The sequence below is a fragment of the Mytilus californianus genome, unplaced genomic scaffold (assembly GCF_021869535.1).
Source record: "Mytilus californianus isolate M0D057914Y unplaced genomic scaffold, xbMytCali1.0.p SCAF_9, whole genome shotgun sequence".
In the NCBI taxonomy this organism is placed as follows: Eukaryota; Metazoa; Mollusca; class Bivalvia; order Mytilida; family Mytilidae; genus Mytilus; species Mytilus californianus.
Window position 1 is genome coordinate 4986752 of NW_026262745.1, and position 72089 is coordinate 5058840.

Consider the following 72089-nt stretch of genomic DNA (forward strand, 5'->3'; position numbering starts at 1 on the left):
ATAAATCAGGTTTTGTTTTTTTAGTTTAAATTGTTTTATATATTGTAATGTTGAGGCCTTTTATAGCTTGCAATACATTATGGGTTTTGCTCATTGTTGAAAGTCGTACAGTGACATATAGTGGTTAACTTCTATGTCATTTGGTCTAAGGTGGGTACTAGTCTCATTGGCAATCGTACCACATCTTCTTATTTTTATATTAAACATTACCTGCAACACTGAAAAACACAAAACAAATGTTTTCATCAACTATATTTAATGCAAATATAAAATATAAACACTTCCATAAATGATTTTTTTAAACCTTCAATCATATAAAAACTTCATGAATATGCAATGTATTAATCTCATTGAAATAATATAAAATAAATACAACCTTGTTCTTATTACTGGCATATAACTTATTAACTGGCTTTTTTAAATGGCTGTTACTTTAAACCAGAAAAAACTTGTTAATCTAAAAAGAGTAAGTCATGCAAAGGTGTTATTTATACAAAAACATGCTCTAAATATGAATTAGTTCTCAAGTTTAAACATTTTAACATAACTACCGTAAGAAAATATCATACATGAGTGTGTTTGCATTATCTAACCTACAAATATTTCTATTTGATATGATAAACAAATACTTTGAGCATTGCACAAGGTTCTCGTTCTCTCTTCCTGGACTACTCATGATGCTGCTGTGTGAAATCTACTCTAAAGAATATATTTGTACCATGAAATATCAGAGTATAATTCAGAAAGATTTCTATATTCAGCATAATGAGTACTTTTAGCTTGCTTTCAGTAGCTGTGAGGTTCATATAAAGTTGTGTGTTTAAAACAAATTTGAAGTTTTTTTATGCACCTTGTGTTATTCCATTGAAGTGCAACAAAGAGTCAACTTCACAGATTGCATGGAATGTTCTTAAACAACAAAGAATGGTGTATAATGAACATATAAATATATAGAAATAATGTAAATGAAAAACTAATTTGTTCCCAAATTTGGAAAATGGAAAAAATATTTCTCAAACAATTCCATAATAGCAGGTGCACAACTTCAATATGTGAGCAATCTTTCAGTGAAGTGTGAAGGACCTGAGTAGAAACATGTAGAAATATTTGATAACACAAAATAGATAAGTCAGTTTAACCCTGAGTCATCTTCATACATTAGTCCCAAGCTCGCAGCCTCATCAGTGGTTGTTATTTTTATATCTTTATGTAATTTTTACAATGACATATGTATATGTATATAAATAAATATATAAGCATTGACACTACTTAAGAACTTGTAGATACTAAAAACAACAGGACCAAAGAACAAAAATCATGTCATTACAATGGAAAATATCAATTATCTTTGTTCTTTGGAGAGAGTATTATAAATTCACAATTATTCTGTGCATTTATTGTTGTAGATAACAAGTAAACAGACACCAACTGGAGAAAAAAATAGTTCTGAATATAAATAATGTCCTCAGAATTTAAACCTAAGTTCTAATTTACTTCAATAAAAGTCCTGTCACATTTTGAAAACGACAAAATTGTTAGGCTGTAGCAAAATGCCCCCCACCGCTGAATTAATGAGGGATATAACTGTGTGTCTTAATGTGTCATTGTGGTATGAATGTAAAAAAATATCATAAAAGTTCTACAACTCCCATAAAAAAGGTCAATCAAAATGACGGTTTTATATGGTCAATAATACATGATGGAAAACAACCCTACCAAGTAAGAGAGCTTTCTGTCAAATGGTGTTAAAAGAGTTGAATTCACAAAGAGCCATTACTAAGGTACAAAACTAACAAAAGTATAAAAAAGTCAAAGTCCAATAACTCCTGTACAAAGGGTTTCATCAAAATTACTGTATAATATGGTCAATTACATATGATGGCAAACAATCCTGCCAAATATGAGAGCTTTCTGTCTAATGGCCTCAGAAGATATAGTTCACAAAATGTGATTGTGGTACAAAGTCAAAGTCCCATCACTCCCATAAAAATGGTCAAATCAATATGATGGTATAATATGGTCAACAACACAACAACACAACAACACGATTGTAAACAATCCTACCAAGTGTGGGATTCCAGAAAAATAGTCTCAGAGAAGTTGCGTTCACAAGGTATTATTGTCACAATATTCCCAAAATGGTAAAAGTTTAATCACTTCCGTTAATCAAAGAGCTGAAAGCTCTGAGGAAAAATGACACCACTGTCTCTAATATTGTGATATTTTTTATGCAAGTCTTGATTTTCACATACCGTAATTAGTTTAACATTCCAACATGTCTCATAAGCATATAATTGATATTCGTATATGTGTGTGTTATGTGAAGATGACAACTGGCTGTTTTTTTAGTACAAATGTATAGGTCAAGACTACCTGAATGATCTACAGTATCCAATGACTACTGGCTGTTTTTTTCTATAAATAAATAGGTCAAGACTACCACAATGATCTACAATATCCAATGACTACTGGCTGTTCTTTTGTACATATAAATAAAGACTACCTGAATGATCTAAAGTATTCTAAGTAATGTGATTTTTGTCTTGCAATTACATTTTTCTAAATCAAGAATATAGACTACTAGTATCCTTTTCAAACCAAATGATTATGAAGAGCCTGTTGTTATCAAGCTCTCATACCCCACATACTCATTAAATAAGTTACTAGTGACCTAGTTATTTCTGTTACTTGAAGCAAATTATATTTCTGTAGATTTAGACAATAGTATAATATTATTTTACTAGTTTTATTTCACCTTGAAGATTAGACAAATAGGGATACTCCTTTGATTTTTTATTTCATGTCAGTCAGGTCGCTTTATATGAAACTTGAAACCACTTCTCTGCCATATTGTTATTTCATAACAACTCTGCCCTTGACCATGTTGACCCATGTAATTGATATTCATTCTTTAACCATATATCATAGTCAGTTAGTTTTTGATTTTGCACTCCCACACCACCTTTCAGGTCAAATGTCTGTCTCCATTTAAGTTAATGACATTGAACAATCATGGTATTAAACACAATTCCAATAGTGATAATGCTGTTCTAGTAGGTCACCATATATTCAACTCGGGTAGCATTCCAGTTATTGAAATTTGTGTCAGATTAGAACAATGATCTAGACCTTTAGGAATGGATCTTACAATTTAATATGGAGCCATAGTATGGGACCCCTACACAGTAACAAAAAAAAAAAACAAGCTTGAAAAGATACAACGTCAAGCGGCAAAATCTATCACCAGAAATTACAAGTCAAGAGAGGATGGACGGGATATGTCTCTAAAATGCTTGCCTAACTGGAACTACAAGATCTCCAGACAAGACGAACAAGGAGTTGAAGCCAGAAGTTAATATTTATGTAAAAAGTAGTTGAGGGGCTGATTCCCGCTATTGAACCATACTGTCATTCTATAATATTATTGCGTAAGTATTTCTGTATTGTCCTTGTTATTGGTCCATGTCTTGGTGTATTGGTCTGAGGCGAAGCCGAAGGCCAATACTGCTGGCCGAGGACCAACAATAAGGCCAATACAGAAATACATGTAATAGTATCTTTATTAATTAACTACAGTGTTACAATATTTTTTTATTTCATTTCACAAGAGATAAACATTTTTACCTTGAAGTGGAACTATCCAAATCTCAGTTTCTTTTTATAAGATGCAATATCTAATAATTTGGTGCCGTTTCCATGCATCTTCAGCCTTTTCTCATCTGATGAATTTTTCTACCCTTTCCAGTCACTATAAAGTGTTACAACTTAAATTTAGACACAACACATAAATAGTAATTGGAAAGGTACTGCCATTGCATGTGTAATGCAAATATATTTAAAAAAAAAATAATGTAAGAGTTGAAATTGATACAACTATCCATAAGCCAATTGACCAAAGAACGAAGATTTGCGCAATTACAGAATGCATATGCCTGGTTCGGGTTTAAAAATAAAAGACCGTTTACAAAACATGATAAGCGAAAGTGAACAGTAAAAATCGACATGATGAAATTATGAGGTCCTCAAGAAATGAACTTTGTGATAATTTACTCGTTCCCTAAACCTGAAATAATTCCATCGTCTACTTTCAAAATGCTTTTCAAATGAATGGGACCGTCTTTAACCTAAAATATATGCCATACTGAACGTTTCAGCTTGTTTATGGTGAGTAAATAAAAACTGCGTCGTACAAACAACTGTTTACTTTCAGTTTGAGTTTATCTTGACTTACGATCTAAAAACTAGAGACGTTCCGAAATCCTGTTTTGGCCGGATCAGAACTCGGCCAATACGGAAAAAAAATCTGTATTGGCCGAGTTGACATCTTATATTGCATATGCAGTTTTCATCATTTTAAGTACAATAACAGTGTAGTTAATTAATAATGATACAGTTACAGACTCTGCTGCTATAACTTTGTGAACAAAGATTCATACGCACCGCGTGGGTATAACCGTATTACTAATTTCCGATTATTAAAATCTTCGTAAATCTTGATATAGACCAGTTTCTATCCAATGGATATCAAAATGATTCCGATTATTACTTTTTTAATGATTGTAAAGTTGAAATGGCATGAAAGGGCTTTAAGGCTGACATTATTTAGGAGAACTATTTTGTCTAGCGATTGCTGATCATTGGAGGGTAAAAAGTCCAACACCATAACAAAACGGATCTATTTATCATGTATACATACCGATTGTTTACGATTGTTAGACATGTGCATAAAAGTGAAAGCTCGAATAAATATGAAAAATATAACAAAGGGATAGCTCCAAATACCATTTAATAACAAAAAACATATGGACAGGTCAAGATATCTTTTTGGTGAATAAAATAACGTATGTAAACTGGTTCCCGTCCGACTACAACACTTTAACAAAGACTTTGTTCGAGTGTAGCGTAATACAAGCAGATTCCAGTTAGTATGTAAAATAGTAAATATGAAACCGAGTGCGGTAGGCGGAGGCATAATCAACTTCCGTTAGTTCTGGTCAATGGTATCGGAAACATGCCGCTGATAGCGTCATTTTCCAAAAATAATTGAATCAAAATAGTATTTCAATATGGCAAACAATAGTACCAAATATGAGAGCTTTCTGTAAAACAGCTTCTGATGAGTTGCTTTCACAAGTTGTCCTTGGTACAATACTTAACACAATTGAGCAAAGTCCCATTACTCCCATAAACATTGTCAAAATCAAACTGACGATTTAGTACGTTCAAAATAATATGGAGACAGATCATCCTACCAAGTATGAAAGCATATTGTTGTGTTTCAGTCGTACAGATGGAGACCATTACCATATCCACACTATATATGTGCGGGGAACAATTATAAATATAACAAGGATATCTGAATTTACCGTGTATAACATGTATCTAATAATAAGTATTACAGTATAATCTCAATTTATGAACATAGTTAATCATATAACATTGTTTTCTAACATGTATGTAAGATAAACATATACAAAGTTATATGGCCCCAATTAATATCTTAAACTAATGAGTATATGCAGTGAAATGTCAGAAATATTGTCACCAAAAGTAGATAATATCGTTTAAGAAAAATCAAGTTCCTACATGTATTTGATTGATCAAGCATAGAGAAAAATACATCAGATGTATAAAACTTATGTAGAATATAGGCATGAAAAAAAGGTATCACAGACTAAAAATAAATCATGAAAGTATTGATAATTATGATATCAAAATATGTAGGGCCATTTTATACTTTATATGAAAAAATGGAGGTTATTTTGACTGATTGCGGTTAAACATAATAATTATAATCAATATTGATCATCTATTTAAAATTTAATTTTTTTTTAAATTTTCTACCATTATCATAAACTTTCAAAACATCATCTTACCATTTTGAAAAAGCAAATTAAAGGGTATACTTGAATCGACAGGAATTAGGAAGCTAAATATTTGTTACTTAGCCGTACATTTTTTATCAGAAAATCTGGAATGTTTAAACATTTACTATCAAATTCATACGAATAAATTCCTGCTATATCAACTGGCCTATCAAATATTTCTATTTTATACCAGAAATATGTACCACTTTTTCACTTAAATTACTCACTTGTCAATGAAAATAAATATATCATAAATAACATAAACTTAAAGTACACTATGCAATCTACCTTTACTTATATAGTAAAGGGAGACAATTGAAAAACTAAATCTGGTAAATCATTATCTTTATATTGCACTGGTAATGTAATCTTGTGTACCAATAAAATCTCAGTTTTTAGATACTCCTGCTAATACTGCTCCACCAATGGCTATAGCGAATCCAAACATTAAAATCAGTAAATTCCTCTTTCCCTACAAAAGTATGTTATATATATATAGTCATAAAGCTGCATGCATTAAAAGGACAAATTTTCAATTTTACAACATATACAATATTCACACCTTGTTGGAAAATATATATTGGGTAATTAATTGGTACGAGCTTTAGAACCTGGAAGAAAAGCTAGGCTTGCTGAGCTTTTCTACTTTTCTTAATGAGTTCAAATAAATACTGGTAATATGTTTTTTCAACACTGTTTATTTTAATCCTGCTATTTGACATTGATGCTACAATGCTCACTTTATTAAATTCCCAGTCAATAAAGAAATACACTTGCAGGATGTAGAGAGTAAAGATGACATAAAATGTAACTGTGAAGTAAACAGTAATCAAAATGTAACTGTGAAGTAAACAGTAATCAAAATGTAACTGTGAAGTAAACAGTAATCAAAATGTAACTGTGAAGTAAACAGTAATCAAAATGTAACTGTGAAGTAAACAGTAATCAAAATGTAACTGTGAAGTAAACAGTAATCAAAATGTAACTGTGAAGTAAACAGTAATCAAAATGTAACTGTGAAGTAAACAGTAATCAAAATGTAACTGTGAAGTAAACAGTAATCAAAATGTAACTGTTTGTTTGCAACAGAAGCAAGATACTGGGAAATGAAATGTGAATACTATACAGATATTGCCTTATTTTATCTAGACCTGTTTCCATTTATTTGCAAGGTTGATTGTAGGATGAAATATACATGAAAAAGATAACATGAATTAACCAAAAAATTTGACTATACAGCAGACTATAACAACCGACATCCTTGAGAAAATGGAGGTACAAAGAAAAACAGATAATACACAGTTCAGATACCTGGACTTGGTACAGGCATGTCTAAGTCACTTAGACTCTGGTGGAAAGTTGTCTCATTGGCAATCATACCACATCTCCTTATTTTCATAAAAAAAAGTTTTTTCTAAATATCTTAAGATAATTTCAACTGCCTATTGTTTTTTTATTTTGTTATGATGATATATGTGACAAAGCTAAACAATCTCTATTATATACTAACAAATGCAAAGAAATTTGGAATGTTCAATATTTCACTTTTCATGGTTTGTATAAAAAGTATATGAAAATGTTCCTAACAGTATCCTTCATTGTTGATGTAGCTCTCAAACAATTTTAAAATACAAATGTATATGTAATAAGGATTACAGTGCACTAGTCAATTAACAATTTTTACTGAAATGTGCTCTTGAATGTTCTTTATTCTCAAGTGTTAAAAACTTTATCTAAATATATTACTGCAACAAAATGTTAATTCTAATGTATGATCAATTCTAGAAAAGTAATTTATCTGTACTGTATCGTGCTTTCAATATTTTGAGTACTAACCTAAAGGTTTTCATTTCAAAATTGAAATAACTTAAAAATTCATTAGGTAGTCCTTATTTATTTGAACATTCCATTATGTCCACTTACGGTTATTTCTTTGAATACCAGAACACCCCATAATGAGGCTACAACAGATGGACCAGCTGTAACTATAGGGAATGCCACTGGTATAGACAAAGACCTGTTAGCCACAAACCAACAACTGGTTGCTATGCCCCACATAACACCTGATACAATGCCAGGCAGTATAACTTTTGGGTATATCTTTGGTTTGTTCTTCATTATAACAATATAAATACAGAAAAATGTTGTACTGGTTAAATATATACCACAGAAACAGGAAAACACATAGTCTAAACCTACAAAAATATACATATATTTTATACAGGAATACATTTGAACAATAAATTTGTATGATGAACTAAATGACTTTACTGTTTGTTTTTGTTCCATAATACCTTAAATTCAGAAATAATGCGACTAGCCACTAGGTAAGTATTGCAATAGTAAGAACTCGTATTCTGATATATATATATATATAATACATATATCTGTATTCATATTTTCCTGAAAAACGCAATAATTTATCTCACATTTCTGTCCTTTCTACAAAAATCACAATAATAAATGACCGAATGATTTCTGAATTTACAGTATAACTTTTATGTACACTTGATTGATTTATCTGTAAATGTAACTTTTTGTAATAAGTCTACCCAAGTATTCTTTAAGATATTATATCAACTTTTTGAACATTTTATGGAAATACAAAAACGCAAAGGTTCTCTATTTGGTCCAGGAAACTACTTTCTAATATGAAAGACATCTCAATTGGGGTCAACCACAAAAACTGTTATATCCACCCATGGAAGAAAAATAATCTATTCATAGCTTTAAAAACAAAAACTATTTGCAAAATGGAATAGTGACTTCCATGTTCATCAAGATCCTAATAAGTTCAACTTCAGGTCCTGAAAAATCTATTTACTTAAAACATTTAAAGAATACAGTATTTCATTTCAAAATTTTATTGCAGTTTCACTAATTATTTGAAACTTTTCATTCACTCAACAAACAAAAGAACATAATTCAAGTATGATACATGTAGTTAATGTTATGTCTAATAAAAAAAAATGCAAACCATTTAATGAAGCCCCTGGGAAATTGGCTCTGTGGTCCTGAATATATGTGGCACCAGTAAACATCTGACCATACATCAGACCAGAGAATAAACATAGTATTAATCCTCTGTAACATAAATAAAAGAGAAAAATGTTGCAAATGTACATGAAATAATCTTGCTCTCAAATACATTTACAGTTTGCTACCCTTTTTTTTTAACTTAATTTATGATTTGTTTACAGATCCAAAGTGAAAAATTACACTTTATTTAGATTTAAAACAGGTTATTGAATTTACAAAAAATAGAGCATAAAAATTTTATAAGAATTTGTGAAAGCATAGCATGAGATTCATGAACATTGCTTAGTTTTTTTATAATAAAGTTCAAAGTCCCATAGCTCTATAACAACAAAAGTGCAATCCTCTAAACCAATAGACCCTCAAACCACATATTTTCTTAAAAGTTTTAGGCACATAGTTCAATGTAAGTGGCACATAGTTCAATGTTTGAGGCACATAGTTCAATTTTTGAGGCACATGATAGTTCAATGCTTGAGGCACATAGTTTAATTTATGAGGCACATAGTTCAATTTATGAGGCATATAGTTCAATTTTGAGGCACATAGTTCAATGCTTGAGGCACATTCAATTGCCTATTTTTCAAGGACTAAAGTTCCGTAAGTCTGGAACAAATAGAAAATTGTGAAAAAGTTTACACACTCTCATCCCTCCTTCTTAACAATTTGAAGTAAATTTTTACATATTCATGCTGGATGTATGAACAGACAGGATGCACTAAAAGATGGACAATGATATACCAAAATATATTTGTTGTTTAGGTGGTGTTTTTTATCATCGATACAATTAAGGTTTAACAATTATACAAAATAGCTAGTATCTGAACACTTACAAAGCTCTTTTTGCACCAGGTGACATCCTATCTATAAAGGATTCATCTATATTCATCTCTTGTATATTTGTACTGCTTCCCTAATAAACACAAAAATAAACATATGTCATATAAAAATTTCTAGTTAGTTTTTTATTTAAATTACATGAATTAGCAATGGAAAAAAATATAACTTACTATGAAGAAGTGAATTTATATATTATTGTATAAATTAGTATAAATGCAAATCAAAATGTCTGTATAAGAATAACTAGCTGTATTAAAATGAAACATCAGTCCAATTTTAGTTAAATACTAAATGCTTATGAACAATTTAGCAACAGAAATATTGTTTAGCGACAGTAAATAAAATGCTTAGCAGAACGCAGCCTGGTTACAACCACAGAGGTCCAACCATGAACAGATGGGGCAAAAATTGACACAATATTCGTGCTTGATACAGGTCTGAATTTGGCTTGAAATTAAATGTTTGACACATAATAGGTTTCTGACACAGAATAACTGTAGTCAAAGAACTTAGAATTGGTTATGTGATTTGAATTTATATTCAATTTTTATGCTGTTGTGAATTGCCCCCCCCCCCCCCCCCCTCCTCCCCCTTTTTTTTGGCAAAATTTTTTTTTTCACCCCACCCTTTTTTTTTTTTTTTACAAAAAAAAATTATATTTGAAGAAATTTTCTTTTTAATTTCTGAAATCTGTAATGAGAAAAAAAAATTGTTCCCCCACCCACAATTTCTTTTTAACCTCCCCCCCCCCCCCCCCCATTTTTCCAAAAAAAAAATGTTTCCCTCAAGATATGGTCATTATCTCAATTCAAATTTCCAATGGAGTTTGCAACCATAATTACCCATTTAAATACATTATAAAAGTCTTTATAAATAGAAAATGACATACATAATCATGTCTAAGAATAATATATCTTTAATCAGCATTTTTATTAGTAAATTCTAAAAATAAATTGACAGCTAATCACCTCAAGACAATACAAAATTTCTTTATACATAATTTTAAAGCAGTGTAAGGGAGGTAATCCAAATTTAACATTGAGCTTAAAAGTGATTGTCCATTAACAAGGAAACCTTTGTCTTTTTCCCCTTTTTTGTCCGTAATTCCTGTTTGAGCCATTACCTTCCCCCCCAAAGCCAATTCTAACCATCCCTTTGTGGTATGGAAACTTGTTGTACAATTTCAGAGAGATCCATACACCATTCAACAAGTTATTGTCTGAAAACTAGAAAAATGCTTATTTGGGCCCCATTTTTGGCCCCTAATTTCTAAACTGTTAGGAACATAACCCCCAAAATCAATCCAATTTACCCACCTTCCTCTTGTGGTTATAAACCTTGTGTTTAAATTTCATAGATTTCTATTAACTAATACTAAAGTTGTTGTCCGGAAACAAAGTGTCTTCGGACAACGACGACTTGATAAATGTTTGTGGTCGTATAAAAAAATGGTTGTGTTTTTGTTATGTGAAGTATAAATTTAGCAATCTTTGGAGAATTGTTTTTTTGTCTATGGTGTTACTCTAAATATATTAAACATATTGTTGTAATCATTCTTCATTTTATGAAGTTCTCATTGAACCTAGCAACAGCCCTTAAACTAATTGTCAAATAAATGATATTTATTTTCTTCCCAATTTGAAATATGGGCACCAACCTAGATCATCCTGATATTTGATAATATAATGAAAGATACATATGAGAAGATTATTGAAAATTTTAGGATGGTCCACTTTGGTGCTGATGTTATATTTCTTCTCCAAACAATGCTGAATTGCAACAATGCTTTAGTTTTTGAGATATAAGCCAAAATGTACAGTTTACCACTATGGTCTATTTTTACAACAGCTGCCATATCTTTTTGATGGATCAAATCCCTGGATACACTTTTTTAACTAGATACCCATAAGGAACATACAGCTTAAATTTGGTAACAACAGTTTGAGAGAGCGAGTGAGAGAAGGAGAGAATCACTGAGACATGAAGAGAATTTCAAATCATTTCTATATTTTTTCATGGTTTTGTGAAACAAGTCTTAAAACCCTGTGACACCTTACTCTGGTGGTGCTAAAAGGGTGAGGAAAAACCCTGACTATTAAAAAAAGGAAAAAAGAAAGTTTGATAACATTAGGTCAAGCAGTTTAGGAGAAGAAGATTTTTTAATAGGTTTATCATGACGGACAACCATGGTGTATGCCAAGTGATGGCAAAAGCTGACATGGTGAGCTACAAAGGAGATAACTAAATGTATATTAATATTACCCTTCTCCTGCTAAACACTAAGACATCATGATTTCTTGTAGAATTATATAATGTATCATTTCCTTGTGTATTCAAGTCGATTTTCTTAAAAAAAAAATCATGCTTCATATAATCAATATATTTCAGAAAATTTGTTTCAAATACAAAAAAAAAAATTTTTTCTATATATTCATTATGAACATAAAGAAATACATAACGAATAGATCTCCCTCATGCAAAGCTCTGACTTCTTGTCCGGGTATTGGTATACTTTAGGTCCTTTTTGGTTTATCAGCTCTTCATCATTTGTATAAATTCTGGTTTTTCAAATATTTTGGCCATAAGCATCACTGAAGAGACATTCATTGTAGAAATGTGCATCTGGTGCAGTGAAATTAGTACCGTTTATGTTATTGTACGAGCTTCAAAATGGTTTAACTCTGTATTTATAATTATCTTCCTTAGTGACTTACCTGTGACATCAGAGGTTCATTTTCTTTTTTATAAACACTAGTTACTTACCTGTGATATCAGAGGTTCACTCTCTATATTGTCTACACCAGTTACTCACCTGTGAAATCAGAGGTTCACTCTCTATATTATCTTCACCAGTTACTTACCTGTGAAATAGAGGTTCACTCTATATAATGTCTACACCAGTTACTCACCTGTGAAATCAGAGGTTCACTCTCCATATTGTCTATAGGTGTTATCTCATTCTTCACAAAGGAAAACACAATAGCACTGTGATAAAAAAAAAGAAATTGTTCATTACTCATCTTATTTATTTGAAAAGGTGCTAACTGCATGCTTCATCATGGTTAAATAAGTTGATAAAATCTAATTTAAGTTGACATAAAATGATCATAAGACTATTTAAATTTGAACCATGACATTTGACCTTTCATTTAGATCTTGAGGTGATATGTCCCTGATCTTAATATCAAAAGCTTTATAAGTTGAAGGATAAAAACAGAATTACATGAAAAATGTTGTGCAGGTCACATCGAGGTCATGATGATATGAAACACACCATTTTATGACAATACACCTTCATACCAAATATCATAAGTCTAGGTAAAATGCTTAAAAAACATATGGTCTGAATAAGGCTGTATTAGAACCATAGTAAGTAGATGAAGAAATACTCCTGAAAAAAAATCCCCTCCAACAAAATTAAATAAAAAATAAATTTTTTGGATGAATTTTGTCAAGATTTTATTGATTTGATATTCTTCTTGTCTGTCATCAGCATGTTTACGTTGATATCTAACAGCTAAAAGGGCACTGTGTTTGTTTTTATTTCTGTCATAACAAGTTCTATCAATTCCTGATTTACTTTCTGTTATCTTGATCTTTTAATTGAGGGAACACATACTTATCTTTGTGTTTCCTATTTCATTTAAAGTGCAAGATTTATATGTGATTCAATTAAACAGAAACTGTTCCTATCAGATCCTTTTACCATTTGTGTTTGTGATTAATTTTAATTTATGTCTGCAGAGCTCCAGATAAGAATTCACAAATTGGGGTTTTTACCCACCATTTTTTTATGTAATTGGGTGATAAAGTTTTTTAATTGCATTATCAATTCCAATTCACCCCTCAAGCAAATATCAAATTGGGTTTTTCACCACCAAGCTCCTTAATGTATTGGTTTTTTTCATCAACACAATATTGAATATTTAGGCATGTTATATTCACATTATATCAACCCCAGATGTGTTTCCATCTTAAATGTGTTTCTTTCTTTGTAGAATATGTGCTAGCTGTTTTATTTGGTTTATTCACTGACGAGCAATTGAACATTTAATTTGTGACCCGTTTTAAACGTTCTGTCAGTTTTGTATTTTCTCAAAACTTATGTAAACTGCAGCTGGTGTCACTAGTTGGACAGGAACTAATTGCCTTTCTAGATCCCATATGATCACCCTACAGTTTAATTAAAGTTGAGGTAGGTGTGGCTAAGTGTTTAGATTTTTCTGTAATATATGTGAAATTTAGGTGCTGTAAGAAAATTTTGCCAGTCCTTTCACCTATTTGCCAGATCTACTTTTTAATAAAAATAAAAAAGTAGTTTCCATATTTAAGATATACCCCAAAACCTTGAGGTTTATAGGGTGTTTTATAATGACGGAGACCACATTCAACTTAAATTTACAAATAATTCTGCAACATCAAGTTAATAAATGACAATGTTATACTGCACTTGCCAATAAGACAACTATCTTAAGCATCTAGAACAATTAGACCAAAATAAAGAAAGTGTCAAGATGCATTGACGTAAAAAAACGGATATGTGTATTCACTCATCAACTAAAATGAAAAAAATAATATATAAACTGTTTTCGTTTAATTCAATTTACATAAATCTGGGTTAAGTTGTCCCTTATCAGAACGTTTGGTTTCCGATGCTTTCAAACTACATATCATGTCATAATTGATTTGGCCTTTCACTTTTTCCAACTGATTTCGTTTTTGACGGAACCCCGTGTTTATCGCTCTAGCAATGTTCTCCTTATGGTACGCAAACACGCCCGTGCGTTCAATGGCTGCTTCCTAAAATCACTAGCTGAGTTTGTTATCATCCTAACTTTCCCTCAGCTATCAAAAAGAAGCCGAAAACTATGGCAAGCCGTTTTTATATTTTTTCAATTTCAAGATATCTTATAAAGTAAATAAGATATCTTATAAATTATATAAGATATCTTCTAATGTTTATAAGATATCTTATTTAATTTGAATTTAATAATATATCTTATTTATTTTATAAGATATCTTATTAACTTTTAAAGATATCTTGTATAGTTTATAAGATATTATATCTTTTTAAAGATATCTTTTAAACAAATACTTTATGAGATATCTTGTATAGTTTATAAGATATCTTTAAAAGTATATAAGATATCTTATTTACTTAATAAGATATCTTATTAACTATATAAGATATCTTATTAGTTAAACAAGATATCTTATATGATTGATTTATCAGATATCTTATTTAGTTAATAAGATATCTTATTTAGTTTATCAGATATCTTATTAACTATATAAGATATCTTATCTAAAATAGCATTATTAAATAAATTCAACAATGAACGCTCCCTCTTGAACTACGAGGCAGTAAATAGATCATGTGATCGCACTTTCAAAATGGCAGTTGAAAAGAGTTGGTTATTAATAAATATTCGAGATGTTAATATCCAGAAAGCGTATTAGAAATGACAAAATGCGACCTGAATTAATTCTTGGCCTTGAGATTAAGTGAAAGGCCAAATCAATTAATCGCGCTACAGACTTTATCTGTTTCAAAAAATGTATATTAACTTTTGCAATCAGAATAAAAACGATTTTTTGGCGTCCTAAAGTATGGTTCTTGAGCTCTCTTGTATAGTTTATGTTTGATGTGTTTGAGCTTTTGATTTTGCCATTTGATTAGGGACTTTCCGTTTTGAATTTTCCCCGGAGTTCGGTATTTTTGTGATTTGGCTTTTTTTCAAGCTATTTGAAATATGACATATCATCTAAAAAAAAAACCAGTAACTGTATATAAAATCTGTTGACTTTGATGCAAGTGATAATCAAGGAAAGATCGTGACGAAAAACACCATCAAAATATAATAACCGTAAGCTTACAAAGCGTTTTTTGTCATATTTGGATAGAATAAAAGAGAGGTATGGTTAAAAGTATATAAAGTATGTCCATAAAAAATGTAGATCAAATATGACCATGCCAGCACAAGTGTCTGCTTTAAAGAATTTGAAACATCCCCTAGTTTTGGGATCATGTCAGTTTGTGAACTAAGTCTCATTCCTGTTACTATATCTGGCTGCCGAATTCTGAAAGGAAGAACATTTTGAATTTATCAAAGAAATCCCCTCCCCCCCAAAAAAAAACCCCAAAAAAACCAACTGGAATTTCATAAAATATTTTAATTCTTGATAATAATTTCGTAAATTCTTATTTCTAGATAAACAGAAAACAGATTGAAATGAGATTGGCAATACATTTTAAGTAAGACTTATATAGATATATTTCCTTTAAAATAAAATATTTTTTACAGTTATTAAGATATCTTATATATTAAATAAGATATATCATTCATTAAATAAGATATCTCATTCATTAAATAAGATATCTTAATTATTAAATAAGATATCTTCATTATTAAATAAGATATCTTCATTATTAAATAAGATATCTAATTTATTAAAAAAGATATCTTAATTATTAAATAAGATATCTTATTTAACAAATAAGATATCTAATATATATATAATAAGATATCTTATATATTAAATAAGATATCTTAATTATTAAATAAGATATCTTAATTATTAAATAAGATATCTGATATAATAAATAAGATATCTTATATATTAAATAAGATATCTGATAAACTAAATAAGATATCTTATATATATTTCATATATCAAATAAGAATCTACAAAACAATAAACAATTATAACTAACTCTTTTTGATATTAAAATGTTCTTTGCTGGTAGTAAACTGTTATTTTCATATCATTGCAATTTTTCCTGCTTGAAGCACTTAAACAAATTTCATTCATATTGATAGGGAGCAAGGAATTGCTTCGTTTTTTTTCGTTTATCGTGAAATGATCATTTACAACCTCCGTGGAAATACACAACCCCCCCCCCCCCCATTTTTAGTAATTTGTATGTCAACAACAAGCACTTCCATTTAATACAGCCGTGAATAAATGTTTGCCAATAAAATTTAAGGCTTAATTGATAACAAAAATGGAGAAAACAAGTATTGAAATAAAGCTTTAAAAGTGCAGAGTAATTATTTTGACATAATGCGGATGTTCAAGGTTGGAACATCCACAGGTATCATCAGTTGTAATCAAATCAAATAGACCGTTGTTAACCAATTAGAAATTTTGGTTATTATATGGGTGCATGTGAATTAAAATGAAAGATAATTTTCTCTTTTTATTGTGAAATTAAATATCAATTTTACATAACGGTGGCGAAACAGAAGTCATTTTTATTGATATATTATTGTCTAGTGAGTGGTGAAGGACACTTAATTTTTTATTCTACTCCATTGGAGGTGTGCCTACACTGGCAGAATCTATAATACAGATACAAATTAACAATCTCGATCTGAATTGCTATTGATTTTTATGATTGGTCAATATTTTTTCCAACATAAAGGTATACTTTATTTCAAGTCTTAAAAGGAAAGGAAGATATCTTATTTAGTTAACAAGATATCTTATTTAGTTTAAAAGATATCTAATTAAGTTTATAAGATATCTTTATAAGAAACTATATAAAAGATATCTTATATAGTTTATAAGATATCTTATAAACTTAATAAGATATCTTTTAAACTAAATAAGATATCTTATTAACTAAATAAGATATCTTATATGTTAAATAAGATATCTTTATAACCAGTTTAATAAGATATCTTATTTAATTATCAAGATATATCAATTCATTTATAAGATATCTTATTTAATTATAAAGATATCTGATTTAATTTAATAAGATATCTAGAAAGTGAATAAATATAAAAACGGCTTGCCATAGTAAACATGCTTCTATTCAATATTTTTACCGGACATTTACTTTCGTTTTAATTCATTGTATGTTGTGATAAATCCCGAGCAATTTGAAAAAAAATGACAGCATGTCACACGCTAATTGGATAAACGCCAAGAAGATCGAAATCTTTTCATAAACACGTGTACCTTTTGAGCAACGGAAAATTCCAACAGGGACCCATTACAGCTCCTTGATGCAGGGCTCTATTTTTAGAACAAAAGGACATTTCCAATTATAAATATTATAAAAATAGATTTACGCGACGACTGTAATCAAGTAAGGGTAAATAACGCAAACGATAGCGAATAAAAGCGTTAAAAACCCATGTTTTTGGCATATAATTGGATTTTCCTTTGAATTAATTGGGTTATTGAACCATGCAATGGGCAATTACATTGGGTTTTTAATTATTTTGATTGCGTGATCACGCAAATACGCAGCTTATCTGGAGCTCTGTGTCTGATCTGGATTTATGTGGTTTTTTTTTAATTTCTTTGAGTTTTGTTACACTGAATTTGCATTAGATTTCACTAGTCCTCTATTCAATATACTGATTATCCACACATTTGTTCTTTCCACGACATCATATGTAGTGGGTTTGCAATGCATGTCAAAAAGAACTGCTTAAATCAATGCTATTGTATGCCTGATAATCTTATACAGTGAAAATTGTTTCATCACAGGACACTTTCCAGCAACTTTCAGATTTATTTCCCTATGCATAAAACAAGAGTCTGGAAGTGATAATATTTTGAAGTCATGATGGCTATAAAAATTTAAAGTTTGAAAAATGCAAATTGTATAACCTCTGGTTTATATTAGATATTTATTTAATAGATACTGGTTTTGTAAATAAGGAATATACCTGATGTACACATTTTAAAATCAATATTGCTACCAATTGACTTTGGTTCCTATATTTATCTAAACGTCTCTTATTCTGTTTTTTGTTCATAAAATTATAGTATAAGCTGTGACTTACTAGTAAAGAGAAGGAAAAATAACCTACCAATAGTAAAATGAAACAAGAGGCTGTCAGAGTGACAGCAAACCAGATTTTCCTGCAGAGGTCGAACTCTGAACAGTTGGGTAAGTATGGACACAAAATATAAGCTTAAAACAGCTCTGAATTTGGATTGTGATTGAATATTTGACACAGCATAGGTTTGTGACACAAAAGGAATGTGGTCAAAGAACTGAAAAATTTGAAATTGGACATTTACCTATTATGGTCCAATATCCAAAAGCTAAGTACACTGTTAGAATCAGCATATCAAAGAACCCCAAAAATACTTATTCATTAAATAATTTCTTTTCAAAGGGAAATAACTCAAACTAAACAAAAGACCAAATGACATAGAAATTAATTATCAATTTCTGTTCAAAGGGAAATAACTCAAATTCATATAATAAAAATCAATTATTAATTTCTGTTCAAAGGAAAATCTCAAATTCATATAATGAAAATAAATTTTGCTACTGAAAGGTCTACAACTCAACAACGAGAACAGCTAAAATTTTGAAATTTTTCTTGACCTTCATTTAGTCACAGGAAACAACATATCTTTATTTGAAAAGATTTCGTCAAAGCGTTTTCATGTAAATGAACAAATACTGTTTGGCAGCGGCCTGCCCGCCCGCCCGCCCGCCGTACATCCCCAAATCAATAATCGATTTTTCTTTCAAAAATCCGGTTAAAAATTGAAAAAAGGAAAGCCTGTGAAATGTCTACTTATTGACATCTTTAACCAATAAATAAAAAAGTGCTTTACCCATCTTCTTTTTTATATTTATATTTCTCTTTAATTTGATAGCAGATTTTTAGTCAATGAAGAATATCACGTTTGTGGTATGGATAATTAAATCCCAGCCCTTACCCCTTTTTTCAGAGTTGCAAATGGAGAATAAAATTATTTGTTCTTTTTATCATGATTATACGTACCTAAATACACACATTGCAACACCAATATAATTCATTACTTCATTATGAGGAACAGATGCTGTTAGTCCAAAGAAGCCAAATCTACAAAATTAAATCTGATATGTACATGCAGAGTATTTGCTATGTCAAAATTGCATTATACTGCATATAAGCTTAATAGGAGTGTTAAAAGATGTGAAAGATTTTTTTCTATATCAATTACATATCCAACAAACTTATGATACATTTGAAAAAGGTGATAGAACATTTTTGACATTATACTTGCTTTCCTTCTATAAGACAAACCTTTAATATACTTGTCTGCAAACTTCTATTAATTCAAGAGTTGGTTCATAAGTTTAAAATTGAGCAAAAGCGAAATAAAATGACATGTGAAGAAAATCATAGTAGGTAGGCAAAGTTTACAAAAGTAGACATCTATGATTTTACTATTGAATTACCAAGTGTACTTGAAATCAAAGCACTATTTCACAAAAAACCATAACCTTTAAAATGTGTAATACTGATATAGAAATGTTAAAAACACATATGTGTATTTCAGTTTATACAAAATGTTTTATGGCCTTTTCAGCAACAGCTATATTTAATATGGAAAAAAAGTTTTAGAAGCCACTAAACATATGATATGTTATATATTTTTGGATTTCAACTATAAACAATGCTAATCTGAACTAACATTTTTTATTTTTGATCATTTTTACATAACAACCAACCAGCAGTCTTTTTTTTATTTTGTTAATATATTCTGCAATAAAATTGAGAATGGAAACGGGGAATATGTCAAAGAGACAACAACCCGACCAAAGAGCATAAAACAGCCCAAGGCCACCAATGGGTCTTCAACACAGCGAGAAAATCATGCACCCGGAGGCAGGGCTTCAGCTGGCCCCTAAACAAAAATATGTACTAGTTCAAGAGAAAATGGACATCACACTAAACTTCGAAACATATAAATGAACCGAAATTAAAAAAACATACAAGTCTAACAAAGGCCAGAGGCTCCTGATTGGGAACAGGCGCAAAAATGTGGCGGGGTTAAACATGTTTTGTGAGATCTCAACCCTCCCCTATACCTCTAGCCAATGTAGAATAAACAACCACACAGCAATATGCACAGTAAAACTCAGTTTAAAAGAAGTTAGAGTCCAATGTTAGAAGTCTTTACCAATAATGATTTATGCATAGATGTCATGAATGTTTCAAAGAAACATCTACAGTGAAATCAGTTACAACTGTATCTCTCTGAGACTGAAGTTTTTTGGTCAGATGAGATAGGTGTTTGATGAAGCAATAAAATTGAGAATGGAAATGGGGAATATGTCAAAGAGACAACAATCCGACCAAAGAGCAGACAACAGCCGAAGGAATATTTATTATATGTCCAGGTTAAGACAGGTTTAGATGTTTATTGTGTGTTAACCAAATAAGTTATACTTCAAAAACACATCTATAATATTACTGTGGATTCATTTATTTTCTTGGCATTCATGGATTTGCCAAAGTCTGCATACATACCTATAGAAAATAAAACTTCTGTTAATATTTAAATAGGTCATTTACCTTTACCCATGAATTCAACACAAATTGGTATCCCACAAATATTAATGAATCCACAGTATCAAAAAAAGGAAGCTCTCATAACTTAACAAAGTCAAGATAGCAGTTACAGAAATAAAGCAATAAATGTACATGTTCTGTACATATCAAAACTATATAATATACCTTCCTGTGGACCAACCACTCAGAAGGTTAATCATCCCCCAAATACATATACCTAGTCCTAAACCAATTGTCTTAACTATAGGCACCACACAAACATTTCCTACAACAGAGAAAATAGGTCAATCATTCCCCAAATACATATACCTAACCCTAAACCAATTGTCTTAACTATAGGCACCACACAAACATTTCCTACAACAGAGAAATTAGGTCAATCATTCCCCAAATACATATACCTAGATCTAAACCAATTGTCTTAACTATAGGCACCACACAAACATTTCCTACAACAGAGAAAATAGGTTAATCATTCCCCAAATACATATACCTAGCCCTAAACCAATTGTCTTAACTATAGGCACCACACAAACATTTCCTACTACAGAGAAAATAGGTTAATCATTCCTCAAATACATATACCTAGCCCTAAACCAATTGTCTTAACTATAGGCACCACACAAACATTTCCTACAACAGAGAAATTAGGTCAATCATTCCCCAAATACATATACCTAGATCTAAACCAATTGTCTTAACTATAGGCACCACACAAACATTTCCTACAACAGAGAAAATAGGTTAATCATTCCTCAAATACATATACCTAGCCCTAAACCAATTGTCTTAACTATAGGCACCACACAAACATTTCCTACAACAGAGAAAATAGGTTAATCATTCCTCAAATACATATACCTAGCCCTAAACCAATTGTCTTAACTATAGGCACCACACAAACATTTCCTACAACAGAGAAAATAGGTTAATCATTCCCCAAATACATATACCTAGACCTAAACCAATTGTCTTAACTATAGGCACCACACAAACATTTCCTACAACAGAGAAATTAGGTCAATCATTCCCCAAATACATATACCTAGCCCTAAACCAATTGTCTTAACTATAGGCACCACACAAACATTTCCTACAACAGAGAAAATAGGTCAATCATTCCCCAAATACATATACCTAGCCCTAAACCAATTGTCTTAACTATAGGCACCACACAAACATTTCCTACAACAGAGAAATTAGGTCAATCATTCCCCAAATACATATACCTAGCCCTAAACCAATTGTCTTAACTATAGGCACCACACAAACATTTCCTACTACAGAGAAAATAGGTTAATCATTCCTCAAATACATATACCTAGCCCTAAACCAATTGTCTTAACTATAGGCACCACACAAACATTTCCTACAAACAAAGAAAATAGAAACTACACTACTACAGGATTGGGAAATCTATTTTCTTGTTACCAAACTGTTTTGCCAAGAAGCAATTCATAAAATGAAATGTCAATTATTTGATAACATTTTGTTTATCTGAACACAGTTAGATCTCTTTTATTTACATTTCACTTCATGTCCTTGAACTGCAGAAAATTTCTTTGCTGATTGGTCAGTTATTGAAATATTCTTTTGATGAATGTAGGATAAAATAGAAATAAAAGATTTAAATTTCAAAATAATTTTAATGACATACCTAATTCCCAAACTACACCACCGATCATAGCAATAGGAAAGAATGGTGGTTGCTTTCTGATTAATTGTACAATTATACCGACCACCATTACAGCACTACACACTATCCACTGGAAAAACATACCTAGAAATAAATCAGAAGTTTTGTTATTATCAATTCTTCAAAAGTATATACATATCCCTCAATGTTTTAGCCATGGTCCAGAAACACAAACCTCATACTGACTTCCTAAAGATGAAGACAATAAGTTTCACTTTTAACCCAAGGCCGTTCAGCGTATCAGAGGATTTTTTTTGAAAGAAAAGTTTTAAGATGTCAGAAAGATATAAAATCATACAATGATTCACAGATGTTGAGTGTACATTATTTACACTTGCCTTCATTTTAATATCTTTACATGTAGTTGTAAATAATAAATCTTTATTACTAAAATAACATCACATAACATTGGCATTTATAACACAGATTTTGAGTTCATATCTTCAACACATAAAGACTGTTGTGAAGTATGCATACCTCACACTTCCAGATCTCATTGTTTCCCATGTGATTTAAATAATTAGTGATAATTAACAATTCAAGCTTCCTTCCTTGGACAATATTATTATTATGTTATCAATTATGTCCCTTTTTCCAGTTCCAGGTTAGACTGGAAGGAAGATTCAACAAGCAATTTAGATATTAGTATTCATTTTAATAAAAAGATTTTTTTTTATATATTTGAAAACCTACATCAGTACTGTTTTATTTACATAGTTTATGTAACCTTATTTGATCACTGGAAACAGAGAACAAAAGCGGTTGGTTATTGTCTTTATTTCTTTTGTCCATTCATTGGAAATTGAAACGGGAAAAAGATAGGGGGACTTTGTGGTATCAATTATTCCTAATTTCTGTTACTTACCATGCTTATAAAGAATTAAAAAAAAAATGGAAAACTTCTTTTTCAAATTGTTAATTACTAATTCACACTTTTCCAAACCTGCAGTTGTTAATCTTTAATAGACAGACAGTAGTCATTTGGATCATGTTAATACATCATCAATCATTAATGCATTGGTCAAAAATCAATTATATCATCACTTTTCTGTGTTGTTTTCCTGTTTCACCTTGTAAATATCTTAAAAAGTTCCCTTGCCTGATAACCTCATATGGAGAGAACACATTTTAAGTACTATTAGATTATTAAACAAATTACCAAAGTTTTCTTACAATACATGGTGTATATGTCTACTCTTTACAATACATGGTGTATATGTCTACTCTTTACAATACATGGTGTATATGTCTACTCTGCATGTGATACAAACTCTGTACAATCTTGACAGTTTAAAAATTTCAAATACTATAATTTCAAAAAATTATTGCAAAAAGTAAAATAACAAAAATACCGAGCAAATGGCAAAATCAAAAGCTCAAACACATCAAATGAATGGATAACAACTGTCCTATTTATTGCAAGGCTCTTTATTATTGCAAATGGGTGAGTATAGCAATAATAAGAACTCACATTCTCATATCTGATACATATATCTGTAAGTAGCTTTTCCTGATATATTGCAATAATTAATCTCAATTTTTAATGGTCATGTCAAAATCACGATAATAAATGCTCGCAATAATTTCTGAATTTACAGTATATAAATCATCACCACATAATTAAACTTTGAAAATTCTAACATCTCAAGGGGAGAGATGGCTTATTGCTCTCAATGCAGTACTTTAAAGAATTTTTACACTTGTAAATTTGATAGACAAAGAGCTCCAATTGAAATCATTCTCCTTTGCTAATGTACATGAGATGGAATGACTGCATATTGTCGATCCAAGTTAATAATTATTAGAGTACATCTACCTTCAGATTATATAATGCATGTACAAGGAAGCTTACCATCACCAGTTTCATATTTTTTAACAGGAACAAAATTACTGCCAAAAAATAAAATAGCAATTCCTGCAGTTATAAATCCCCATAGTTCTGGGATCTCTTCTGTTGCTGAAGGTGTCTGTACTGAGACCCATGATGGTTCTGTTGAAGTCACTGGAAGTATTGTGCTAATGTTACTATATAGATCGGCTGCCATTTTCTTAATTTTTCAGTCTTCTTTTCTTTCTCTCTGAAAACATTCATCATGCATGTTTATAATATAATATTAAACTATGTATAATTGTAATTTTTTAAATATATTTACATGTTAATAAAAAACAAAAAGACCACCCACATGTTGGGTTTTAACTCAGATCCTCAGCATTGACAGCCCAGATATACTGTCAGTCAGGGGTACTACTTATACAAGTGTATTTTTTTTACTTATATAAGTAAAAAAAAATTAACGTAATCACGTAAATTTTTTTTACTGTGAATTTGATCGATCGGTAAAATTTTGAATTTCGCGCATTTATCGTCATCAACTGCAGTACCCGGATGTTTAGAAACCGCCATCTACGCAGAATCCATCTTGTTTAGGAAAAAGAAGCAAGTACAGGTCAGTGAACTATGATTTTTATCGATTTGAAAGGTTAAAATCGGGTCATTTTGTGATGTTTTATTTGCATTTTTTCGAATGGAAGAGGATTTTTTAGGGACATCGTCATATTTTTCTATGGAAGTTTAGTTACTGAACCAACAGTTTCCGATGCATTTGTAATTGCGCAAGAAGGTTTTGTAATTGCGCACGCAAATTTTAGTCACCCACCCTTCGAGTTTTTTTTTACGTATATACGTAAAAAAAATATTAACATGAATTTTAGGGAGATAACTCTGGATGCCTTGTAACTATTTCGTGAATATACCAGTAAATGCCGGGAGTAAATGCGATATATTTATCATCGTGGAATTTATTCATTTCCCACAGAACGCATATTCCCAGCAAAGGACTGAATTTTATTTTGTTTTAAATAAAATGTTTCTGTATAAAGCGTCCTAAATATATATTTATATCATGCTGACTTTTAAAAGGACTTTCAATGTTTATAAAACATGTAATAGAGACACCAAGGCCAGACTTGTCACTCGGATAAAATAATTTCACCAAAGTAAATAACTAGTCCTACACAATTGAAAGAATTTCAAACATGGGTTTACTAGTATAGGCATTATATAATTGTTAATTTTTTTTAAGAGCGTGTGTCAAACATATTTTGTGCAAATTAGAACACAGCTTTGTTTACAAAGTAAATAAGGATGTTATATAGACCTTTTTCTATTCGAGTATCTGTGACACGAACTATTGATGTCAAACAACAATCACGTTTCTTTTTTGGCATCAGACATTTTCTCTTGTCATGCTTCTCATGTCAAAATTTTCCAGGAAAATGTAACATGTCCAGTAAAGGAGGACAAATAGCTAAAAGTTGTATTATAATTGCACGTAGGTCTGGTATTAATTAATAATCATGTTAAAAATAAGTATTATTGGATTATTGGTATTATTCTGTCAGATCATGTTTGTATTGGACTTAACAGAAACTTTGCACCTTTATCCTTTACATATGATTTCTGTGCTGTCGATTTATATAATTTAGATGTCTTGGAACTTTTTGTAAACATTTGGTGATCCACAAAATAATCATACACATCATGCACGTGAAAGAAAAACTTATATTGAGAATTTAAGAATTATTTACTGAGTAAAAAAAAATTACTTGATTAGGTAAAAATACATTACTTGATCAAGTAAAAAAATATTACTGGATTAAGTAAATAAACATTACTGGATTAAGTAAAAAAAACATTACTGGATTAAGTAAAAAAACATTACAAGCATTTTTACGCATACATATGGCAAATATACCCTTACTGATTTTCTGCCAGCAACGACTCAGAGGTGGTGTGAATCTGTGATTTCGGAGGGGAACCCTAATCGCACAGGTAGTGAATAGACTAAACAAGACTTCAGTGCACAACATTTTTTCTTGTCTGTTTAAGCCACTTAACTTTTCTCTCATCCCCACAAGAAAATTTCCCTTCAGAATTTGCAGTAACAAAATAAAAGGGGGTTGGCAATCTGGGTACACTTGGCTATTTGGTAACCCCGACATTTTACATTTTAGATCTTTTACTCCAATACTTACCTGACTTAAGACCCAGAAGTAAGATAAAAAAAATACTCGAACAAGTAAAAACATTATGCAGGTTGCATCAAATATTTCTTGTCTTAACTTGATATGGGTAAGGGTTCATCATTTTTCCCTTTGAAAGGGACTTTGAAAACTTCCTTTTTACAAAAAATTTAAAGTGGCACTAATGTCAGGCTGTCATGGCTGTGAAGTTGACTAATGTCAAAATAAGAGGTTTGGTTTCAAACGTAAATGAGAGTAGAATATTGAAATAATCTTGAATAAATCGCTGATTAATTATTATCTTGCAATTGAATAATTCAACCTCATTAGCATTCCTATTCAGGCGAACTTCAATTTGACCTTAACCAGGATGGGTTATAGCCTTTTTCAATTAATGTTTTATAGTGTGTCCTTTTATGTCGTATTTTTACAACACTGTCTCAGGTTATGGTGAAGGTTTGCGTCAGTTGAAATGTTCAAACCCACTGCATATATTACATAAGTCAGGAACCTGGTGTTCATTGGTTGTAGTTTGTTGGTTTGTTTCATAGATGTATCTCGTTTCTCGTTTTGTGAATAGATTAGACCGTTGGTTTTCATGTTTGAATTGTATTACACTGGCTGGTTATTTTGGGGCCCTTAAAATTTTTGAAAAGGTGTTAAAGGTCTGTTTGAACATCTTCAACTGAATAATATACATCTTTTTACAACAATCATGGAAACACTACAGTACATAATTTTAAAAGTCCATGACTCAGTTTTATTTGAGTACAAACTTAATACTTTATCACAAGGAGAAAAATATATTAAAATTTCTTATCTGAGCTTTTAATTCAGAGGAAATGTATATTTCAACTTTTCTGACATGTGTTATCTGTGAAAGTTGCAGAAGTCCCATGAAAGTAGTATATTTTGGCGCAAATGAAAAACTGCATTTTTTTATAAATTGGTGCAAATGTGCAAATGCAATGTGCTCCACTTTTATTAGTTCAAGAACTTGTGATTTGTTTTGTCTTGATTAATTTTTATGTATATTCTACCATGTCAAGCTCATATTTCAAAATTATTGGGATTTTAGTGTACTCCAATAATTATCTTTTGCTAATAGTCTTGGGGATTCAATTTTTATCATTGAAATGTCTTTTATATATATATATATCATGTATATCATTGCCAAATTAAGAATATTTATATTTCTACTTTTGCATCCAATATTAACTATCCTTAGATTTTAAATCACAAAAAGGTTGGGTTTTTTTCTTACAAATTTTCTATTAATAGTAAAAGAATTTATCAAGTTGATCTTGTTCTCATTATGAAATTTTGAACTAAAGAATTGACATAATTTGGTGTTATTCAATGTTAATGAAGCTTTAAGGGTTATTTAAGTATGTGTATTTAGTTTATTACATTTTCATGATTGTACAAAATGTATATTAGAATCTGTTCATGACAAATGCATGAGAGTATTATGTGTATTTTTCCACTTTAATATGACATACTTATTACTGATAGAATTTATTTTTTAAAGCACTTTATAACTACAGAGATCTAGGTTTCCTTTTCAGAATAATATAATCACACAATTTAACACTAATATAAAATTCCCTTCACAGTCTTGTCAGTTTTTAATACTGTTTTTTAAGCAATGCAAGAAAACTAAATATTCCAGAGATTATTGAAATAATACAAGAAAAGATGGCTTTAAATCATATATATAAAATGGTTTTTGGAAAAAGACAAACATATTACAGATTCCTTTGAGGTTTGTCATGTTTGTGAATTGAGTTACACATAATTTTTTTATATTTTTACATGTGTCCAATTTGGTCATTATTACATGTATTATCTAGTCTGAAAATAGTGTTGGTTATTCATTTGAACTGTCGTGACTGCTAGTCAGGTGTCTAGTTTTTTGTGCATCATTTATTAATACATTTAACTGTGTAATATGTATCTTTTATTGCCATTTAATTTGGTATACTTATTTTCTTTCCATTACAAAACATTTTACGTAATTTTATAATTTTGGTTTATAATATTGTGCAAAAAAACAGTAGAATAAAATAATATAAAATATTGCTTGTATTTAATGTAATTAGGAAACATGATTTGACTTATTTCATTTACTTTGCATTCTAATATCATTAGTCAGAAATGTTTGAAAACTATACTATGCCAATACCGTGTTCACTTATTTGTTGATTATAGTTGAATTAAAAATTGAAATCAATGGCTGTGTTTATTTTCCTTGATTTTTAGGGGAGACAATTCAAACAATAATACAGGCTTAAGTCTCAATTTTATACAACAACATTGCCAAATAAAATTTACTTATATAAGTAAAAAAAACATTAACAAATGTGTTTACTATGTAGGGAAGACAACTCTTACTCAATTTTTTTTTACTTGTATAGGTAAAAAAAAATTACTTGTATAAGTAAAAAATATACATGCAAACACATTATTTTTTTTTTACTTATAGAAGTAAAAAAAATACACTTGTATAAGTAGTACCCCTGACTGACTGTAGATGAATTATTTAGACCACACAGCCACTATGGCCCCATTTATAAATTATTCACAAATAGTTGAACCACCAAGATAAATTTCATACATACACATGATACAATGTTCCAGAAAATTTTGAAGAAGTTATTTACAGGATAAAGTTTATTTTATTTCTTAAAGGATAACCAAAGTTCAAATGAAGTGGATGCAAGCAGTTAAAGGTATATATGGCCATCAACAATGAGAAAAACCCATACTGTATGGTCAGCTATAAAAGGCCCCCATATGAAAAATATGAAACAATTAAAAAAACTAACATGACTAACAGCCTTATTTAAAACAGAACAATTTACCAAAAAAATTTGACAGACATGAACCAACGATAACCAACTTGGGACAGGCACATAAAAAACGGGGTTAAACGAGTTTGTGGAGCTCATGATCAACCCTCCCCCTAACCTGAGACAGTGGTGTAACAGTACAACATAAGAACAAACTATAAAAATCAGTTGAATAAGATCGATACAAATAGAAATACATCTAACAAATAAAAACAGAGTGGACATGGATGAGTACTTAAACATCCCCACAACAAAAAGACACTAAGTACAGATCTGAGAGTACTCACAGTTACTGACAGCTAGTTCAAAACCAATAACAACTAATAAAAAAAATCATGTATCTAAAACTAAAATATCAACAGTACACATCCAACATCCAATTGAGTTAGTGTAAAGACCTAATTATTATTATTGGCAGATCATTCAGGATTTATTTTAAATTGATACAACAACATGAACAAGGTGTATGATTGGTACTGTTTGTGTAAAGCTTCAGCATGTTGTTATGAAGTTATTTCCCATGATTATAATTACTGTATATATTTTACATGTGTAATTCTCACATTTACAAGATAAGGAGATAATTACAATCCAATGAAATATATATGTTAGTGGCAATAAGTGAATTAGGCATTAAGATTAGATCCTAGGCAATAAGACAATGCCTAGGCAGTAAGACTATTGCCTAAATAATGTTAGCTATATAGGCATTACTCTTAAATCCTGAAAATTGTGTCCAGGCATTAATCTTAAAAAAAATAAAATGTAAATGCAAGTAAATAAAAAGACATTTTTTCAAAGTTATAATACATTTGGTACATAATTTAATACTAGACAAGAACTGAAATTTAAATTGTCAACTACTTGAAATAAAGTCACTGGTTCTTGCATGTCTTGCAATCTTAGTTTTAACTCAGATATTTCCAAAGCTGTAAATTCACGACCATTGTCACTTTGCAGTTTAAGGGCGCATCAAAAATTGTGAAAACATCAATGGGGGTCTCATTGGGGGGTTCTGATCCCGGATCCCGCTTACTGTTTTGTCAGATTCCTGTATCCCGCTTACACTATGTACGTAAGCAATTCTCTTTTTTTTGGTAATTTCCCGTGTCCCCCTAGACTTCATTTCCCGTTTTCACGCCACAATAATTTGACTTTCACGTGTCACGCTTACAAAAAATCGGCAATCCCGGGTCACGCTTAGACCCCAATGAGACCCACATCAATTAGATCGAAAGTTGCCTCTGAAGCACATTTTGACGTGAGAGCTCTAATGTTACAAACTTTTGTCAGATGATTTTAATAAATAAATTTATAGTTTCCATCTGAGTTTGATTAGAAATTCATAAAATCAACCTGTCTTCTTTGGATAAAATGGGTTTCTATACTACCCCTTCCCAAATAAAATTCGAAATTGCAATATATACATTGTATGTGTCAAAGGCACATAATATTTTGTCAACCATTGCTTTTTTTCATAAAATTCAATAATATGCATGAACTACAAGAATGTCAAGTCAAAAAGATATAATTTTATATCTTGCAAATATTTTTTTAATTGGGGCTGGAAAGACTTGGGCCAGAATGACTTTGGAACAATCGACTTTGGTTGGGATGGACATGAAAGACATCATCAACATGTGTATACAAAAGTTATATTTCTGAAATGCATGTATTTGTAATCACAATCTGTATATACAGTCAGAGATATAACTCTATAGGGTTATTACAGAAAATAACTTGTGTGTGTTATTACAGATACTTTCATGAGTTGTCTACTATTTGTTCCTTAAATTTTATAAATCTGTAATAACATATGTTTGTTATTTGTAAAATAGATCAAAAATATTTTAATTTATAGTGGGCTCTAGGGAACTCTTGAGACTTTGCGCAGAAACTAAATGCATAGCCTTGATAACTAATTTTTTAATTAAATTAATACATTTTTGATTAACCATGGTAAATCAATGAGACAAGGCTTTTAAGGGATAAATTTAGCTGTAATAACAAGGCTTAGTTATTAAAGGAATGTAACTTATTACTTATTATATAAGACACTTGGGAATTACTGGGAAGCTTGCGCAGAACCTCATTACATGCTCTGGTCATTATTTCTTACAATGAATTAAAATACATTGTAATTAAGCATGATGTATGCCTGAGCAAATGATTTGGAGTGATATAGAGAAGCTGTGATAACACCCTTTAGTTATTACAGGCATACTTTTTCTGTAATAACATAGGTGTACTATACAAAATTGGCAAACTATGAACTGTTATATCTTTCTATAGTTAAGTATACATAAAGACAATAGTAATATCAATAGAACTTGTATACATTTTAACTAAACTAATGATGTATATTGTCCCTTTGAAACATGTAACATACATATGTTATCACAGTTCTTTGATTTTTTAGTCCACAATAACAAATGTATGTTATTTTTCTGTAATAACCCTATAGAGTTATATCCCTGACTGATATACAAACACTTAAATTGTTATAAATTTGTATAAATTTTCATTAATCACCCATGTGCAACAACATGTATTCTTCAGTATACACCTTTAATAGCTATTTGTCCGCCATTAAGGGACATCACAAAAGTTCCCGTAAAATTTTGACGTCATAATAGAAAATATCTGACGCCACAATGGAAAAGTGATTGTTGTATGACGTCAAAAGTTCAAGCGGGACAGATTCTCGAGTCAAGCGGGAATAGCAATAAGGTGTATTGAAGCCTTGTCAACCCAAAGAAGAGATCATGATCCTAGAGGCTATAGCAGGTTGGGCTCAAGTCAGGAAAAGTGGGGTATTCCGTGTTTTCAGGGACCATCCCAGTTTTTTGGTGTTAAAAAACCCCAGTTTACAGGGACTTCCTTTTTCTATTTCAATTCATGGCATGAAATTTACAAAAGCGCATGTTTTAACTGTATCAGTAGTATTTGTAAATAATTTTAAGTATCTCAGGAACAACAAAACATGAATAAGTGAAGCCTTGTTTTTTCTAGAACTCAAAAACATACAAATCTTTTGTTTAGGAATCAGTTGATCAAGCTGCATGCTCCAGGTGTAACTGATCATAACTGAATTATGCATGTTCACTTCTATTGAAATTTTCTATTCATTGAATTTAAATGCCTAAGTGATTAACTTATCTTTTTGTCTTCTCATAATTGATGATCAAGGTATGAATTGGTGAACAAAGGAATTGTTTTGTTGTGAGTTGAGCATCAAATAAGACTTGAAATTAGTTTGATTTTTGAACTTATAAAAACACTTGCTATCATATAACATTGTTATCACATGTAGAAGGTGCGCTTTTGTAGATTTCATACCATAAATTGACAAGGAAAAAAGAAGTCCCTGTTTACTGGGGTTTTTTAACACCAGAAAACTGGGGTGTTCCCTGAAAACAAGGAATACCCCAGTTTTCCTGACTTGAGCCCAACCTGTATAGTTTAGACAATAATTGACCAAATGATTTATAAGTGCAGTTTTGGAGCATTTTTCTGACTTATTTATCCAGCATTCAGGTCTTAATAAATGTCAATTAAAATGTATAAAATATAGTATTTCAAATAGCATTGGCTATCATATACAATCAAAACAAGGACGTCTGATTCGGACTTCGTCCTCTTTCATTCAGCGACTGGTCAGGTGTTAACCAGATCGGTCCTGTCTATTTATTGATCTACAGTGCAGTTGGGCTGACAAAAGAAGAACAGACTAGTTGACTAACTATAGTTAGAATACTGACCTAAAAAAACTTACACATCAAAATTAAATTAAAGTTGTTCACATTATTTGTTGACAAATTGTCAAATGATAAGAAATCGCTAAAAGTAAACAAACTCGGAATAGATCATTATTATATTCCGGAATTATAGTGGGTTTAAAATCTTGCGCTAAAATGGGCATTAATCATTTAACTCTACGCTAAAATGGTTTAAAAATCTTGCGCTAAAATGTGTTATACGTTGGCGATAAAACGTCCGAATATTTTCGCTAAAATGTCCTGATAATGCGCTAAAATGTCCTCCGCCGAAAAGGGGGATGGGGTGACAAAATTGGTCATTTACGGACAGTACCTCTTTAGGAAGTTATCTGACAGTTTTTGTGTAAATGAACAGTAGGTACATTATACATGTAGATCTCATCATTCCCAACATTGTAGTCCCTCTCATATTTTCTTTATCTAAAGCGGCTTTCAAGATAATAGACAAAACTTGCATTCAAGTTATCCCTTTATTTTCCATTTTAGCCATATCGGCCATGTTGGTTGGCAGGCAGGTTATTTGAGATTTTTTTTCTAAATGAAATACTCCAATGATTATTGTGGCCAAGGACTTATTTAAATTTAAATATACAATTCCTTGTTGTGGCCAAGTTTGTATAAATATGACCTAGTAGTTTCAGTGGGTAAGTTATTTCAGAGACATATATACGTCTCTGGTTATTTGTAAAAGATAACGGACGACGGACGCCAAGTGATGGAATAAGCCCACACTGGCCCTCTGGTCAAGCGAGCTAATAAACTTATGCTCAAACTTGTCTGGAAAAAAAAAAGAAAAGAGATATGGTCAATTTCCTACGATTTTTACAGCGGATGACCTTGAGAGGTCATTTCGGTGTTTTGATGGCGCAGAAATTATGCACACGACCCTTGCGTTTTAAGTACCTATCACTTCGTTTAAATCGTATAAATACACGGACATTATCGAGTGCAAAATAACATTCATTATCGCTTGTTATATATTTATTTCATCAATAAATATTCATGAAAATATTTTTTAAGAACATAGATAAATGATATGAAAATGTTTTGTCGTGAGAAATATATATATATATCAGTAACAAATCTTGAATACCGAAAATTTGTGTTAACGCATGCGGAAGAATATCTCGAGAGATGATCTGATATATATAACTGTTATAGTTACAAATGCTAATATAATATATAACAACAAACCAGATTATACTGATAACAAATGATTATCTATATCACTACAATATAATAATTATAACGGTGAGGTTGAATTCCCTGTCATTTATTCATCATCCACACAGGAACTTGTCTCAGAAAAAAAATATATCTATGTACCTTAACCTAACTTTCAGGTATAGAGAAATGATTTTTTTCGTGAGATAAGTGCCTGTGACCATCCACCAGAACTTGCGATCATCCGATGTTCAGTACTTCAGAATCAGTATTTTGATTTGTCACAGCAGAACCTTTATTCTAAAGTCATTAAATTTTTACTGAAATTCAAAGTGGCATAGGTTTATTATTTTAACGACACTTATAAACATTCATTTCCTAACGTATAGTTACCATCACTTCAATTTTGACAGATTTTGGACAAAATAGAGTCTTTAGCACAGCTCCTTCATTTCCCTCCATCTTGTTACAGTTTTCTCCTTATTATAATCTGTCTTAAATCGCAAGTCGTAAAAGTCATGATAATGCTCAATTTGTTTTGAAATTTTTTTTTATGATAAATGGGATCAGAAATGGACAACCTCAAAGATATTTTAGATGAAATTTAGCAGATTGCGAACAAGTTACCCAAAAACAGTATGACAGAATGAGATGTTGTAGTCGTTGAGAAATACACTGTAATTTTGAAGTGCTTAATGCATAAGATCAAGTTTAAACAAACAACGGAGCATAAAGGTAAACACATGACTAAAACAACATCAGGAAATTAATATGATTGATTGATTGTTGGTGCTTAACGCTACTATCAGCACTCTTTGCTATATTGTGACGAACCAGTTTTATTGGTCGAGGAAGCCGCAGAAAACCATCGACCCTTCACAGGAAAACTGACAATCCTAGTCAATTAAGATTGGAGTCTAACACGCCTGTCGCGAATTCAAAACCTAAGTGTTGACAGGGAAGTGATAACTGTAGATGAACAACTAATGCCACTCTGCCAACGAGGCATCCAGGAAATTAATAGAACCTTTGGTGAAAATGAAAAGTAATTTGCTTAAAGACATCCATTGCAAAGACAATTACATCAAGTTTGCTCCCAATCAATTTTGGAATGCAAACTGACAAATGTTTCAAAGTTAATAATCAGAAGAAAATCTTGTTAACCGACGCAAAATCTGTTTATCTGAACTCTCTTTGTGGTGTAAAGCCAAAATTGTTTGCTTATTAAAAAACTATCAACAAAATGTTAGCAAATGTTAATATGAACTAAAAAATCACGAACGTTTTTGTCTTATAATAATATCAGATTTTTCTTTGGTAATAAAGTATGAATAGTCGCATTGTATTGTCATTTGTTTTGTTTTCCTACTTAATATTAAGTGCTTCAGTAAAAATTAGAAATAATTATACAAAAAAAAAAAATCCAGTAGAATCCAGAATCATACTAATCTAAGTTTTTAGTATTTTAGTAATATCTTGGATTTTTATTTTCTACTAGTAGACATTGGAATTCCGGTTAGTACTGTATTTTAATAAGAATAAATCAAAATTTCAATTTCAATTTCTAGACTGGAAAATATTGGAATTTCAATTTGTTCTAGGATGAATCTGGATTCTACTGAATTCCAATTTTTACTGTACATGATAAAACGATCGAAAGCTAGAAAGAGAAAACCAGAGAATAATGACTTAACTTACCATGTTTATGTAACAGATTTCGCTGAGGTGCTCTCTTCGTTTTCATATAAAGTTTGGCTAAATCAACAAATGTTTGAATTCTTAAATGTCACAGCTATGCATAAATGGACACTGCCAGTTAATTATTGCTAGCAAAAATTATGACACGTTTTACTTAGTGTTGAGTAAATTATAATACGTTAAAAATTACAATATTTCTCCCTCGGTCTTTAGTTTTCTCTGTATGTAGTTTTAGAGACCGTTGTTTTTTTTTGTCATTTTCTAAGGCCACATGCCCGGTGTCGTCTGTTTTTTTTTCACAGGCTTTGAAAAATGGTTTTGCTTTATGTTAGTAACATTGGCATTTTAGGTGCCATTTATTCATAATTCCTTCAACGATGATCATATCATGACTACGTGCATTGGTTTGTATAATCCGGCACCACCTCAAAGGAACTTGGTTACGGATACCTTTTTTGTAATCATTATTTATTCATCATGTCCGTTTACTGAAAAATCCGGAATGGTTTACTGTATATTGATTGAAAACTAAGATGCAAACGTTAATAATCGGTTGAACACAAATAGAAAGGAAATATGAAAATGGGGTTATCAAGTGTTTTAATTTTAGTTATGTTAAATTTCAATTCTTATCTTTCTTTATTTTCAATAGAAATAAGTCGATGTGATATGAGTGCCAATGAGACAACTCTGCATCCAAGTCACAATGTGTAAAAAGTAAAAAATTATAGGTAAAAGTACGGCCTTCAACATGGAGCCTTGGCTCACACCGAACAGCAAGCTATAAAGGGCCCTAAAATGACTAGTGTAAAACAATTCAAACAGGAAAACCAACGTGGTCTAATCTATATAAAAAAACGAGAAACGAGAAACACTTATGAACCACACCAACAAACGACAACCACTGAACAACAGGCTCCTGACTTAGGAAAACAATGAAAACAAGTTAACACGTTATAAATTTCATGCGTCCGAGGCGCTTTTCTGGTTTTCCTTCATCAGGAACGCCCAGAGCCGAATATTTGAAAGCCAAGGATTCATAAGGACCGAAAACGTTGAAGAACTATCAACAAAAAAGGACATGAAAAATCATAGCCAAACCCATCTAAGGCCAACTGTGCCTGAGGGATTTGAAACCTTAGTTTCTGTATAATAACAAATTTTATAAACGGGCAATATTTTAGATATTTTGTTTTAAATCATGTCCGTACCGAAGTACTAGTACAAACAAATGCAGTGGGTTTAAACGTTTTAACAGTCGCAAACATTCATCCTAACCTGAAATAATAATGTAACATTACAACATAGAAAAACACACTATAAAATATCAAATGAAATGGCTTAACTCAAACAAAAGACATATTGACAAAAACAAGTAAAACATACACTGAACGAATGAATTTGTTCTATGACACAATATAAATACAATATTAATAAAAAAAAATAGGGGGAGATGTAAAACAATATCAGAAAGGCAACTATAACCTTGGACAAAATGGCGTTAAATAAAATAACGTAAACAGGTAATTTTAATACATATGATTTTGTTGTAAGGAGTACATGTGAGTACGGAAATATTTTTCATGAAATAAATAAACTTGTTGTTCATAGTACAGAACAGAAGTTAATATTTATCGTCATACTAAATACTTATCAAAGGTGGTACATATAAAAATAGTGAGACGAGATATACCACAAAATAAGTAAACATTGAATAACAAAAATGCGTTAAGTCTAGTAATAATATACCCAATTCAACCAAAAATCGCAATATATTTATCAAGCTGGCCAATCAGTGCATTGTAATTATAATCTATGACAAAATCAATCTGATTGAAATTCAGATCTATGGGATTATATAAGAAGATATATTCATGTGATTGATAGATGTGGAAATGACAAATTAAAGAAAATCAGAAATTCAAAAGCAACTGTATTATCCGAATGCATGTGCAAATATTGTGTAATTTATTTATTTAAATAAATCTATATCAAAATCAACCTTAGTGTTGAGTAAATTATAATACGTTAAAAATTACAATATTTCTCCCTCGGTCTTTAGTTTTCTCTGTTTGTAGTTTTAGAGACCGTTGTTTGTTTTTATTGGTCATTGTCTAAGGCCACATGCCCGGTGTCGTCTGTTTTTTTCACAGGCTTTGAAAAATGGTTTTGCTTTATGTTAGTAACATTGGCATTTTAGGTGCCATTTATTCATAATTCTTTCAACGATGATCATATCATGGCTACGTGCATTGGTTTGTAGAATCCGGCACCACCTCAAAGGAACTTGGTTACGGATACCTTTTTTGTAATCATTATTTATTCATCATGTCCGTTTACTGAAAAATCCGGGATGATATACTGCATATTGATTGAAAAAACTAAGATGCAAACGTTAATAATCGGTTGAACACAAATAAAAAGGAAATATGAAAATGGGGTTATCAAGTGTTATAATTTTGGGTGTGTTAAATTTCAATTCTTATCTTTATTTATTTTCAATAGAAATAAGTAAATGTGGTATGAGTGCCAATGAGACAACTCTGCAACCAAGTCACAATGTGTAAAAATTAAAAAATTATAGGTAAAAGTACGGCCTTCAACATGGAGCTTTGGCTCACACCGAACAGCAAGCTATAAAGGGCCCTAAAATGACTAGTGTAAAACAATTCAAACAGGAAAACCAACGTGGTCTAATCTATATAAAAAAACGAGAAACACTTATGAACCACACCAACAAATGACAACCACTGAACAACAGGCTCCTGACTTAGGAAAAAAATGAAAACAAGTTAACACGTTTTATAAATTTCATGCGTCCGAAGCGCTTTTCTGGTTTACCTTCATCAGGAACGCCCAGAGCCGAATATTTGAAAGCCAAGGATTCATAAGGACCGAAAACGTTGAAGAACTATCAACCAATAAAGGCCCTGAAAAATCATAGCCAAATCCATCTAAGGCCAACTGTGCCTGAGGGATTTGAAACCTTAGTTTCTGTATAATAACAAATTTAATAAACGGGCAATATTTTAGATATTTTGTTTTAAATCATGTCCGTACCAAAGTACTATTACAAACAAATGCAGTGGGTTTAAACGTTTAAACAGTCGCCAACCTTCACCCTAACCTGAAATAATAATGTAACATTACAACATAGAAAGACACACTATAAAATATCAAATGAAATTGCTTAACTCAATCAAAAGACATATTGACAAAAACAAGTAAAACATACACTGAACGAATAAATTTGTTCTATGACAGAATATAAATACAATATTAATAAAAAAGGGGGGAGATGTAAAACAATATCAGAAAGACAACTATAACTTTGGACAAAATGGCGTTAAATAAAATAACGTACACAGGTAATTTTAATATATATGATTTTGTTGTAAGGAGTACATGTGAGTACGGAAATATTTTTCATGAAATAAATAAATTTGTTGTTCATTGTACAGAACAGAAGTGAATATTTATCGTCATACTAAATACTTATCAAAGGTGGTACATATAAAAATAGTGAGACGAGATATACCACAAAATAAGTAAACATTGAATAATAAAAATGCGTTAAGTTTAGTAATAATATACCCAATTCAATAAATTCAATATATTTATCAAGCTGGCCAATCAGTGCATTGTAATTATAATCTATGACAAAATCAATCTGATTGAAATTCAGATCTATGGGATTATATAAGAAGATATTATATTCCTGTGACCGATAGATGTGGAAATGAAAAATTAAAGAAAATCAGAAATTCAAAAGCAACTGTGTATTATCCGAATGCATGTGCAAATATTGTGTAATTTATTTATCTAAATAAATCTATATAAAAATCAACCTTTGTGTTGAGTAAATTATAATACGTTAAAAACTACAATATTTCTCCCTCGGTCTTTAGTTTTCTCTGTTTGTAGTTTTAGAGAACATTGTTTTTTTTGTTTTTTTTTGTCATTTTCTAAGGCCACATGCCCGGTGTCGTCTGTTTACGTAAATGTGTAATAAATGCAATCAATCCTCACTAAATTTCTTGTCATTTGATAATATTGCTTTATTTATTTTCTTGCACAAGATTCTGCTACCGGTGATATCCTTTACATATATAATTCAGAATAGATTAATACAGTCTAGTTAGACCAGTTTTCTTTTCGCGTTACACTATCATTAGGTTTGTTCAGTTACGTGTATGCCTTATCTTTATGCCACTTTTGGGTGTGTACTGTAATCTTAAACAAAATGGCCGCATGTGTTTGTTCTTATAATTTCTGTTTCGGAATATTTTCATTACTTACTCTGAACTGCTGTTATGCAACTGAGAACAAACGGCTTTTGATAGACGACCCAAGCTATATCCAATCACAACTTCATCAGATAAAAATTGATATACAGGACCTAAAGACAAAACTGGCGGAGAAAGATATTCATCTTATACAAATGCAAAACGTCATTCATGGATTTGCTGACAGACTTAACCAAAAGGACAACCAGGTACAGATTTAAAGCACGATTTCAACTATGGTTTCTTATACTTTCAATTTATTTTAAATGAAGTTTTTTTCTAATGCAAACTGTCCCAATGAAGGAGAAAATGTTATTCTCTTGATAAAATCTCATAAACTACCAAAATATCTGAAAGTTTGTTTTGCTACAGTTTAATTTCCTTCATAAATATTATGGTTAAATTCTAGTATGCAACGTAGCAATTCAAACACCCCAGTGAGGAAATGAAAATATACCTTTTTATACATGTAGGTAACTGCACTACAAACTTCCTTAGTTGAGAAGACGACACAGATCCAAAACCTCACTGAGTTAGTCCAAAGTTTACAAAACCAAGGTACGTTACATATGTACAATAAAATATGATGTCCGCTTTCCAAAATGCTAATTTGGGCACTTGTATAGAAAATTATCAAATAACATACTTGGTTTACATGTCTGTTTTGTTCACGCATCGTTGTAAATATAACGGAATTTTATGCAACTGTCATACAAGTGAGAGGTTTAGCGCTATAAAACCAGGTTCAATCAACCATTTTCTACATTTGAAAATGCCTGTACCAAGTCAGGAATATGACAGTTGTTGTCCATTCGTTTGATGTGTTTTATCATTTGATTTTGCCATTTGATTAGGGACTTTCCGTTTTGAATTTTCCTCGGAGTTCAGTATTTTTGTGATTTTACTTTTTGGTACTGAATTCTCTTTATATGCGTTATTCATATCAATACAAATAAAAAGAAGATATTTTACATATGTAAAAAGGAGATGTGGGATATATCTCAACAACAACAACAATAATAACAAAAAAAACACAAAAATCAACGGAAGTGAAAACAAAAACATATTTACAGGTCCATATGTGGCCTTCAACAATTAGCAAAATGTCTAAATGATATCCCAAACCCTAAAGTTTGATTTCAAAAACAATTCCCAAAATATGACTATAATGGGCAGTAGCTAGTGTTTTATTAAATGTCTGCACTTCACCAATCAATCTAAATAAATTTCACACATTAATTATATCAACAATCCTTATAAAAGTTTGGAGTAATTCGAAATATTATGCTTTTTGCATTCTAATATATGTACGTCACTGCAAACATGCGCATATCTAATCACAATATATAAATAAATACAAATGTTATAATAATTATGTGGTAAATGTTTGTTTGGTAGATATGTAAATATGGGATTCTAATATCGACGTCTAACAAAGAACAACGATCACTTTTTAAATTAAAAACCAATTGTTCAAAGAACAATTGAAGGTCTTTCCACATCAATTTTCTAAATAATTGATGAGAAGCTAATTCTAATTTACTCAAAGCTACTATTGGCGTCCAATCAAAGGTTTTTTCATACTGATTCAATAAACACATGGTTTCGATAGACTTTTGCCTGAAATAAGGGAGATAATTGTCAACTTCCGGTTTAGAAAATGTCACTTCCGGTCTCATATGATAGCTTTATTTACACTGACTCAAAAAATATATGGTCTATATATACTTTTGCCTGTAAAAAGGGAGATAATTGGCTACTTCCGGTTTAGAAAATGTCACTTCCACTCTCATATGATAGATTTATTTACACTGATTCCAAAAATATATGGTTTATATATACTTTTGCCTGTAGAAAGGGAGATAATTGGCTACTTCTGGTTTAGAAAATGTCACTTCCGGTCTCATATGATAGCTTTATTTACACTGATTCCAAAAATATATGGTTTATATATACTTATGCCTGTAATAAGGGAGATAATATGCTACTTCCGGTTTATAAAATATCACTTCCGGTCTCAAATGATAGATTAATGTATGACCATTCAAAAAATATATGGTTTCTATGTACTTCTACATGAAATAAGTGCCAAATTAACTACTTCCGGTTAACTCAAGGTCACTTCCGGTTGACATTTTTCAAGGTCATATGTCACCCAACATTTTGCAAAAGATCTTATGGCTTTATCATGTACCAATATGAAGTAATAATCAATTTACCTTAAAATAAAACATTTCAGGGGCAATAACTCCAATAAGACGTCGCTGGATTGTCTCAGACCAAACGTATCATATCTTCATCACAATATAACAAACATTTTGCACTTTATCTTTTATATATAACATTAAAAATAATGCAAAAAAATGCAAAAACAAGCAAAAGACAAAATTCAGAACATGACCTTGACCTTTGACCTTGACCTCATTTTCGAAGTTAGGATCCAAGGACCTTAAATAAAAAGACTATAGGTTTATACGGCTTACAGTTTATGAGTAACAAAAATATAATGACAAATTTACTTGATAAAGGTAGATAACTCCTATAAAATTTCATCGAATCGCTTCGATCCAAATTAGCCAAAAATTCCTGAGGATGTAACGAACAATTTAGAAAAAGAATTTTGTCGATATCTTTTTTGTTACGAAGGAGATGCACACACTTGATAAACAGTGAATAGGGAGATAACTCTTCCAAAGATAATTGTTCGGCTTAGCAGGGTGAAATTTAAAAGCGCATAAACTATACGATACAATATGAGAAATATCTAAGCGACATATTGTGAAACAAATATTTATCGCAAAAACAAAATTAGGCGGAAGAAAAAAAAAATAATAATGATAATAATAATAATCAGAACAAATACAATAGGTCTTTCCACAGAAAAGTGGAAAGACCTAATTAGATTCAGAAACAGTAAATAGAGGTAAATATATTCATTTGCATATTTCGAAGAGAACTTGATTGTTTACAGGGAATATGTAGTCTTCTTAAGGAATATGTCACTCTAATATCTGCTGATAAAGTTGTTATTTATAAATATATTGTTCCCTGGGTCTTATGAAGTAAAGCCATACATTGCATATCGATAAAGGACCAAATCCTTTATTGAAGGAGGATAATCTCTATTACCAAAACAAGCAAAAACATTATCAATCAAAAATGATGATTTTAGGCGGCTCTTATTAAGTTCAGTTATTTGTAATTTTTTCGTTAATTTTTATTTATTTTTCTTTTAATAAAGCTTCAGACCTGGAGACAAAGAACACACCGATAGCATTCTACGCACATCTCCAGACAAACCTGGCACTTTCTGGCATGAAATCACACCAAACAATAATATATAACACCGTTGACCTTAACATAGGGAACGCATATAATAACGCCAATGGGTTGTTCACAGCACCTCTTCCGGGAACTATGTCTTTTACATTGCAACTGGTACATATGACAGATCTCATGCCAGTGTAGAATTAGTTTTGAATGGTATCGTTAAAGATGTCTCCTGGGCAGATTCAATGGACCATGACGACCGCGCATTTGCCACATCTTCCACACCACTGACCATCAAAGCTGGAGATATTGTTATGGCAAGGATAGGCAATGCTATTGGTGGAAACCAGCTGGAAAGTGATCAAAATATCCGGTGCAGTTTTTCAGGCTTTAGATTGTATTAATTTCTACTTTCACAATAATTTACAAAAAAAAAATATCCAAAGAAATGTTTGTCCTGAAGATATACTTCTGGTGTTTTTTCTTCATGAAGATTATCTTTTTTATAGATAACTTAATATATAAATTAAGAAATTGTTAGAAATATGGTTCCAACTCCTTCATGCAAAATTTACCTTAAATAAGTTCTTAAATGAGAGGCAAACGTTACCAAAGGGACATTCAAACTCATAACTCAAAAACAAACCGACTACGCCATGGCAAAAAATGAAAAAGACTAACAGCAGTATACAAAACACAGCAAAGAAAGCTAAAGACTGAGCAACAGGAACCCCACCAAAAACGGGGGTGATCACAAGTGCCCCGGAAGGGTAGGCAGATCCTGCACCACAAGTGGGACCCGTCGTGTTGCTACTCTTTTAAAGGTCCTTTTAGTCAGCCTTTAGTCAATTTCACAAATATAGCTTATATCAATTCTACGTATTTATACACGAGTGCCTTTTAAATGGTAGGTTGTTAACGTTCCTGATGAAGGTAAATACAGGAAACGCTTCGGACACACACATTTTATAAGTGGTCTTATCATTATAGGTAAATAAAGATATTAAATTTCTAAAAAAAGTGATATAAATTTGTTACCATAAGCTATCATGGTATAAAGGGTAAAAGCTTATGGTAACAAAAAGTTCTGACAATTATGTTTCCTTCTTAATGCTGCGTAAAAAAGTATATATTTCAAGATTAATTCCTTTGATTTGGTTCAACAGTAAGTATTCGGTGCATCCAAAACTTCACAACTTCATCAGATAAGTAATGATGTACAGGGCCTGATGACAAATCTGGCGGAGAAAGATATTCAATTACTAGTAATACAGATGCAAAACGTCATTCATGGTCCTTCTGTTTTGAGGTTTTCTCCCTTGTTTGTCACAATTTTGGTTAACGTAATTTACTTCAAATGTGATGTTTTCAATTTTGTAGAGATGTGTCGTGATTGGACAGTATATATTCTTTGGTATTACGGGAGTACAATAGTATAATTCACGAACATTTTGGGTGATAGTATCCAAATATCTATAGCTTTGTCATTTTAGGCGAGTGACTTATTTCAAAAAGACGCTTAGTTAACGATTTTAATGCACCCACCTAACACACGGCTGTATTGTATATCATTCAAAAGCTAATAATCTGTACTTTCTGTTTTGTCCGGTCGTAAAAAAATCGTACGGTGCATTTTCTGTTAAATCAAGGTCAAAGGTCATGAAAAAACATTCCAATTTTTGCGATTACTAAACAAAAAGCCATTTTCTAATTCTTGTAGCATACAATTTTTCAAAAGATCATATGAACTTTATATAACATAATACATTATTTCCAAATCAAACAAAAAATAAGAGGTTATATGCGCAATATTTCCCGAAAATTGAGATTCATCACAAATCCTAAAAAAAATGAAAAATTGTTCCAAAAGCAAAATATATCTTCGGGGATCGATATTTGTATGCTAAAAAATTAGATAAATAATATGTTTTAGGTCAAGGAATATTTGTTTTGTAATTTTAAGATGCAATTATTAATTATTGTTCATAGAACAGCCTTCTATTGAAGTGTTTGCAGTTGCCCAAAAATCTGCCATCTGCAAATAGCGATCATTTTGTTATTCTATGTTAAGATAGCACATCGCTAATTGTCAATATCAGGGAGGAGAATGATTTTCCATAATAAAAGAAGGGGTATCTAAAGTTCGAAAAGAATATATACGAGCTAATTGAGGTTAAAATATTTTTTTTACGAAGTCAAACTTATTTACTTTTTTTAATCATGTTTAAATGCAAACATGACTTTGCGACTAAATCGTAGGTAACATTGAAATAAGTAACCTTGTTTAGAAACACTTGGTTGTCTAAAGCGGGATTAAACGAACTACATATAATGCTGCTGCTTCTTATTTACTAATAATTTAAAATCGTGTTAGACACATTACATGTGTTTAGAAGTTTAATCTCTTTAATTATTTGAATAAAAGATGCTTCTATATATCTTTATTCTCACAAACCAAATTTCAAAGGTACAGAGATAGGATTGAGTATTTTCAACATAAGCTTTTAAAATACAAATGTAGGTCATTGTGTATGTAAAACACTATAAGCAGTTGTGAAATAAAAAAATGAAAAAGTTGAATACCTGCCTGACCTCATAAAATCATTCGCTGTTTTAGGCAGTGATCGTTTTCATGCTGTGCTGTGTTTTGTGGACTGTTGTTCGTCGCTTGGACTTTAATTTTATTTTGTTCATGGTTTTAATTAAGTTTATTTGATTCATGGTTTGAGATGTTGATTGTCCCTTTGGTATTATTTCACTTTAAAGATATTAACTTGCAGTAATGAAAATCGGCAAAAAAATCGCCTCAAAGTAAAGTGAAGAAGATTAACGCAATAAGACAAATATCCGCGAAAATAACTTAATTTGCTCACGGTGATATATATATAGAACCAAATCGTTATCATGATACATTTAACTACAATGATCTACAATTTTTAAAACTTTTACTACTTGAAGAGTGACGAAATATATCAAAGGGACATCACACTCATAATTGAAAACGAACTGACAAAGCCGGGCAAAAAACAAACAAGACAAGCAACAGTATACAAAACACAACATATAAAACTACAGATTGAGTAACACAAACCCCCCAGAAATATTTGGGGTGAACTCAGGTGCTCCAAAAGGGTGAACAGATCATGTTCCACATGTGACGCCCGTCTTGTGGCTCGTGTAATACCTACCTCGGTGCCAAGCCTTATTCGGTAGGTGACATTCAAGGCAGAAATGACGGTATTTTGGTTACGTCGATTGGAACTTATCAGTCGTCATCAGGCAAAACAGATATTTCATAATTGTCAACCAACTCGTAGTGGCGTCCATAAAAATTTCAAAGGGATGATTTCAACTTTGCATTTGAACTCTGGTTTAAAACCATGTTCAAACCACCATTTTTCTTCAAATGTCCTGTACCATGTCAGGCATATAGCAGTTGGTATCGAATAATCTGTTTCTTTGTATGTTAATGTTTGTTTTTGTAGCAGTTCAGTGTTTCTGTTATTCCGTTGTGTTCCTCTTATAGTTGATGCGTTTCCCACGGTTTTGGTTAGTGACCCGGATTTGTTTCAGTTACTAGTAAATCGATTGATGACTATTGAATAACGGTATACTATAGTTGCCTTTATTTAATATCTTCATTGTGAGCAGTTATGCACTACCACGACAATCGTGAAAGTAAATGCAAGCTCTGGAATATTGTATCAACTTGGAGATACATACTCCACAAGAAGATGCCGCGAAATCGCGTTACAATTGGGCAAGTGTTTAAATAAAGACTTTTTTAATTTTGCGGGCAGTACGTCGACTGAGCATGCAAAGACAAATTTAGGAAATGCAAAACCCTACATTTATACGTCATGTCATAAATATTCCGACTTGTTATTGTTTCAGAGGAGTTGAGGCTCAATGAAATCGGTCTCCTCCTTTAATAGTATAGATATGCAGGTGTTGCTATAATGTTGCTACATAGAAATGAAAAGTTTATAATTGGTTAGTAAGGAGTGTTTTTATGGGTTGATTTATGCTCATCTCTTTTGTCGTAAAACTTGTTCTCAACCAACCCTCATCGTCGATTTCAAGATAAGTGGTAGAGTAAACTATATCTGGTGAGTCTTTTTTTAAATTTCAATGGAAAATACGAGTCCAACATTGTGACAAATTTGGCACTATTCAGCGAGATGACATCATATATATAGTGGGAAGTGAAGTTTCAAGATAATGGTAACTTCTTTTCAGTCGTCATCAGAAGCTCTTGCATGAAGTCATCCTCGTATGAAAAATGAACTAGTCATTCAAGCTATTCAGAAAGTCTAGTTGTAACTAGAATCGTTGCGTATTAATGGATTTTTTTCTTCAAAATTATTCTTATTTGATGAATTAATGCATTTAAACAATGAACAACGCAATTTAAGCAATCAAGAAGTCAAGTTTTATAATGTGTTTACTGGTTTTTAAATTCTTTTAAATTTCAATTTTCATCAATTTATTCTTTATTTATTTTTGTCTAAATTTTCAATTTATTTTTTATGGTTCACTTAAATGAATAAAAGGTCTTTTCACTACATCAATATTTATAATGAAGCTGCAAATCAAACAATTAGAAAAGTCAAAAGATGTTTATTTCAGTCTAGTAGTTACAATGCAGATTGCAATCTCTTAGTTTCGTCCCCTTTATTTCAAGCAATAGTATAATTCGCACACATATTTTTTTACTTTAAATTTTTCAGATTCTTAAGAATTTGTTTATTAAATCTTATATTGACCACATACGATGTTTAAATAGGAAGAAATGCTTAAAAGCTGTTTTTTTCGCAGATGGCGGTATTTTGGGCAACTGCATGAGTTGTTATGATTTGCTGTTTTATTAGAAGTACAATGTAAGCATAATTTTAGGAAATTTATGATGTCAAAAACTTCTTTGATAGTTATTACAAGGTTTTACCTAGTTTTAAGTGATTAACAGTTGCATCAGAAAGAAAAACTTGGGTTTTCACACATTTTGTTAACTTTTACTTGAATTTCAGGAAACAACAGGTTTTAAATATTTTAAAATGCATTTGATCAATGACCGTTAATCTCTCTGCTAAAAGTTTAAATGGTTTGCATATTTGAATTTAGTATATAAAAGTCATATTGTGCAATCAAGCTGAAATCTTAGAAATTATGCACTTATTCGTCCTTGGCCATTGATCTTGATTTGACGGAAATTGCACCGTACGATTTTTTTTACGACCGGGCAAAACAGATAGTACAGATGTGTAGCTTTCAAATGATATATAATTTAGCCGTGTGTTAGGTGGGTGCAATACAAATTTAATTTTATGGTTAAAGTCACTCGCCTATTTTGAACAACATTAAGACAAACGAGGCACAATATTCAAATGAAATAGTCATGACGCATTTTCAAAGGAGTAAATCCACCATTACCCGTATTTTTATAAATGACCATATTGGAAAGACAATTGAATATTTTAAACACCAATCTTATTCATAAGCGTTGTTAGCTTACATGAAACTAATTGTATAGGTATTTCATAATCAAGAGCACAAAAAATGCTACAAGAAGATATCTCAGATTTGTTTAACAAAAGATCAATTAACAATAAAATTATTTTAAATATTTGTGATTTATAAGTACATTGAAACGAAAAATAATAAAGTCATTTGTCCAGTATTGGAAATGATATAAGAAATCCAAGACAGAGTTTGTATCAAGTGATTTGCTATGCCTAAAAAATCTACTCGGTTGCTACAGAACTGGAAGTGATTATTTCGACAATAAAGAGTTACGAAAAATATTCACATTTTGTACAAGCATGGCACCTTTTCAATATTGTTTATTGTTAAGTAAACTCATTTTTATATTTGTATGCGAGTAACAATGTGATTGAGTATAGCCCATCGATTATTTTTATTTTATACCGCATCTAATGGGCATCTTCAAATTTCAGCAGGTTACAAAAGATATAATAGCGTTTCAATCTTAAGTAATTGTATTGAACAATACAGAATGTGGTGCTAACTGTTAAAATGACCGATGATAGTTTGATCTGATATTTAATTTTGTTCTTGTATCTATAACAAATTTCAGCTTGCAAGTTCCACAAAAAAGTGCATGCATACTATTTTCCGTAGTGTTAACATACAAATTGTTTTGCTGCTTTGTTACTGTGTTGGCGACTCAAGATCACAATTGCTTCAACCTCTTGTTGGGATCCCCTATTTTGGGGATTTTTTCATTTCATATGTAACTTAAATATCTTTGAAATTTCTAGCCCTGATATAAGTCATGATACGGAATTGACATTAAAACCGACGACAGTGCTAGTGGACAAGATATATTTACAGCTAGGTATGTATTGTCTTAAATTCAATCCAACAGCGTCAGAGCTAAGGCATCCTTTGTATTGCCCTCGTCAAAATTTGAACCAATGCTTCTGTGACTTTGCGTTAACACTGATCAGCTATATCCTATCAAAGTTACACCTGAGCTTAAACGTTGTATAACAAATGAACATTTTTTTAACGGCATATAAGACTATTGGTTCCTAGAAAAAAAAATAGGTTGGACAATAATTTGCACTGTTCACATAAAAAATAAATTTGTATTAACGAATTAAAAATAACGAGCTGCACATGTATTCTTGTTTGATAGGTCTGAAATTAACAAGGAAAATTCAATACGGAAATTTCCCTTTTCAACTTTTCAAATGGCAAAATCAAAAGCTCAAACACACCAACCGAATTGAAAACAACTGCCATATTCCTTACCTGGTACATGCATTTCCTTAGGTAGAAAATGGTGGAATAAACCTGGTTTCATAACTAGCTAAACCTCTCACTAGTATGACAGTCGCATAGAATTCCATTATATTATACATATATCATACTATAATATTCAAAAAAGCATAGTACAATATGTATGAGACAACTTCAAACCTTGCATGTACAATAGCTTTTGTTTGCGAAAACCTGAATTATATATTCTAAGTAATCTTAAACCTATTCAACTTCCAAAACATTATATTGCATTGTTTATTGATATCGTGTCATATCTTATTCAATACACATGTACATTATTATTCTTAATTCTATCAAAGTCAAATACACAATGATGTACAATATAGTCATGTTATATATATGCCGTAAAAGGAAATCAGACATATGACAATGGACATATATAAATTTATATAAATTCAGAAAGAAAGGTTAAAGGGGCACTAGCTACGAGATATATAAAAAAAAAATGAAATATGATTTTTTTGGTTCAATCATTAATGAAATTGAAATAGTGAAATAATAATTCGCTGTTAGAAGCCAGTTTTGTTCAATTTTGTCAAAATAAGCAAGGAAACATCGGTGATGAATTATTCACAATTAATGCAAATGAATAGTTCAACCTCATTGAATCCGTTTTCATGTGACCTTTAATTTAACCCCTTAGCTAGAAATGATTTACGCATGAGTTATGCGTGTTCAGTTATTAAGAGAAAAAGAATGTCAACAATGAAAGCGAAACAAGGGTAAACCATTTGATTGACTGATTCGATCCACAAAAACTAATTCTTATAAGGTTAAAAACGAGGATTCACATATATTTTTAACCTACAATATGAGATCAAACAGACCTAGAAAAATCCAATTGCACGAATTCGCTACAGTGGAGATCACTTCTAACCTCTCATCAAATCTGTCAGAATCTGTCAGGAGAACTGTTCTAGGACAGTATGTAGAACTGTCATCCTGACACCTATAAGACAGTTCTAGCTAGAACAGTTCTAACCTAGAACTGATTTGGTCAGTTCTACCTAGAACTGATTTAGACAGTTCTACCTAGAACTGATCCTGACAGTTCTACCTAGAACTGATCCTGACAGTTCTACTCTAGAACAGTTTTAGACAGTTCTACCTAGAACTGATCAAAACTTTGGTCAGTTCTACGACTAGAACAGTTCTACGAATAGAACAGTTCTACGATTAGAACTGATTTGGTCAGTTCTTCGGCTAGAATTGGTTTAGTCAGTTCTATTCATAAAACTGTTTTAAGAACTCTTTGTCTTAAATATAAATAAGTCAAAAGAATATAATATATATTAAAAAATTGCAGTGACGTAATTTAGAACTGTTCTACAATCCTGACAGGTTTGGTCAGTTCTACGGCTAGAACAGTTTTAGACAGTTCTGCTGACAGTTCTACGGTTAGAACTGATTTAGTCAGTTCTGCTGACAGTTCTACGGTTAGAACTGATTTGGTCAGTTCTGCTGACAGTTCTACGACTAGAACTGATTTGGACAGTTCTACCTAGAAGAGTTTTAGACAGTTCTACCCTAGAACTGATCATGACAGTTCTACCTAGAACTGATTCTGACAGTTCTACTTAGAACAGTTCTAGGTAGAACTGTTCTATGACAGTTTAGAACAGTTCTATGACAGATTATTCTGACAGTTCTAATGAGAGGTTAGAAGTGATCTCCACTGTATCTATTTATATCTATATTTATGTTTATATCGGGTTATATGACCCTCGACAGTCTTCGGAGGTCGACTCGATGATTAATTAGATGGCATCTAGACTAAGATACACACGAAATGGTGATACATATAATTGAGCACTGTAAATTGTTTATTTTAGACTTTTTATAATTTACATATAGGTTTTAGTATGTTATAAATCAAATATGAGTATTTGATTAAAATCGGTGAACATGAATTTGACAGCCAATGCCCCTTTAAGAATTAAGAATTGCACGAACTTTATGGTGACTGAATAAAAAACTTGCATACCTAAATATAACACGTGTTTTATGAAGGTATATAGGTAATTTTAGTCCAGAGACAAGTGCCTGTGATTTTATTGTGGAAATAAATATCATTCAGTTTCATGAAACATATTGTACTTGATGAAGTTTTCATTTCCTAAAAGAGAGGAGGCGAAATATGTCAAAGGAATATTTAAACTCATAAGTCGAAAATAAACTGACAGCGACATGGCGAAAAACGTAAAAGACGTGATATTAAGTCTAATTTGCTAGGTCACATTTGTGGAAACAATTAAGACACATACTACAATTACCTAGTAAGTGTTCCTTTTCTTTGTATATGAAATGTCTCTGCCTCTCTGTGACTTAGTTTATACTTATAAGCTTGAAAAAGTTGTTAGATATAGTTTTGGAATCAAACCTTGGAACAGTAGATAGACAAAACGGAGTGTCTTGTGTATCTCCCAAAAGTGTTATGTTTTTAAGCAAATGAATATGAAACAATTAAATATAAATCAATATACTTAATAAAGTAGAAAGTCGTGTAAAAGTATGTAAACGAAAGGTGTTTGCCCGGCATAACTGTTTTATAGTCTTCCTTTACATTGTATACAAAGTTATATTATATATATATATGGTGCGAGTATAAATGTACCGCCTACTGTTTATTAGTAAGTCAACACTAAATATATTTTCATTGTCCTCCTCAATTATCCATTCACTCCCACATGTTTATCACTGATCTTAAGCTGAAAAAGAAAATTCAATCCTTTAACATAAAAGGTAAAATGATGGGAACGAACATTTACTAGATAAATATTTTGATTACACGGATAATTATAACGTACACCAATTTATTCTTACCTCACATTGAATTCATTTAAACTGTCTTCATATATATGTGTCAATGACTGGTTAACTTTAAGTTTTTGGTGTAAATGAAAATTAAGGCAATAGTAAAAACCGACTTAAACTGAAACGACAAAATACCACTTCCATAGCATAAATAAAAATAAACACACTTAATACATTTGCACTAATGAGTTTACTTACCTCAGGAACACTCAAATCCTAAACGTGAAGGCCACTGATGTATGAGTAAATGATTACATAGGAGTCATATGACCAAAAGAGCCATTAAAATTTTTTCATAATTCATTGAAGGTCGTATACCTTAATATTGAATGTGAATGTTTTAATCGTACTATATATATGCATCTTCGGAATTGTATCTCACCTTTTAGATTCCCGCATGAGATCAAATGCCTCGTTTACTTTATCTAGCGCCATTGTATGTGTGACAAACTCGTCTAATAACACCTCTCCATTCTTATAATCTTTTAAAAGTCGTGGAACATCGTCTTTACCCTTATAATCTACAAGGAAATGCAACTAATATATAGTTTTACCTATTTGATGAGGTCAATACATGTTTTTTGTACCCAAAGAAAAGTATATTGTCTAAGGAGGATGACGTCATTATACAATAAATCCATTGAAGCATATGCAAACGCTATACAATTGCTTATAACATCATAGTAGAATAAAATTAATAACAGCGTAAATGTGACGGCTGGTATTTAAACGTGATCTTGTATGTCACTGGTTGTCGACAACAAAGATTTCACGCAATTGTAGGTTTTCAAAAGTTTGACTATATAATAACACAGTTTTGATACAATGCAAATTAACATTGCCTAGAGAGTTTTTTTTTTTTATTTGATAACAATCGAGTGTTTGGATATTGCATTACACAATATAAAATTTGAGAATGGAAATTGGGAATGTATCAAAGAGACAACAACCCGACCAAAGAGCAGAAAACAGCCGAAGGCCACGAATGGGTCTTCAACACAGCGAGAAAATCCGTCATAATAAACTCAAAAACATATAATTGAACAAAAATTAAAAATCATACAACACTAACAAAGGCTAGAGGTTCCTGACTTGGGACAGGTGGGGTTAAACATATTTTGTGAGATCTCAACCCCCTTCCCCCTATACCTCTAGCCAATGTAGAAAAAACAAACACAAAGATACAAAATTCTTTCATAGATACAAAGATTTGATTAGTAAATTTGGCGGTACCCGTAGAAAACTTAAAAAAAAGGGTATTTCACATCCTATATTTTACGGTAATATTGTACTAAAAGCGCGGAAATCACTATGTGATCCGTGTAAACTCACCGAACCTTTAAACAAACTTATTAGTAAAGGTTATCTTACCAATGTTGTGATTAGACCTTTGAATATAGTTTTCATTGGCACAAATATCGATTTTGTCATCAGCAAATTAAAACATAACTAAATTTGTTTGCCTTTGTTGACATATTTGATTGTTTTTGTAGTGATTAAGATTTTAACACAATGTTGACTGCTGTACCCCTATTTTTGACATTTTTACCTATTATGTCTGTTTGTTTTGTTCACACATCGTTGTCAATATAATGGAATGTTATGCGATTGTCATACAAGTGAGAGGTTCAGCTAGCTATAAAACCAAGTGTAATCCACCATTTTCTACACAAGAAAATGCCTGTTCCAAGTCAGGAATATGACAGTTGTTATCCATTCCTTTGATGTGTTTGAGCTTTTGATTTTGACATTTGCTTATGGACTTTCCGTTTAAAATTTTCCTCGGAGTTCGGTATTTTTGTTATTTGACTTTGTATTCTTTTCAAACGGTTTTGTTTTAAATACACATCCACGTTCATTTTCGATATAGAGATTATATTGTATTTATATATAACATTATACAGATTTATTAGAAGGTTAACTCCTAGCTATCCTACTGCCTATCGATACTTTAATTTTGGCATTGCACAAGTCATATTTTCTTTGACTGTCCATGACGTTAACACACTAAATCCCTGGGATGTGTTTTAGTTGATTTAGTCTCTGATGCATGATTTTTTATTATCAATTGTTTTGGCTTTAGATTAGCTTTCAGTAACTGCGAGTACTCTCAAATCGTACTTTCGAGTTAATTTGACCTGTTGATACAATTTATAATGCATTTTTGTTATTTAATGTTTACTTGTTTAGTGTTATATCTCGTCTCACTATTTTTAATGTTTTCCACCTTTGATAAGTGTTTGGTATGACAATAAATTTTCACTTCTGTTCTCGTACTATGAACAACAAAACCATTTATTTTGTAAACAATATTTCCTTACTCCATGTATACCTTACAACAAAAGTATTTTTATTAACCTGTGTACGTTATTTTATTTGGCGGCATTTTGTCCAAGGTTATGGTTGTCTTTCTGATATTGTTTTACATCTAACCCCCTTGTTTTATTAATTTTGTATTTGCATTGTGTCATAGATCAAATTTATTCGTTCAGTGTATGTTCGGGCCAGCTGAAGGACGCCTCCGGGTGCGGGAATTTCTCGCTGCATTGAAGACCTGTTGGTGACCTTCTGCTGTTGTCTGTTCTATGGTCGGGTTGTTGTCTCTTTGACACATTCCCCATTTCCATTCTCAATTTTATCACTTGTTTTTGTCAATATGTCTTTTGATTGAGTTAGGCCCTTTCAATTGATATTTTATAGTGTGTCTTTCTATGTTGTGATGTTACACTATTGTTTCAGGTAAGGGTGTAGGTTATCGCCTATTAAAACTTTTAAACCCGCTGCATTTGTTTGCACCTGTCCCAAGTCGGGAACCTGATGTTCAGTGGTTGTCGTTTGTTGATGTGGTACATAAGTGTTTCTCGTTTCTTGTTTTTTATATAGATAAAACCGTTGGTTTTCCTGTTTGAATGGTTTTACACTAGTCATTTTTGGGGCCCTAAATAGCTTGCTGTTCGGTGTGAGCCAATGCTCAGTGTTTTGATGCCGTACTTTGACCTATAATGGTTTACTTTTACAAATTGTGACTTGGATGGAGAGTTGTCTCATTGGCACTCATACCACATCTTCTTATATCTATATACACAGCAATACGCACAGTAAAACTCAGTTTAAAAGAAGTCCAAGTCCGATGTCAGAATAGGTAACAAAAGAAACTAAACAAATTGACAATGATACATAAATTAACAAAGGTCTGCTAGCAGATACTGACATGCAACCTCCAGACCTCAGTTAAACTGATTGAAAGATTATGTCTCCATCATATGAAAATCAAGCACAATCCTTACCGTTAGGGGTTTAGTGTCATACCATCATAAAATATATGAGAAGAACATAATCCGTATCATGCCAATAACTGGTTTTAGAATAAATGTGTGTATTTCCGATGCAAACACCCTATGAGTGAATCAATATTAGTACATGTACCAAAATATGCCATCTTTAATGACCTGAAAACAGTATCGAAACTATATCCCTTCTTAATAAATCTGTTTAAAGGTTTGGTTAGCTTTTGAGGTGAATGCCAACATTTTTGTGCTATGTAAAGAATATTACCACAAAAGATTGGATGTGAAATACCTGAACGTATAAGATGTCTGCATGTTGATTTATATTTACGAATGCTGTCCTTGTACCGATGATAAAATTTAGTAAATGTGTTGACTAGTTTGTGATATCGAAAACCCTGGTGTTATAATTTTTCAGTAATACAGAGATTTCTTTCGTTAAAATCAAATATGCCTTATCCAGAAACATATGTTTTTTAAATGAAGTTTACTATTAAATCTGGTTAATAGATATAAAAAGATGTGGTATGAGTGCCAATGAGACAACTCTCCATCCAAGTCAAAATTTATAAAAGTAAACCATTATAGGTCACAGTACGGTCTTCAACACGGAGCCTTGGCTCACACCGAACAGTAAGCTATAAAGGGCCCCCAAAATTACTAGTGTAAAACCATTCAAACGGGAAAACCAACGGTCTAATCTATATAAAAAAAGAGAAACGAGAAACACTTATGAACCACATCAACAAACGACAACTACTGAACATCAGATTCCTGACTTAGGACAGGTGCAAACAAATGCAGCGGGTTTAAACGTTTTAATGATAAACAAACCTTCACCCTTTTTCTGATACAATAGTGTAACATCACAACATAGAAAGACAGTATGTCTTCTTCCCTGTGTTTTGCTATGTAATCCAAGCTATTTCACACAGTCCCAAAGCGTTTTACATGGTTTCTACTTTCGCTGCCGAAATAAAAAATCAAATTGGAGAATTGCACTTGCTTTTCATATGAATAAAGTTTGTATCAATTATATATGGTCTCAAGAATATCAAATTACATAACGTTCGTCGAATCATACTATGAATCAGGTGTATTTGAATGCTTAAACGGAGAAGAGAAATGAAACAAAAAAAAAACAAATCTCACATCTTAAGTTCAACTCAACTTTCCGAATCAAAATAGCGTTCCTGATCATGAACAAAATAAATGGGGAATGTGTCCAGATGATGCCCCCGCTTGCATATAACGTTATAAAGGTACATAACTTAAGAACTGTAAAAGTGACGCTACCCAAATTTGTACTTGATCTGAGTTTTGTGATAATAAGCATTATTTTTTCAGTTTCATAACATTAAGTTGAGGCAAACTTAAGTTAGAGAACGGAAACGAAAAATTCAGCAATTTTTCCATTTGTAAAGGGCATAACTCTAGAACAGTAAAAGTGACGCCACCAAAATTCAAACTTGATCTGTGTTTTGTGGTAATTAGTATTGTGCATAAGTTTCAAAACATTTTATTGAGGCAAACTAAAGTTAGAGAACAGAAACGAATATTTCAGCAATTTTTCCATTTGTAAAGGGGCATAACTCTAGAACGGTAAAAGGGACGCCACCAAAATTCAAACTTGATCTGTGTTTTGTGGTAATAAGCATTGTGTATAAGTTTCATAACATTTGGTTGAGGCAAACTAAAGTTAGAGAACGGAAACCTATCTTGGGACGTACGTACAGACGGACAGACGTACAGACGGACAAGGGTAAAACTTAATGCCCCCTTCGCTACAGCGGGGGCATAAAAAGGCATGCTACAACAACTTTTGGGATTAATTCGATCACCATCATGGCTTTGACATCTTCGCTAGCCAAGAGTTACGATCCAGTCCCCTCCTCTCCACGTGGAGAGGAGGGGACTGGATCGTAACCCTTGGCTAGCAAAGATGTGGCTTTGAGAACCTTTATATCTTTGTAATCTAACAAATTTAGCCTTACATTCATACAGACATAACTGTTATTTAACTCGTGCATTGTGAACAACATGCCTTACCTCCATAAAATGATCCAAAAATTCGTTTACCCATTGTAAAATTCAATGGTTTGGTGCAAAATTCATCCGTATTCGGTGCAATGCCAACTATAATGGTTTTACCCCAGCCCTTATGTGTTGATTCAAAGGCGGTTTGCTGAAATGGAAATTTGTCAGTTATTGGTGAATCTCTATGATATAATACCATTTATATTTTTGAGTGTTTGATCTTTTTAAAATAATACCAGACATTTAGATAGGACTTACCATACATTTCACGTTACCAATACATTCAAATGTATAATCTAGGCCACCACCTGTCATTTCAGCTAGCACTTCATGAAGTGGTTTGTCATGATCCTTTGGGTTAACGCCCTCTGTCATACCAAAAGCTTTACCTGAAACATATGATAGGTGTGATATTCTCATTTCCGTTTAAAGGAAGAAAGTACAAATGGGTTAATCAAAACTCGCAATTCAGAAAAAAAGATATTTAACATATTGCATGCACAGGAAAGTAGAGGAACATGAGTAAGCTTCACCAAAAATCAACGGATGAACTTAGGGACCACAGAATGGTAAGCAATTTCTGCTCCATTAGTGACACAAATTGTTTCGCTTATCCATGACAAACAGTGACACAAAAAACACGTTTCATTCGGTGATAACATGAACATAGAAAAGAGGATGACATTGTGTTTTACAATTAGGTGGAATATATTCATGAACATTTCAGACGCTGATATTCGGTTATAGTCAACCAAATCATGATGGTTTGCATAAACCATTAGTATATATATGCTTCAATTTTACCATTTAGAACCCTTAATCGGAATCAATGGCTTCCTTTTAATTAAGCACAATTCGTGTATCACAAGCAATATGCTATGAAATACAAATCCTGGACAGATTTTACTGGAATGTTGTTAGCAAAAAAAAAAAAAAACTTTTCGAATTAGCAAATTAATTTCAACCAAATCATCATTACATTTCTCCTGTCAGTATCACTATTTAAAGCCATTTAAGGATTTTAATATGGCATCTTGGTTACAATTTAATGTTAAAAACCAAAACTGCACCAGATGCGCATTTCGACAATAAATGTTTCTTCAGTGATGCTAAAGGCCAAACTAATCAAAAGCTTAGTTTGAAAAAAAGAAAAGATTGTAAACCAATCTTCGCTATTCTTGGCAAGCGTAGATGTATTAACCAAAAGGACACAAAGAATAATTTTGCAACACAATATCCGTATTTACGCACTACAGTTGTTTGGCATTTATAACTATCATATAACATAAATGTAATACAAATTTTGGTTATGAGCGCCAACAGTTTTACCTTGTTTGAACTTGTCTGGGTTTAAGTCGATACCGATTATACGGGAAGCGCCTGCTTTTCTGCAACCCATTATAACTGCCATGCCTATTGCTCCTAAGCCCCATACAGCGCATGTTGAACCCGGTTTGACCTGATAAAAAGATACAAAACACTAAGAATCGAGAAAAATTTGTAATAAAATATAGATTTACAAAACTTGAATAACAAAACAAATTGATGGGACTAACTAAACGTGTAGTGTCAACGCCTTTTAATAAATCAGGTGTATTTGACAGCTTAACTTGAGAGAAGAAATGAAACAAAAAATTAATTTCTCTTTGTTATAACATTGGAAAAAGAAAAAGCTGAAAAAAAAATCTGCGTTTTACTTTTCTTTTTTTTTACTCGGTTATTTTTGGCTGAAGAAACATTAGTTCACATACATGGCAGTAAAAATTTTGCAGGAGTCAGTGACTGATTTTTGTTAGTTCTTTTTTGTTTAGGTAGTCAACGTTTAGTTTTAATTCGACGTTCAAAATATTTTGATCCCTGACTGGATATTTATGATTGTGACTTGACACTATGATTAGGGGAAGACCATTTGATATTCTGGGGGGGGGGGGGGGGGGGGGCACTGTTGAAGCAAGATTTTTCATTTTCATTAAAACAAGGGACTGATTATTTATTTTCATAACTATATTAATAATATTTGAAAACATACAATTTTTAAATTCATTTTTTATTATAAATAATACATTTACAGTCAAGTCATTAATGTACCATTTAATCAGAATTAATCATCATCCTCTGCGGAAATGAATCTTCTGAATTCCAAACTGCATATACATGTACTGCATACATACATGGTATTAGAGTTGGGCTGTGACTAGCCTCTTATAGAAGTATTGCCAAATATATTTACGCCGAGCAGAGCGAGGCAAAAAAATTTTGAAGGGTTTTGAAGCCGCTGAAGGCCCAAAGAAACTATAGAACAAATGATGCAAAATCGTGCTTTCTGGGCGTTCCCAGACCCTTTCTTATTCTGAAAACGCAAGTTCTGTTTTAATAATTTTTTGACAATATTTTGGTCTCAAAGCAAAATGTATAGATTCAGCGTAAGACTTAAGTTTTTATGGACAACATCAAAAGACCAATATGAAGAATTAAGTAAAAATGTAATTCATATAGTTAAGTATGTGGCTGCAGGTTTTTTTTCTTTTTTTTTTGTTGTTGTTTCGGCATGCAGAATTTAAATCTTTTATACCTGTAAATTATATGGGGTTTTATTCAAATTAAGTTGAGAGGGGGCTGATTATCAGTGATATAACTATGTCAAGTAATTTTTAATAACACATTTCAATTACAACTTGATGTAGCTCTTAATTGGGATACAATTTAAAGTAGTTAAGTTGTAAAAATAGCTAAAAAGTCTTTAATAAAATAAAACTCATGATCAAGTTGGAAACAAAATTACTAAATCACAAAAGGAATGCAACACTAAGATTATACAGAAGGGCAATCAATGAACAAAAGACAAATTTAAAGGGTTTAAAGAAACATTGATCCCGAAAAAAACAGGTGCTACGTCCAAGGGAGAACAGAACTTGCTTCTTGCAAACACTCGCTGTGAAAGCAATTTGATATGAAGACAAGCTTTTGGTTTTAAAATTTCCTACATAAAGGCATTTACCTTAATGTAGTTACAGCCCTGTAATAAAAGTGAGGTAAGTGTTTCCTGAGCCAATATACCTCAAGTTAAATGAAACCCATTTTCAGACATTTCAAGTATATTTAAATAATATTTATACCTTTATTATTAAAAGATTTGGGAAGTGTTTCCCGAATTTTTTTTTTGAAAAAAGATGAATTTTATGAAGAATATGGTGCCACCTCATACTTTCGAATAGCATTTATAAAATGGCTTAAAGACCTGCCGAGTTATTCATTTTCAATACATTGTAAGTCAGGTTATTTATTTTCGAACTACCACAGAACAAACCATTTATTTTTGTGATTATCAAGGCTGAGTTATTAAAATCCTCTTGCCCCCCCCCCCCCCCCCCCCCCCCCCCCCCCCCCCCCCCCCCCCCCCCCCAGAAATATCAAATGGTCGTCCCCTTATGAACTTTATCGATCGATCGATTCTCCTGTTATATCACAAGAAGAAGGTGGTGAGAGTAGCACTGATGGCTGTTGTCTGCTCTATGGTCGGGTTGTTGTCTCTTTGACACATTCCCCATTTCCATTCTCAATTTTATTCTGTCTGACACCAAAATTATCCACAAAAATCAACAACTATTCTCAATTTTATTTCCATCAAAAAAAATTATTATAAATTTTACAAAATCTATGTTCTTCTTGTGCATACGTTTTTCGAAATTTGATGATGTTAACAATTTATCAAAAGGAAAAACTTAAACAAAACTATTGAATGTTAACTTTTATAATCCGTAGCAGATTATGGCGGTGTTTGAGTGGGGAATTGTCTTACATTACTTATGGTGCCCCTCTATATAACGTACTATCTGGATATACGTCATAAGATCTGAAAGAGGTTTTAGCAGAAATCACGCTGTATCACTGCTGATGATTTCCATCGTCGATACAACGGATTTTAGGTTTCAACAATTGCAAACGGTCATAGTAATATTTCATTATTGAGGTGTTTAACGCTACAAAATATTCTGACCTAGAAAAACATACAAATCGTTGTCATATAATAATTTTTACCTTGGCTGTATTGAGGGCAGATCCATATCCTGTAGATATTCCACATCCCAGTAAACATACCTTGTCCAATGGAGCTGATGGTTCAATCTAAAAACAATATAAAACATGCATGTCTTGCATTATAACCAATTTACTGATATTTTCTGTGATCATGACTTGTGCTAAATAGCCATTGCATATCAAATGAAGCCTGGTAACACATGGGACGGACGGACGGACGGACATACAGATGGACAGATGGACATATAGAGAAAATACAGTATACCTGGAGATCAGCATATGTTCTTCAACAAATATCAATCATTTTTTACAATGTAAAACGCTTTAGATCGAGACCAGTGTAGACAAGTTGTGAATAAATCTTACAGTCTGCTAAAACATGAGATTCTCCAAATGATATATATAGTAAACGGTCAAAGATTAATCAGTCCTATTTTGATAATATTTCACATGAAATACTTTGATATGTATGAAAATTATGTCAGACTGAGGTATCCGAAATTCTGCTTGTAATGCATAATAGAGTTATATCTATCTCAGAGTAATCCATCACATGACATAATTGTTGTTTTTGTAGAACGTGGTCAAGTTACTTACCTATATAGTTGTTCATAGATATCATCAATGGAAAACAATATATTTGAGCTCCCGTTAAAAATGAGATTGATTTGGCATCGATATCAGATTCTGCGAATAGTAACCAATCACGCCCAGGTTAAAAAAACAAGGTCATATTTTAGACAATGATAATTTCTTGTGTGGTTAGTTTTTTTGTAAAGCTTGAAAGGTAAAAACAGGGTGATCAAAATGTTATACGCCTTTATTGAAATTTTTAATCAAGATTTATAAAAAGTATAAACATCAAATTTCCTATGTCAATTTCTGTTATTTGTAGACATGTTCATATATTACCTTACAAACCGACATCTCAGGTACTACTATGTACTGACTGAATGTACTACAGTCTAGAAAATGGTATATCTGCTTCCCCATACAAGTAAAACGAGTTGTTCCATCCAACATTGTTCCCAATACGTGAGTACCACTACAAATAAATGAAATCGATAAGGTATAAAATAATGGTCACAGCGGTATCCCGTAGGATAAAAGATAAATTATAGTAAATTCAGACATTGAAGTAGCTGTTTAAAGATAATTTCATCTGCCTGATTTCATATTATAAGTCTTCCATATGATTAAGTCGCACCATTCTGTCATGAAAACTTGAGTTTATTATATGTAAATTGAAGTATAAAACAAATCTATGCCATGCAGATTACAAACCAAATTCGAAATGGATCGTTATTCATTTTAGTTTCTCACAGTTTCGTTTTCGACTTATGAGATTGATTATCCCTTTGGTATCTTTTGCCTCTCTTTTCTCAGAAATGAGTTTTTGTGAAAACGATTTTTTTTTAATTCGGAAGAATAATGAAATCGTCCCGTATTTCAAATTGAATCATAGATAACATTATGTGTCAAAGTTTGTTCTAAGTCATGATAGAGACACACATTGCTTCATTTGCAGTCAAAATTTTGCATCTTCTGTACTATAAACGATCTGTATGTGTTATTGAAACTACCCATTTAGAATTTCATATTTGCTCTTCGTCAGAAATATATTTGGCATAATCCATAATATAATTGTAACCATTTTGGAAAAGCAAACTTAATAATTTTACCCTGGAATAATTTGAAAGTCTGCCTATGAAAGCGGTTTTTGTATAACAGGCGAAGGCTTTGTATTTGAAATTAACAAAATCATTCCGAAGTTTATTTGTTACCATTTATATTTTGCCTAATTCACATTTCGGTTTGTTCAGTAAGTTTATACCCATATATTATGGCTCACATTTATTTGTTGTTTATAATTGAAACAGAATGGACAAACAGATAACCGTTAATGGATGCAAAATAGTAAATCCAACCAGAGACGTGACATAAAAATCTAAAACATCGCTCTTACCCTAAATACTCATCGCATAGGTTTGTCTTGCCGCTCTTACAACTCTTACATTTATTACACTGTGGAAGCCATAACATAACCACGTGATCTCCTAAAAATGAATAGACGCTTCAGAAGCGAACAATCCACATTTATTTATAGCATATAATATTCTGTATTTATCATACATCAGTCGGATAACTGTTGAGTTGAGTTGAGAACAACAGAAAACACAACACTTGCAATAACGGTAAATTTAAAAAGTCAGACTTGATTCATGTATAAACTCTTCTTTTTCTCGCAAAATTTATCCGAAGCTTATTACACTAATGTTTTAAAAATTTTAAATTTTGACGCAAGTTTAGTAAAGTTAACTCGATTATTGCAAATGTATGTTCGATCTCTTCTAATTCCGCATAACGTCCCTTTGAGATTGGCTAAGTGACTTGATTTCAAAAGAGTTCATTTTCTTATGAACATCAGTCGATTTTGTTAATTATTTATTAATTGGTCAATTTTGGACTAGTTTCGTCATAAAATGTTTGATTATTCGAAACACTATGGTTTTTTCTACCCATAGTTAAATATGACCTTAGTCGTATTTAGCACAACTTTTCGAATTTTTTGGCCTGCAATACTCTTCAACTTCGTATTTGATTTGGCTTCAAGACTATTTTGATTTAAGCACCACTGATGAGTCTTGTGTAGAGATAGAATGTATCTAGCGTACCAAATTATATATGAGCCTGGTATCTTGATTGTTTTTGTAAGAACTCCTGTCTCAAAAATAATGCTCCAGAACGACTGACATTGACACTATAAAGGTTGTACGGTCATCATCGCTAATTGCTTGACGTACGACTCACAAGATACATGTTTCATAGTCTTAACCTTTTAGCTACAATAAAAGTCCGATAGGGACATTTACAGATTGCGTCCTATTTCCTATTGTGACATTTTGACTCAATGTAAATCCACACGACGGGTTATACATGCATCGCAGGAGACGGTTACCATGTCGACGCAGTCGGTCCCGTTCGTTTGGAGTTCATGTGATTCAGGCACTCATTTCGTTTATCTTGATTTAAATGTTATTAATGATAAGTTAGATATGAACATCGTTAAACTACAGTTTCCTCTAACTTCATCCAATCAGAGAAATCAGAAGTAGGCAATGTGTTAAATAAGTATTTATATTGGTGTTTTATACATTTAGACACAGTGCATACGATATTATCACATAAACAGGTTTCAAATCCCCCAGAGAGAAGAAAAAGCTTTGCTACCACAAAGTTGGAGATCAAATAGATTTAACATTGTTCGGTTAAATATAAAACGTAGTGTATCTTTAGTATGGTGTTAGTTCTCACTGTATAACTCTAGGCGATCGGATTATGAATGTCTGTCGTAGAGTTGTCACTTGTTTAGCCGTATGGAATAACAATATGTTGTTGGACTGCGTGGAAAGTTTCCAATTCTTCAAGACTGCAAAGTATTCCATATGTTTCGGAGTTTTATGTGGCGTCCAGTTCGATGAACTAGTATACATTATTGTTTAGGGGCCAGCTAAAGCCCACCACCGGAAGCGTGATTTTCTCGCTGCATGGAAGACCCATTGGTGGCTTTGGACTGTTTTTGCGCTCTTTGGTCGGGTTGTTGTCTCTTTGACACATTCACCGTTCTATTTCATATATATGCCACTATACGTCATGCACTGTGTTACAACCTTACAGGGTAAAGACGAAGCAAAACATGTATACGGACGCAAAAAGTCAATGCTATCTTATTTTGCAATGAGTCAAAATTTCAGTAGACATGAAACTAAACGCGCGTTTACTTCCGCGTTTACCTGTGCGTTAATGCAAAGTATACGTAATTGGGCGATATTTTTCAATTTATGCATTTAGAACTCGCTGTGCTGCATCTGAATAACGAAAAAAAAAAAGAAGATTTATATGTACAATTTGATTTTGTACATAAATCATTTGTCATTTCGGGGCATTTTATAGCTGACTGTGCGGTATGGGTTTTGAACCTTGATGATGGGGGTACGGTGACCTATAGTTCTAATTTCTGTGTCATTTTGGTCTCTTGTCTCATTGGTAATCATACCACATCTTCTTTTTATATGTAGCTTTTATACCTTGAGAGAAACCGTTAATTAACAATTTGAGAAATAAGTCGATCAATGATTATCAAAAAACCCCTATAACATTTTCATGGTCCAATCCCGAAATCCCGAGTTTATTTTTGCCTAATCCCGATTTCCCGGGCCTTATTTCACAATATCCCGAAATCCCGATAAAATAACATATGCTTTTTGGGCAAATACATTAATTAATGATTGTATACTGTTCAAAGCAATCGGTCAGTCTGTTGTGCAGATTCCCTGTATCTTGTTAATATAATCTAGTGAGCTTAGTTTAAATCAGATTATATATACAAGGAGACTGCGACATTCCAAAACTTAAAACAGACACATAAATAAGTTAACTAGTTTGAGCTCAATAAAAGAATACAAGACAGTTTCGTCAGTTACTTGGAGTATGATCTCTGAGAGTATGATAGTACATTGTATACTTTATCACTCTTCTATACTCTGCATTTTTTTTTTGTGCTAGTCCCAAGCCAGGATACAGTGTCATGTAGTTGTGCGTATACAGTGAATTCAATGTTGTTTTTTCCTGGTAATTCTTTATTTGTGTCATGCAATTTTATTTTGTCCGACAATTTTTTTTTTAAATTCAATATGGGCCCTATTTAGCTCTGTGGTATGGGTGATCACTGCCGCAGTGACTGACATTATTCTGTAAATAACTTTGTAGAGTGCTTCGAAACTTAAGATTGTGTAACACGAAACTCAAACAATTTTTTTGGGGGGTCAAAATTAGACGCTTTGGAAGGGTTACTTTTTCTTTGAATATATGTACTTATCTTGTGCTGACGCACCTTGTTTAAATCCTGTTTTGTTTCTGTGTGTAATCGTGTCCTTTGGTTTGCTAATTTTTAATACTCATACATTTATAACTTTGACCAAGATGAACAAAATTATCTTCGGAGAAATCCAAAGACTTACATTTGTAAAACCATAGAACAAACAATGTGCAAATATATCCAAGTACTGTAGTATTAAATAAAACATAAACCGTTGTACAAATAAATGCAGGTAAAAAAGGAACAATCACAAACAAAACACAGAACACTAAAAAACATGCACGAACTCCTACAAAAACCCAGGTGCTCTAAAAGGGGTAAGCTAATGCTATTTTTTTTCAAACAAGAGTCCCGATAAATGAAAATCCCGAATCCCCGGACGTAAATACACGTAAATCCCGTGTCTCGATTAAACTAAATCCCGAAATCCCGATGATAATATAGCTCGTTCCCGAAATCCCGAACTTAAAAATGGACAATCCCGGAGTCCCGATAAAGGTCCGACCCCCCTTACACATGGTCATACAATGTACCACTTTTGTTGATTTGAAAAAAAATGTCTTACCTTGTTTAAAGTCAGTAACACCACAACCCACGCTCTCTACAACACCAGAACCCTCGTGTCCAAGGATGATAGGCATCTGACCGAGTTTTAACGATCCATTTAGGACACTAAGATCACTATGACAGACTCCTGTGTATAACACCTGTAAATGTATAAGCATAATTCTAATGCAATTATTTTGTATCAATGGTTCTGATTGGATGACAGTAAGCGCAAAATTCTCTATCTCCTTGTCTGTAACCACGGGTGTCTGTAACTAAGGAAGCCGATATTTTGAATTCGGAATGTATTGACATGTACTTTCTACAATAATAAGCAACAAAACTCACATTTTGAACCTAGAAATATTCTTTTTATCAAATTATATTACATTTTGAAGCGGCCAAGAAGCCAGTAAACGCCCGGTGTTTACGTTTTGACGCCGGAAGCATACCTATGACGTCATCTAGTTTAGGGGCCATAGAAGATAACATCGTTTTGCGGATTTTTCTTTAATGACAACTTTACACTGAAATAATGATTGGAATTGAATTATGTATTTATTTTGCATTATAATAGAGATAACTGTATTGTATTTGAAGCTTTGCGGACGTCCATCGGTAGTTTTACTGTCGCAAATACCCGTTTACCTGTCTCCGCTACGCGTCGCCAGGTAAATTTAATTTGCGACAGTAAAACTACCGCTGGACGTCCGCGAAGCTTCAAATACAATATATACAGTTATCTCTTAAATGTTATCTCATCTCGATACCTGCATAAACACGAATATTGTGTTTATATCTTTGTCCATAAGGTCTTTGATTGCTAGCAGTCTCATTGGCAATCAAAAACATGCATCTACTTTTCATATTTTATGATGGTGGTGACCTGTAATAAATGAACGAATATATTTTTTCGTTATCACAAGCTTTGGTTGTCAACCATCCGTCCACCCGCTTTTTAATAACCCTTCTCAACAATATTTGCATGAATGACCAATAGTTAACCAGCTTCTCTGAATTATAAGATTATCTAAATGTAGTCCTATGTAAATAACAGGCAAGACAGTTATAACAGATTTCAGTAATCCTGTCACAAGTTACAGTTGAGCAATAATTATCCATAAAATCATCTGTCGGGGTTTTTATCGTGGTCATTCTTTAAGTGCCAATCTGCCTAAGAATCAAGCAGGGGTGAAAACATGACAAACAAAAACCCACTCAAGTTGACATTAATTTATGTTCAAAATGAATAATGGTGAACGAATATAACATTCGTTTCCTTTTCCTGTTCTAGTAATTCAAGATATAATTTGGTTGAAATGCACTAGAAATTAACAATTAAGGGGAGCTAACTCCGTAATTTGCTATCATTCTAATCAAAAGTTATCTACAGATTTCTCGAACTACCAGACATGCAGAAATGAAAGACCTACCATTTCTAACTCAGGATGAGGGTAACTTCAAAATAGGATGGTTAGGTCGGTGGGTTTTTTTCGGCCATGTTTTAATTTTTTTCAAAATTGCCTGATTCTCACAAAGACTGGCACTTAAAAATGCTATACATACTCGATTAACTAAAAGAACACTTCACTTGTTGACAAGGAATGAACCCAGTTTACAAAATACAGCCAAGAACTACAGAACTATGTACACCTTTAACTCACAGGCAAACCCTTTATCTGCAAATCGAAACGAAAAATCACATCCATATTTGGAGTATTCCTTACATTGTTTTCAACATCAGACAGAACACAAAACTTATTATGTGAGCATTTCTAGTAGATAAATTTCAAAACACTCAAAAATTATAGACCACTACCGTTCTAAATGTATGTGTTTTGTTTGTTTTTGTCCTAGCTTTCCCCCACTCGCTCTTCTTTTACCATCACCTCCCTTTTTTGATTCGAGCAAATACTTTTGGTAAACCTGCGGTATGATTGATACGGTAACCACCATGTGGACATTTTCATGCCTGCACATGATTTTCTGTGGATAGTTGCAATTTCATATGGCGTAAGCTGATGAGTTAAGCCTCTTTCAACTGAGTTTTATAGTTTGTTCTTATGTTGTGCTGTTTCACCACTGTCCAAGGTTAGGGGAGGGTTGAGCGCACACAAACATGTTTTTGTCTGATGTTTTTCTTTGTATCGATCTGATGAGTAAGGCCTTTTTCAACTGATTTTTATAGTTTGTTCTCATAGTATGCTGTTACACCACTGTCCCAGGTTGAGGGGAGGGTTGCGGACTCACAAACATGTTTAACACCGCCACATTATGTATGTGTCTGTCCCAAGTCAGATGCCTGTAGTTCAGTGGTTGTCGTTGGTTCATGTCTGTCATATTTGTAAATATTTCGTAAATTGTTTTGTTATAAATTAGGCCGTTAGTTTTCTCAATTGAATTGTTTCATATTTTTCATGTCGGGGCATTTTATAGCCGACTATACGGTATGGGTTTTTCTCATGGTTGAAGGCCGTAAGTACGTTTGCCTATAATTACTTCCATCCACTTCATTTAAACTTTGGTGGATAGTCGTCTTAATGGCAATCATACCACATCTCCTTATTTATATAAGAAAACAGTTTCATATCATGGTAATTTAAGACAAATTTATTTCTACAAATTACCGGACGTTACAATAAGAAGCATGACGGATGACAATAGTGAGTTAGAAACTAATAAACAAGCCGGAGCACAAATTCTATAAAGAACAAAACCCAAAATTGACTATCCAGGATGTATAAACACGCACACACGTCCGATTGGCATCCACGTTTGAAGAAAGTACCATGTCCTCTGAACGTCAACGAACCCTTGTAAAATAATTCTTTTAGGTATTTGTCAGTGACTAATTACACGTCAAAATGCCGACTATCTGAATTTTCATGAGTAAGAGAGTATTATACGTAGCACGTTCTGTGATTTGGAATCTTTGCAATAATGCTTTGAAGGTTTCGTAAATGAGAAATATTGTATTGCAAGTCAATATGTCTGGTTCCCCGAGATGCCAATTTTCTCCAGTGGTACTACAGTGGTAGTCTTAATTAGACCTCTTTCATCTTTCACATTTCATCACGGTCGATCCTCTTTTTAATACATGTACCATTCTATTTCATTTACTGTTCTAATTGTTCTTGTCCCGAACATGCATGGAATATTTGCAACTAAACTCAAAACTAAAATTACTAAATTAAAAAAAACACCGGATTGTAGTTTAATTTAATACATTTGATAACATTTTTGAAATATATTTGTTTGCATTAAAAAGTAATATAATATATTCCAAAAGCCATTCTACCTTTACTCTCACTTCCCCGTTCTTTGGTGGTGCCACCTCGACAGTCTCTATGGAAAGGGGCTTTCCAGCCTCCCAACAAACAGCCGCTTTACATTTTATTGGCTGTAATGTAAAATTATGGATTATTTTATGTTAAAAAACAAAATAGACTTTTGTAAATGTGTGAAAACTGACCACTGATACAAATTAAATGATACGTTTGTTTGATATTTATATACATGTATGTAATTTCACTTGAGCAATAGTTCTTTGTGACAAAGTTGGCCTTAAGTTAAACATTTTTGATAGCTGAATTAGGTCTACTTGGTTCATGCTACGAATATGTTTTGTGTATATTACACTAAAACATTTGATCTCCAAGCTTTAGTTTATTTTATGGGCTTCGGTGGCTGAGTGGTCTAAGTAGTTCACCTATTGTATACCAAGCCTGTCAACACCGAGGTTGGGAGTTGGAACCCCGTACGTGGCAGGTGCGTTATAATCAATTGTTAATTGACAAAGATTGTCAGTTTTCCTGCCAATAAAATATTGCCGCCACGAAATAACTAATAGTG

The 72089-nt window shown here is 31.9% G+C and overlaps 2 protein-coding genes and 1 pseudogene across 4 annotated transcripts in view; 1 reads left to right on the forward strand and 2 right to left on the reverse strand.

Annotated features, from left to right (window-relative positions):
- Positions 1-239: 239 nt before the first annotated feature.
- LOC127715456 (transmembrane protein 144-like) lies at positions 240-33487 on the reverse strand. Of its 3 annotated transcripts, none has more exons than XM_052221502.1 (11): positions 33411-33487; positions 24613-24838; positions 22722-22844; positions 21230-21329; positions 19508-19588; positions 12653-12728; positions 12006-12089; positions 9737-9816; positions 8845-8951; positions 7791-8062; positions 240-6339 (listed from the first exon to the last, which is right to left on the reverse strand). In XM_052221502.1, exons 2-11 carry the CDS (start codon positions 24803-24805, stop codon positions 6256-6258), a joined length of 1200 nt encoding a protein of 399 aa, XP_052077462.1. In that variant the 5' UTR covers positions 24806-24838; positions 33411-33487; the 3' UTR covers positions 240-6255. The 3 variants fall into 3 exon arrangements, with proteins under 3 accessions (XP_052077462.1, XP_052077461.1, XP_052077463.1); XM_052221501.1 differs by having other exon boundaries at positions 33397-33467; XM_052221503.1 differs by lacking the exon at positions 12006-12089 and having other exon boundaries at positions 33397-33467.
- A 7032-nt stretch (positions 33488-40519) lies between these two features.
- LOC127715461 (uncharacterized) lies at positions 40520-44272 on the forward strand (annotated as a pseudogene).
- Positions 44273-50856: 6584 nt separating this feature from the next.
- LOC127715459 (alcohol dehydrogenase class-3 chain H-like) overlaps positions 50857-72089 on the reverse strand; it is a 23236-nt gene continuing 2003 nt past the window's right edge. The window contains exons 2-11 of the mRNA XM_052221508.1: positions 71536-71637; positions 68257-68398; positions 64779-64869; positions 63725-63857; positions 62813-62899; positions 60104-60233; positions 59033-59163; positions 58787-58922; positions 53833-53971; positions 50857-53344 (exon numbers count right to left, since the gene is read on the reverse strand). Of these exons, the coding sequence (XP_052077468.1) occupies positions 53314-53344; positions 53833-53971; positions 58787-58922; positions 59033-59163; positions 60104-60233; positions 62813-62899; positions 63725-63857; positions 64779-64869; positions 68257-68398; positions 71536-71637 (1122 nt within the window). The 3' untranslated portion in view covers positions 50857-53313. The remainder of the gene's footprint in view (positions 53345-53832; positions 53972-58786; positions 58923-59032; positions 59164-60103; positions 60234-62812; positions 62900-63724; positions 63858-64778; positions 64870-68256; positions 68399-71535; positions 71638-72089) is intronic.

Bases quoted from the DNA above. Each gene is read 5' to 3' on its own strand.
- LOC127715456 (XM_052221502.1), bottom strand. From the start codon at position 24,805: ATGGCAGCCGATCTATATAGTAACATTAGCACAATACTTCCAGTGACT. The intron at 8,952-9,736 runs GTAAGTGTTCAG...TTTATGTTACAG, and splicing joins CCTGGTGCAAAAAGAGCTTT to AGGATTAATACTATGTTTAT. The intron at 6,340-7,790 runs GTAAGTGGACAT...ATACTTTTGTAG, and splicing joins TGGTATTCAAAGAAATAACC to GGAAAGAGGAATTTACTGAT.